The sequence below is a fragment of the Schistocerca serialis genome, chromosome 5 (genome assembly GCF_023864345.2).
Source record: "Schistocerca serialis cubense isolate TAMUIC-IGC-003099 chromosome 5, iqSchSeri2.2, whole genome shotgun sequence".
Lineage (NCBI taxonomy): Eukaryota > Metazoa > Arthropoda > Insecta > Orthoptera > Acrididae > Schistocerca > Schistocerca serialis.
This window is the reverse complement of record NC_064642.1, coordinates 808,582,706-808,654,794: the sequence shown is the minus strand read 5'-3', so window position 1 is coordinate 808,654,794 and position 72,089 is coordinate 808,582,706.

Below are 72,089 nucleotides of genomic sequence, written 5' to 3'. Positions count from 1 at the left end.
GGGGCAGCCACGTCAGGTTCCTGTCCAGTGTGACACCGAGGTATTTGCCGGTCCGCAACCGTGGGATGTGGTCCCCCACGATCGTGATCGGCGGCAGGTGCGGAGGTAGCCTCTTCCTGCTGAAGACGACAGCCTGGCTCTTCGCAGCGTTGTACTTTGGGCGCCACTTCGTGGACCAGGCGCCCAGGACGTCACATCCGAGCTGGAGGCGGCGGCGCCTCTCGGCCGCATTCGTGCTGCTGATGAATAACGCCGTGTTGTCAACATAAAGCGCTAACTCCACGCGTGCCACCCGCGGTGCATCGGCTGTGTACAGGGAGTACAGCAGGGCACCGAGAACCGACCCCTTACGCACTCCCGCTCGAATCTGCCGATCGGTGGAGGTGCCACCATCTGTGCGGACGTGGAATGTGCGGCCCGAGAGATACGAGCGCAGTAGGACCACGTGCGACGTCGCTGCCCCGTGTACAAAAAATCTGTACACGAGGCCGTCGTGCCACACGAAGTCGAAGGCCTCGGAGACGTCGAGAAGCTCCGCCCCTAGGTACTCCCGCGTCTCCAGCGCTAGCATCGCCTGCTTCACGAGGCGCAACAGCTGCTGGGTGGTCGACTGACCGCTACGGAACCCGAACTGTTCCTCGGGGATGAGCTGCTGCTCCGTCACGTGACGTAGCAGCGCTCCACCTACAACCTCTCAAAGACTTTTGAGAAGGACGGGAGCAGGCTGATCGGCCGGTGGTTCGCTGCCTGACGTGGGTCCTTGCCGCTCTTGGGGACGGAAATTTTCAGCGAAATTGTCCGCAAGGATGCTGGCTTTCGTATCCGGCTCGCAGACAACGTTCACACCCACGTGGACTGGCGGGACTCGCTGGTGACGGTGAAGGAAGCGCCTGGCGGTCCGCCAAGCACTGCCATCTGTCATCGTTAGGGTGGCCACAAGGCCCGACCAGTCACGATTCCGGCGATCATCTATGACGGCCCGAATCTTTCGCTGCGCCCTGTTGAGGCGACGCTTCGTCTCGGACAGCTGGCTCAACGACCGCAAAAGCGATCGGAGCTCGGCTGCGTCGGGAGCATAGGGGGCGGCGGGGGCCGCTGGGGAAGCCTCCGCTACGGGGACAGCTCGTAGCGACCGCTCCGTGGATCATCGGCAGCTGGTTGCACTGGCGGCGCAACACGACTTGCCGGCTGCTGCCGCGGCAGAGAGTCGACGGCAGTCCGTTACCCAGCGGCAGGGTGGCCCGGCCGGGCGCCGGCGGCGCCTGCGTGGGGCGGCATCCCGCGCATCATACGTGGGTGCCGCGGTTGCCACTCGCCCGGGCGAAGCCGTGGAAGGCGCAGTCGGCTGCTCCCGCTCGCCAGCGGCCCGCTCCGTTCGCTGAGTGGAGAAGGCAGACGGTCCGCCCTCGGTGGCGGCAGCAATGCTGGTGGACGGGTGCACTTCACGAGAAGGAGCAGCCACGCCCTGTTGCTGGTTTCGGCCCCGTTTGAAGGCCGAACAGCCTCTGTAATTGGAACGTGCGGCCCCCTGCAGTTGCAGCACGTCGGTGAGCCAACAGGATTTTTTCTCGTGCTGTCCCGCGCACATTACGCAGCGGGGTAGCATGGAGCAGAAGCGAGAGACGTGGTCCAGCCTCTGGCATGAGAAGCACTGGGCCCTCTTGTCTTTGGCCCGAAGCGGCTCCCTCGAAACCTTCACACGGCCGACTGGCTGCACCTGGAAAATCTTCCGGTTTTCCAGGTTTTCAACGACGACAACCCGGTGCAGCGGAAGTTGAGTTCGAGGGGACTTCATCAGACCGGTAGACCGGATGCCAGAGCCGATGTTCTCGAGCTCCCCTCGGAGGTAGTCCGCGCCAAACTTGAGGGGAAGGTGGCGGAAAACCACCTTCAGAAGTTTGGGCAGCTCGGAAGGGTGCGTGTAGCACGAGAGGCCATCCTTGCAGGTGGTGTCCATCACCGGTCGGTACTCTTCATTGGTCGTCACTCTGACCTTGTATAGGTCACGGCCGGCGGCCTTGACAATAGTGGACGTGGCCACCCTGTCAAGTTTCTGCTGGTAATCCATATAGACGCCGTCCCATTGGACAACGATAGGCGTCGGGGCGGCGCCAGAGGCACGTCACCGTCCTCCGGCGCGTCTACACTGGCGCCCGCAAACGCGTTGGCGGTCGGCAGCGGCTGCGTTTGCTGCAGCGCGATCTGCCGCCTGGGTGGGGCAACAGAGCCGTCCGCATCAGGCTGCCGGGAGGCAGCAGGCGAACGAGGGGGTGGCTGCGTCTTCTTTGTCGGTCTCGGCTTGGCGGTGCTCCGGGAGGAGCCCGCGACCGTCTTCACAGCCTCTGTGGTGGAGGCGCGGGAGGCCCTAGATGCCTTCTTCCTCGGCTTCGCGGTGTCAGAGGTCAGGGAGGAGTTGTCGGAATCGTCGTGCGTCACAGCCCGGCGCTTTCTGGGTGCGCGGGCATCGTCAGGGTCGATGTCGCGACGCTCTGCCTCGGCAATCGCCTCAGCAAGATTTGCTTCCGGCAGTTCGATGGCGTCCATCTCGGTGGCCTCTGCAGCTGACTGTGCCTCCGTCCAGACCGCGGGGTTTCCCCTAGTGCAGGACGGGGCATCAACTGATGTCATCATGATCCCCGTCTCTACACTAACGCCATCGACAAGGCTCGGCCTGTTTTTACCTACAGGGTCTGAGAGATCTCCATCGCATGTGGTCTGCCGAAGTAGGTGCTCAAGACAGTTTTCAGAAAACATATTCAATAGTCTGAGATTTGGTATTCTCGGCACACTCTTGCGCTGAGGGTCACGGAATATTAAATTCCCTAACGATTTCCGAAATGGAATGTCCCATGTTTCTAGCTCCAGCTACAGTTCCGCGTTCAAAGTCTGTTAATTTCTGTCGCGCGGCCATAATCACGGCGGAAGGCTTTTCACATGAATCACGTGACTAAAACTGACAGCTCCGTCAAAGGATTGCCCTTTTATACCCTGTGTGCTTGGTATTATGGCCATCTGTGTATGTGTACATCGCTACACCATTTTTGTTACAGTGTAAACGAGTCTGAGGTGAGAATATTTTTAAATGACTGTAACATAATTTTTATTATTTAACCTAGGACCTATAGTCGTACAGAAATAACTGAAACATCCAAACCCAGATGGATCAGCAGAGCACAGTATTTTGATAGAAACGCCTGAAAATTAGTCCTCCTTTTGTTTCATACAAACGTAACATAATTTCTACACTGCGCTTTGTCTTGTATTGAAATGGAGAGCTTTTGTCTTAAAGAGAAGGTTGTAATGGTGCGCTATACTAATAATATACGTTGATAGCTTAAAATGTTCGTCAAGTTTCGTGTTTTGCTTGCGGTTAGAAAAGTTGTCATTTACTTCTTACATTTGTTTTCAGTTTGAAGCTAATGTTGGGTCATGAAAACATAGCCTATTTCCACACATGCAGCATTTTGTTCTTAATAAGAAAAGCTTAGAAACAAATAAGCAATCAATACGTTGCGGCGGCTCCGGTCCTAGTTAACTTTTCCGATATTATCGAGGTATCGACAGAATTTCCGATATTTGTACTGATACCAAATATCGCATCGATTATGGTTCCGAACACCTATAACTGTAAGTCTCAGAGCTGGTCAGAATCACAGTCCCGAATGACCTATAGTTTGTCGTTCACATTACATTAACCCTATTCCATTCACACCACGGGGAAGGTTCTGGGACCTGCTAATAAGTCATGAAATATCATTTTGTGTAATTGCAATAAAATGAAATTACTAAACATTGTGGAACAGTACATATTCTAGGCTCACAATGGCAAGCTTATTTACGTCGTGGTCTTCTTGGGCCCACATTGTTATGTTGTTTATGTGTAGTGGAACAGTTGTTAACTCACTTTTGGAAGCTATTTCTGTTGTGACGTATTTATCCCATTAATCAGGACGGAAAGTTTAACTGCAGCCTTTGGAATCAGTAACATAACGGCTGCATTAGTTGCCCCAATGTTATACACGGACATTATCTCTGCATTTATTTCCTCGAGATGTATCTATTTCGGCCAGGACTGTGTTGACTGTGGCAATTCTTTAGACGCCTACTAACTGATTCTGGTCGTTTCCCCACTTTTTAATGAGTGTCTCGAAGCATTTTTTAATTTATTTATTGGTACGTTGTCGGGACTTGCCCTCTTGAATCTCTTTTCCAAATCATTTAACATGCAAGTGGCACAATACTGCAGCGCAGCTAATAGCATTTCGTGCTGTAGATCACAAGTTCAAACACAGCCACTAGCATTGATTTGCTATTAAGTATTTATAGGTTGAGAAAGGGTCTTGAAATGTGTAATGTTTGTGATGTTTGTGTATTGTGGAATATTCGATGTATGTATAAATACCAGCATTCTGAAGTATTCGCTGTTTATATCAACACCAGCATTCTACAATATCTGATGTCTGTATAAATAGGTACACTCTCCGCCCAAGAGTCCACTTCTGTTGTAGCTCCACGTTGACGTCAGTAATAAAAATTGCTTCAGTTCTAACTGGTCTATTTCGCTGACGACCCTGCCTTCGGATTTGGACTTGACTATGGTTTCGATGTGACAATATTACAAAAAATTAGTGTCCAAATTGCAGTCTTAAAGTAATTTGCAGCGAAGCAATATGTTAATAGAACATTGCTCAGGCATTATTCCGGATTACTAATACGCGGGGTTTTACTAGTCATGCAAGGATCTAAGAATTGGAACATAAGAAGCACGTAAATTAATATTTTCTTATAATGCATTATGAACAAAGTTTTATATTGATACAGCTACACTTACATGCAAAAGATAGGTTCTTTATGTATCGACAGCAGCGGCGTTTCCGTAGATTTGTCAATGCTAACAAACAAGCAACAATGAGTGAAATAACCGCAAAAATCAATGTGGGACGTTCGACGAACGTACCCGCAAGGACAATACGGCGAAATTTGGCGTTAATGGGCTGTGGCAGTAGATGACAGACTTGAGTGCCTTTATTAACAACACGACATCGCCTGTAGCTCCTCTCCTGTGCTCTTGACCGTATCAGTTGCACCCTGGATAACTGGAAAACTGTGCCCTGCTCAGATGGATCCCGATTTCAGTTGGTAAGAGCTCATGGTAGAGTTCGAGTGTGGTGCAGACCCTACGAATCCATGGGCCCAAAGTGTCAACAAGACACAGTGTTGGCTGTTGGTGGCTCCATAATAGTGTGGACTGTGCTCAAATGGAATAGACTGGCTACCCGGTTATGTTTGCTACTTGGAAAACAATAGCAACCTTTCATGAACTTCATGCTCCCAAACAGCTACGTAATTTTTATGGTTGACAATACGCCATGTCAGCGGGTGACAGTTGTTTGCGATTGGTTTGACGAATATTCTGGGCAGTTCAAGCAAACGATTTGGCCACCCAGATAGCCTGACATGAACTCCATCCAACACTTATGGTATATAATCGAGAGGTAAGTTCGTGCACAAAACCCTGCATCGGCAACACTTTCGTAGTCGTAGGTGGCTGTAGAGATAGCATGGCTCTTTCTGCTGGGGACCTCCAACTACTTGTTGAGTCGATGCTACGTTGAGTTGCAGCACTACGCCGAAGAAAAAGAGCTCCGACACGATATTAGGTGGTACGCCATGACTAAGTCGCTTGCTTGCGTCCGTCTGTGTAGGCAGGCTAGTCTCACGAAATTCTGTGGCGCTTTTTACCCGATTTTTACTAACAGATACGCTGATTCGTGAGGAAGGATTTAGCATCTAGTTTATATACATTTGATACATACTGTCTGAATTAGGGCGAATTGAAATGAAATTGTGAAATCGATACCATTGTCACCTACCAAACAGCGGCCACAACCAGAGACAGCAGCAGTGTCTCGTGAATGCAGCAAGCAGGACCTAATTCGTAATATCTCATGTGGTGGTGTAGTGAGCGGTAGAACGTGTGGCTGGAAGCCGAAAGGTTGTATGATCAAATCCCGGAAGATTTCCCTTTTTCCACTCTGTCTCTTAACCTAGTATCACTTCTCAATGATCTGGCGATAAGCATTTCGAAATATGGCTACAGTTTCAATCTGCCAGTGACTGCTTCCCTCAGATTCGCACGCTCAATTCACTGCAAATTCCTTGAACAATGGGCAGTCTACACTGAAGTATCGTAGTAAATATGGGCAATGACGGAAAGAAAACCACTTCATCATCAGGCTGTGATGAGACACAGTTTGAAATAATGAACCAATAAATCCCCTCCAATCATTTGAGAACAATTGCATTGCGAAGAAAACATGCGAATCCCAAATATCTGATGTTTTATTCTTTTTCTATTAGTAAAATTTTTTCAAAAAGCAGCTTTGCTTCGTTGACTGGCTAAAGCCAATACGGGTATTTTTCGGTATTTCTTTGGCCTTGGTCATATCAGGTGCTTTTATTTTTTTTTCTAATAACCGGATAAAATAGTTGTAATATCAATTACCCGTCGAAACAATGCTAAAACCGTCCGTTTTTAAATAAAACTTTTTTTAAGGTTCAAATGGTTCAAATGGCTCTGAGCACTATGGGACTTAACATCTGAGGTCAACAGTCCCCTCGACTTAGAACTACTTAAACCTAACTAACCTAAGGACATCACACACATCCATCCCCGAGGCAGGATTCGAACCTGCGACCGTAGCAGCAGCACGGTTCCGGACTGAAGCGCCTAGAACCGCTCTGTCATAGCGCCTGGCTTTTTTTTAAGCAACGAGTGTTTTCTATTCGTGATATTTGCATTGCTTTGAAGTATTGTGTTATAAAAGAAAACGGTAAAAACGGTCAGTTCTATGTTAATAACAATACCGACAGAAACGGGCAACAAACGAAAAGTATAAGAATCGGTATAGCTTTGCTGAGTCAATGATGTACCTGTTACCATGTGGCGTGGCCTATTATATGGTATGCGTGTACATGCAGTGTGCAGGACTTGCGCTATCTGGTCTACGTGGCAGTTTCACACTGTCATAGTCGAACATCAGTTGTATTACAGAAAGGAACCATTCCTCGTCTGAGGTATTTTTTTGAAGTGTGCTATCATCGACGTACGCTAGTCCATTTGCTTTAAAAGGTTAAAAATGGGAGAAGTCACAACATATTTGCGACATCATGTAAGGGGAAAACTTGGAACTTAACAGTTCACTCATAGTTTAAAAGAAAAAACAACACAAAGCAACTCATCTACTGCCTGTATACATAACATGCCTTTATCTGCTTTTAACAAGTGAAAACGGTCAAATTAACCCGAAAAATAGAGTTCTTCAACCTCAGTTTTCACCCTATAATGCTGACTTTTTGCAATTCCCAAGTAGTGGTACGATCCGCTACTACAACACGATTTTTGAGCAGAGTTACAAATATTTCCAATCAATAGGAGAACACTGGGGATTTTTTGTAGTAGTCAGCCACGTTTCACCGGTCGAGAAAAGCGGCGAACCGTACTGTTTGCCTATTAGTTCAATATTTTGATTCTTTGTGTTTTGAAACTGAGAGAGAAAAAAATTTTTCAATCTTTGTTCGGTTTCCATCCTTATTTACAGAACATAATAGGAACAAAAAACCGAAAATCGGTTATTTCTTAAACCAGTTATTTTGAGCGGTTTTCACAGTCCAGTTAAACTGACCTTGGGGATATAACCGAAAACCAGTCGTTTCAGCAATAATCGCCATCGTTACTGTCAGCTTTCTGCCTTTCTTGAATCAATCCCAGATATGGACGCAGTTCTCTATGCGGTGTAGAGAGTCCACAGCAAAGAACTGCAGCATTGAGCCTCGACAACGCATCACAGTGCGTGCTTAGCTTCACAACGGAAGTACTGTTAACACAAAATAAACAACTTCATTTCGCCAGTTCCTCATCTCCTTCCTTCCAGACTTCACAGACATTCTCCTGCATAACTTCCAGAAGGTATGCTGCGGAGACATTGCCAAGCTAAAACTTGGAGGATGTCTACAGAATGAATTTTCACTCTGCAGCGGAGTGTGCGCCGGTATGTAACTTCCTGGCAGGTTAAAACTGTGTGTCTGAACGAGACTCGAACCTGGGATCTTCGCCCTTCACGCAAAAGCGCTCTACCAACTGAGCTACCCAAGTACGAGTCATGACCAATCGTCTCAGTTGGTAGAGCACTTGCACGTCGAAGGTAAAAGGCCTCAGGTTCCAGTCTCACTCCTGCACACGCTTTTAATCTGCGAGGAAGTTTCATATCAGCGCATACTCCACCTCAGGGTGAAAATTCATTCCATAAACGAGCTAAACTTGTATTGTCATGCGTGGTTTATTATTATTATTTATTTGCGGCATCTCTGCCAGTCTCTGGTACAAACTTAATCATTCACACACACATACACCCATGATTCGCATACAGTTTTTGGTTCAAATGGCTCTGAGCACTATGGTCATCAGTCCCCTAGAACTTAGAACTACTTAAACCTAACTAACCTAAGAACATCACACAACATACAATTTTTGCATTCGTTGTAAACATATTTCTAACATCGCGTTATGCTCCCATTATTGTCATGAGATATCACTTCAACCTCCAGTTCAATATCGAACACGTAGCATTCATGCCTCCAGTCAACTTTCCTGTCGTGTGCCACTTACTGCGCAAACTTATACGGAAGTGACGATATTCAGTTTGTTAACGTTGTTATCTGAAATTTATTCATAACTCCACGCAGTAGCCCGCTAACAAAATACTCTACGCCACACAAGCTGTCTGACTGTACATACTTAATGCTACCTGTGCGTAGTCGAGCTGGGTCACTCGTGTGCGAAGGCAAATCAGAAAGTCTTTGCCACTATTTTCTATAAGCCACATAGTTCCCACACCTATTCATACATTTGTCCCATTGCAGCATTAAATTTGAAGTACCCCTGAAACAGAATTTGTGTGGCCGATTATGAAACCACCTTCGGACTGCTGTCTCGGTTTATTGTTACTTGTGAATCGCTGTTCTGCCAGGAAATTCTTCAGTGGTGCTAAAACGTGGAAATAAGTATGGGCGAGGTCTGGACTCTATGGTGGGTGGTTGGGAATGGCTGGAGCTTTTTGGATGTTCTGATTGCCACCCCTCGGCCTTCACCTGACGGCAGCCCTCGGGTGTGACAGTGTGGAACAAAAACTGTCGACATTGACGGTTGCACCTTGTGGCATGAAATCCGGCATGAGGCAGTCCACGGCTATCTCAAATGGCCATTAACATCACTTTCCCAACAGATGGCGCTGAACGGAATTTTTTTGTCACAGGCGAACTTGGATGTTACCACAACATGCTCTGTTGCTTGAATTCTGGTGTGAAATGCAGTATCCAAGTTTTATCGCCAGTAATATGGGGGTACAGGGAACTTTGACCCTCGTTGGACTACCACTGCAGATGATTCAGTGAAGACGTCATTCGCTTGCCTTCCATCATGTCGTCCAACTGCTTAGGCACCCACTGACATGAAACCTTTCGGTACCATAATGACCCTTGTCCGATGTCGTAAGCACTCCCATACAATATGCCAAGCTCTCGGGAAATGGTCGTGATTTGCACGCACCGATCTGCTTTCAACATTGCATCCGCGCGGGATTATGGTCATCAGTCAGCAACAAACGCGGCCTCCACGATCGCTCATTGAGATGCTAGACCTCACGTCCTTTGTCGAACTAACAACACCACCACGACCTCACAGTTCCCAGAGCGAGGCAGTTTCCCCCATATGTGGGCTGCACGTCCCTGTAGAACTGGGAGGCTGTTCGCCCTTGCTCCATAGAAAACAAATCAAGCTTCGCGGCTCAGCGCCGTGCGGCGGAGCTACCGAAAGATAAGGCCGGAACGAGCCAAGATGAGTCCAACGCTGGGAACTTCGCATTTATAACCGTAATTTGGCTACAAAAATTAATGGCAAGGACTTGCTGATTTGCTCTCATATATGTAGTGTCCCCCGTCGCGTTTTTCATTCTGTATCTGAAGGATAATTTCGACAATCACTGTAGGGAATTTGATACGGTCTCACTGATAGACAGACTGTTTTATTTACGATGAAGGCTTCTGTCTAAAATTTATTGCCGCAACGCCAGACAACTCGTCCGGCTGTAGGCACAAGAGGAACCCGTCGTAGGCGGCTCTCTGGCACAGTGGAAACTTGGTAGATTGAAAGAAGAGCGAAAATAAAGGGACATGTACTTCAACTTACAGTCAATAGTTTTGGAGAAAATGACATTACAGCTTTCGACACGACTTCATCAGTTCAGTAGCGCATCGTACACTACTGGTCATTAAAATTGCTACGCCACGAAGATGAGGTGCTACAGACTCGAAATTTAACCGTCAGGAAGAAGACGCTGTGATATGCAAATGATTAGCTTTTCAGAGCATTCACACAAGGTTGGCGCCGGTGGCGACACCTACAACAAGCTGAGATGAGAAAAGTTTCCAACCGATATCTCATCCACAAACTGCAGTTGACCGGCGTTGCCTGGTCAAACGTTGTTGTGATGCCTCGTGTAAGGAGGGGAAACGCGTACCATCTCGTTTCCGACTTTGATAAAGGTCGGTTTGTAGCCTATCGCAATTACGGTTTATCGTATCGCGACATTGCTGTTCGCGTTGGTTGAGATACAATGACTGTTAGCAGAATACAGAATCGGTGGGTTCAGGAGGGTAATACGGAACACCGTACTGGATCCCAACGGCCTCGTATCGCTATCAGTCGAGATGACAGGCATCTTATCTGCATGGCTGTAACGGATCGTGGAGCTACGTCTCGATCCCTGATTCAACAGATGGGGACGTTTGCAAGACAACAACCATCTGCACGAACAGTTCGAAGACGTATGTAGCAATATGGACTATCAGCTAGGATACCATGGCTGCGGTTACCCTTGATGCTGCATCACACACAAAAGCGCCTGCGACGGTGTACTTAACGACGAACCTGGGTGCACGAATGGCAAAACGTCATTTTTTCGAATTAATCCGGGTTCTGTTTACAGCATCATGATGGTCTCATCCATGTTTGGCGGCATCGCGGTGAACGCACATTGGAAGAGTGTATTCACCATCGCCGTACTGACGTATCACCCGGCGTGATGGTATGGGGTGCCATTGATAACACGTCTCGGTCACCTCTTGTTCGCATTGACGGCACTTTGAGCAGTAGACATTACATTTCAGATGTGTTACGACCCGTCGCTCTACCTGCGAAACCCTACATTTCAGAAGGATAATGCACGACCGCATGTTGCAGGTCCTGTACGGGCCTTTCTCGATACAGAAAATGTTCGACTGCTGCCGTGGCCAGTACATACTGCAGCACATCAATTGAAAACGTCTGGTCAGTGGTGGCCGAGCAACTGGCTCGTCACAATACGGCAGTCACTACTCTTGATGAACTGTGGTATCGTGTTGAAGCTGCATGGGCAGCTGTTACCTGTACACGCCATCCAAGCTCTGTTTGACTCAATGCCCAGGCGTATCAAGGCCGTTATTCCGGCCATAGGTGGTTGTTCTGGGTACTGATTTCTCAGGATCTATGCACCCAAACTGCGTGAAAATGTAATCACATGTCAGTTCTAGTATAATATAGTTGTCCAATGAATACCCGTTTATCATCTGCACTTCTTCTTGGTGTAGCAATTTTAATGGCCAGTAGTGTACTCAACCTAAATTATACTAAGGACAAAGACACACACCCATGCCCGAGGGAGGACTCGAACCTCCGCCGGGATCAGCCGCACAGTCCATGACTGCAGCGCCTTATACCGTTATCTAATCCCGCGCGGCTGTAGTTAACTGCCAAAGCATTTGCAACAAAGTGCCAGAGTTCGATGTGCATCTGGAGAGCAATGAAGCCTACAGAATCTGAGGTACAGAAAAATGTTTGACGCCTGACATTGATATCTATAACGTTTTGGGAAAAGTTTAACTTTGTATAAAAAAGATAGGGTAGTGGGAAATACGGTTGGTGTATTTGTCGTAGTAAACAAGGATCACAGACCCGCCGAGACAAAATTTGAAGCTGAATGAGAGATTCTTTGGGCAAGACTCTTTAGGCAAAATGGCAATTGGATCATTCGATCGACCAGCAGATTGACGTTCTATAGTAAGCGAGAAGTTTAGAGAAAACCTCATTTGATTGCACGTAAGTTCCCCAATCATACTGTAATCATTGATGGAGATTTTGGTCATGCAGCAACCCAAAGGTAAACTTACAATTTTGGTAGAAACGATCATGACAAATCATCCTTTGAAATGTTATCCAATCCCTTCTTCGAAAACTATTTAGAACATAAATATTGGAAACGGACTCTTGCACACCTACTTTTGTGTACAGTCACAGCTACCGAAGCAAAAGCTAAAATATTTAACTCTAGTTCATAAATGCCTCTACAAAGGAAAAACCCAGAAAATTACCCCACTTTAATTTTCGTACCATGTAGAACATACCCTGAGCCAAAATATAGTAAGATATCTCGAACAAAATGACAAAATGACCTACTTCGTGCCAGCCAGCATGGCTTCCGTATACATCGAACATGGGAGACACACAATCACGTGATATAGTCAGAGTTTTGACCAAAGCAGTCTGATAGATGCACTATTTCCTGATTTCCGTGAAGTATTTGACCCAGTACGACATCTGCACTTCCTATCAAAACCAGTTCTAGAATATTGCTCATGTGTGGTACCTGTACCAAATAGGACAAAGACAGAATATTTAAAAATTGCGAAGAAATGCAATAATTGTCACAGGTTAGTTTTACATGTGAGAGAGTCACAGTGTAACGACAACTGTACATATAATAATTTTTTCTTTATGAATTTAGATAAATTAATGTAAGCAGTGTTTTGAACTTCTTTTTCGGTTCGTATCGTTATGTTAAAGAGACTGTGAGCAACTTTTGAAATGAATATTATTATTTATGTTAGATTTCCAGCAATGTGATAATCAAAAGGGAAGTGTACTTAATGTTAAAACTATTGTAAGATGTGAAAATTGTAATTTAAACACTTGGTCCATACGTAGGTAATGTATTAAGATATGTGAAGTAGAAAACCTGGCGTGAATACCCTACCTGTAGGGGAGCGGGAAAAGGTGGAGGCAGGCGAGGCGGGAAAACGCACACTGGGCGCGGTTCGGCACAACGGGCTCAGTATAACAGTCGGAGGCGAGCAACAGTCGGAATTGGGAATCGGTCAGAGGAACACGTACTGTACCGAGGAGGCTACCCAGGAAAAGTGGATTCCATTGAGCCTCGGATGAAACGATTCCGACGACTACTTGGCATGGCTATATTCTGAGGCACAAAATTGGAAAGATTACGACGCTAAGAAGAAGGAAAGTGCCAATGCAGCGAGAGCCTTAGCCGTGCTTGTATGTGTGCTGTGCTGCCCGCTATCTCGCTGCCCGCCACCCGCCGCACCGACTTGCACAGGTCAAACATTTATTTCATCTTTAGAAGTGTATCTGTGTGGACCAGTGTTGAAAATGTTTCTAACTGTTCAATAATAACGTGACTTTTACCAGAATTGCCTTAGCCGTGACTTATCCTGATCACTGACCTAGACAGGATCTTTACCTCGTATTGTGCAACCCGAGTATCCTGAACTGAAAGTTTAAAAATTAGTGTTAATAAAAATTATCAGCAGACAAACCTATGCTATAAAGAAGTTTACAGTTCTGTGTGTTATTGCAAATGTTGAGAAAGAACAAAAGTATGACTAAATTGGAAGAGAGTTTTTTTTGAATTGAGTTAGCGATGTTATTTAATTAATTTGAGACATAAATAATGACAGTTAAATTATTCAGAAGTAAGACAAATGAGTAGTTATCCATAGATTGATAATTTTGAGTGTTAATTTGCCTTCAGTACTTAACAGTTTCAGTATAACGACCATAACAGTTTCAGGGTCCCCCCTTCTCTTGTCCATTCTTTCAAACCTTGAAGTGTACTGATCAGTTTTGACCAGTAAAGCTAAGATCTATATTAAACCTAAGTGTATTAGTGTTTTTCCATTCTTAATAGTGACATTGTGTGTGTACATTCAAGATTGCTAATTTTAGGGTAATCTATGCCCGATTTCAGTCTGATCAATATACAAAATGCAGTTCGTAGTAATCATTGCAGTGTGGTGTTGTGTATTTATAGCTCGTCCAAATTAGTACAAAAGGAGAAAACTTTAGTTCAGTGGATTTTTCTGGTTCCAAACTTTGCCATATAACGCATCATTACTACGCGTTACTACGCTTGTACATGCACCCACTTGTACAAGGAAAAACTCACTCATTGCCTAAGTAGGCTGGCGACCGAATTATTAATTATAGGTAGCATCTACTGTGTGTACTTCTTGTCCATGCGAAAGAGTGATTATGCTTTGCTTTTGCTTGATGCATCACTGTAGTTATTGACTGAGTACAAGTCCGATCTTGCTTCTATTAGGTACACGCGGTCAACTAATGTACTAAAATCCTTGTTTATAAGGTGAAGCCCGTGAACTTATTACAGTACAGGCTTTATAGAACTAACGTACGTCCGAGCAGGGAGGTAGCGTTACAACAGGTTAGTTTTACATGTGAGAGAGTGTTACAGAGATGCTGAGGGAAGTGAACTGGCGGACTGTTGAAGATACACGTAAGGTATCCAACGAAAGCCTACTTAGAAGGTTTCAAAAACGGCTTTATCTGATTACTCTAGGAATCTACTAATACCCCCTACATATCAGTCTGATAAGAATTGTGAGGACAGTTAATTATTGTACTCTTAGAGACTTTTAATCAATCATTCTTCACACGTGAACGGAATGGGAAGAATCCCTAACAAAATGGCACAATGGGACAGACTCCCTATAATGGACTTAAAAGTGGTTCGTGGATATAGCTGAAGACGTAGATTGGATAACACATGAGAAATCGTATTTGCTTCCGCAAGAGAACTGAAAATGGCAATCAAATAACTGAGGCAGGTTTACGTCTACATTGTACAGTGTAAGATAAGTGACCAAGCACAGGTAACAGACATCTGTCAGAGAAAACGCCGCAGAATTGTCTGTCACAGGGATGCATCAAGTGGTGAGAAGGCTCACATTACCATCGCACCTGTGACAAGCCGAGTGCCACTTCAACGTTGATGGTTCTCCCGTTAGTAAATATTCTTACAGAAATTTCTTTTTTAACACCAAGTTTTGTTTTGGAGCAGCAAGGTCCGTCTGCTCAACCTGCTTTCCTCTCCCAAACACCTTAAAGAAAGAAGGAGAGAGTACCTGTTTCTGGGAATATCTGAAGAAGCGTTCCTCTTTCCTTGGGAAATGGTTGCTGTGAGCATGATATGAAAATAACTTGCCGGCTGATGCCTCATAATCACATTTTGACTGCTGATTCAGCAGATAGACGTTAGATAAAAAACTCATTAAGAGCCTTTCAGTTGATGCTGAACCTTATTGCTACTATTAAGAATTTATAAATTTTGCTTATCTACTATATATCGTAATACATGAAAACCAGTATTGGAGAACATGAACAGTCCGAGGAGTGTAGTACACACTGTCAAACTGTCAGCAGGGGTGTAAGGGCGGCGGAATCCGATGTTCAGCACAGAACTCCGAACGCGACATCACGAAGAGCGATGGTGCTGGTTCATCTGAAGGACTGCAAGATATATCTTTCATGAAGAATTTCGACCATCAATCCCTATAAAATACACTCCCTCAACGGTGTTAGCCGGCCGGAGTGGCCGAGCGGTTGTAGGCGCTTCAGTCTGGAACCGCGCGACCGCTGCGGTCGCAGGTTCGAAACCTGCCTCGGGTAAGGATATGTGTGATGTCCTTAGGTTAGTTAGATTTAAGTAGTTCTAAGTTCTACGGGACTGATGACCTCATAAGTTAAGTCCCATAGTGCTGAGAGCCATTTGAACATCAACGGTGTTAAAGTGTGCCTAGCGTATTGCAGAAGAGACAATAACATTGACACAGTCGATTTTGAAACTATTGTTAATATTGTTTGTGAAAAACGACATTTTCCAATTACAAAGTATCACACAATGGAAGAATAAGAGGTGTTAATATCAAATCTCTAAAAAGATTTATGTGACTCCTTGCTATATTCGCAACAGCTTCTCAGATATAAAATAACTGGTGGGCTAAAAGCTCTTAGAGAAGTCAGTGAGCGCGTAAGACAATAACTTCAGGGACAGTGCTTTACCGATCCCGAACACTACGTTGTTTTAGAAGTATACGGTAGTTACGAATGACAGAAGTCTTTCTGTTCCAGTATAAATAACTGCTTGATAGCTACATTAAGATACGTTATTCGTGATGTGCACAGTTGGCCCGTATAGTGCTGTTCAGCGGGGTTTCAATTTTATTAAGGCAGATTCAGCAGTGAAATCATGGTTGTCTAATGGGAATATTTTTAATATGATCTCAAATCGGAAAATAAACTACTTTTTACAACAGGCAGTGCTGAGAAAGATGTGGAAAACGATATAGAATGTCCATGAGATTGGTATGTCTCCACAGTATAAATAGTAGTAATTATCTGATAAAGTGTTTATATTGTAAAATGGTTAATTTTCCAATTTATTGTTCATTCCTCAGTAATATATTATAAAATAGTGAAGTAATTACGATACAGATTGCGGCCGTGTCTGAATGCGTATGTTCGTGTGTGTGTGTGTGTGTGTGTGTGTGTGTGTGTGTGTGTATATGTGTGTGTGAGAGAGAGAGAGAGAGAGAGAGAGAGAGAGAGAGAGAGACAGACAGACAGACAGACAGAGAGACAGAGAGAGGAAGAGAAGAAATTATTACTTTGGATAAGAAGCAATACAAGGGTGTACAGTATTTTGGAGTTTAGAGGTTTAGATATACAAATACGTCTGTACATTAATAATGCATAATTTTGACCCTAGAATCACTTTTTCCACATTATTACAGAGGTATTCTAATGTATACAGTAAACACTGAGTTTCACAGAAATAATTAAAACACCATTTTTATCTGTCCTAAATTTCTAGAGATCTGTAATTATAACTGCATGTAGCAATAGCGCTTAGCGTTCACCATTTAGCTTTCACCATTTAGCTTTTACTATTTGGTGTTTACCGATAGTTATTCAGCGTTTACTGTCTACCATATAGCACTTACCATTTAGTGTCTACCATTTAGCTTTTAGTGTTACCTGTTCAGTGTTTAAAGTCAAGCATTTAGTGTTTACGATTAACGTTCAGCATTTACTCTTTAGCGTTTACCACTGATGGTAGTATTTACTGTTTAGTGTTTGTGGTGCCACATTTACCATTTACCATTATGTGTTTTATGTTTACCTTTTAGTATTCACTGGAAAACAAAACTCATCTATTTCCACCATCTTGGAATTTTTTTACTTCTCTATGACTGGTCCGAAGAAATAGAGGTAACTTATAAAGCATACAATCGCTCTCTACGTAAGTTATGTAACTCGAATGCCATTTTATATTGGAAATAATGCATATATTTGGATTTCAAATACATATCGAAATTTTTGACTTTCCAGTGTAGGCTGCATGTTTTACTGCATCTCTGACACGTCATTTAAGTATTACAAAGAATGGAAATGAGGGTATGGCACCGTTGGCCCGAGAAGCCCCATGTGGGGAAGTTCGGCCGCCAAGTGCAAGTCTTACTTCAGCAGAAGCCACACTGGGCGACTTGCACCACGCCGGTGATGAGGATGGAATGATGATGAGGACAACACAACAGCCAGTCCACGAGCGCTGAAAAATCTCCAGCCCGGCCGGGAATCGAACCAGGGCCCGCTTGCACCGGGAAGGGGGGGGGGGGGCGGCAAGCACGTTACCACCCAGCGAAGCAGGCGGAAATTTAAATATTACTCTCTGACTGGTTGGAAAGATGAGAGAATTGTTCTGTTCCCGTCATCTTGGAATTTCAATATTGTGACTGAGGTAAGGAGTACTATAGTGTGAACGGTAGGAGATACAGTGGACTGGGAGGGGAGAGGGCAGGGGAGAGTGTTTTTAACTTTCTGTTTACAGGATGTCTTGTTTTAATATTTTTCTCCGATTTCTTGGTAAGTGGCGGAAGAGGGGGTTGGGCTATGAAGCACAGCTCAGCTAAGTCACTTCACGCCGGGTCACACTTTGTCGCTGTGTTAGCGGTTCTACGTGCCTCAGCCGTGATTGTTGTCGCAAACCTCATCTGTCCGGAGTGTTTTGTCAAAATGTCAACAGTACTGCCCATTGGCTTATTTCCTTAGCACACTGGTTGTGCTGCTCCCCACTGCCTAGATGTGGCTCGCAAAAAATAAAAAGAAATTAAATTTCGGTCGCCCACGTTTTTTGAGGCAAAGAAACACGTACGTTCGTTTCTTCCGTTCAAAATGTCTTGTCGCGCAGACGTCGTTCGTCTTTGTACACCATTTGGCCCAGCAAGCACTAACCTTTCTACCGAGAGTTCGTAGGTCCTGTTGTAAGTTCTTAATAAACGGTACTCGGCCGCTGTGGTCGCAGAAACTGCCACAGAGAGACTGCGGGCAGGTGGCGTTGTGCGTTGTCAACGGACAAACAAAAGTGCATCATGAATGTGTGAAAAATTAAACAACAGTGGTAGAGAAAGGTCATCTGAATAAAGGTCACTGTCGTTTACTAGCCTTCCAGCGACTAAATAATCAATGCACTGCCGTTTATTGATTCGTACTACACTGTGCAATACAAGACAGCAGTCATTAGTATGAGGTACAAGAATCTTCCAGGTGTTATTCCTTCATATACTTTTTCTACATTCATATAATGAGTTTCATGCGCAAATTTTCTTACAAGGCTTTATGGCGGTGTAATATTTTACCCTTGTGTATAATCTTTCGTAAACTAATGTATGATGAAGAAAAGTAGCGCTATGACTAGGCCTGGGTCGTTGTCACCATGTAAAAACAATTGCGTTAGAAATTGCAAACGGCGTCGTTTATGAGCTAAAGAAGACAACAGCTAGCCTTGTTGATTACAGACAGTGTACTAACGGCAGTTTGCGAACTTGAACCGTGTGGCTGGCTGTGGTTAGGATGTAAACAATAAGTTTATTTCAACTCCCAAGCTGCTGCACGCACACAGTTCGAGGTGGTTCTATAATGAAGCTAATAAACCTCGCCTTATTGGCGTCTTGACTGAAAACAAAATGTGGGGCTGCAGCAACGTGTAGTCGTCAGTTATTCTACAATTATTATATCCTCTGGCCAAAGGGCAGTCAAGTTCTAATCTTGCAGAAGTATTACAGCATCAAGGAACCTTGCAGGATTTGAGGAAGAATATTGTTAGGGATAAATGTCTCCACACACGAAAAATAAATTGACCAGCATATAGTACCTTTGCGTTCAGGGACAGAGTGAAAACTGGCAGGATTTTGGGGAGATGTTTTTAATGGTCTGGAACCGCGCGACCACTACGGTCGGAGGTTCGAATCCTGCCTCGGGCATGGGTGTGTGTAATGGCCTTTAGGCTACTTAGGTTTAAGTAGTTCTAAGTTCTAGGGGGCTGATCTCAGATGTTAAGTCCCATAGTGCTCAAATCCATTTGAACCATTTATGTTTTTATTGCGTCAACAGGGTGGCTGGCTCACCCATGATTTTTGTAAGTGGTCAGCCAGTTACATTTCGAGTGCATGCGTATAATACAATTTTAGTTCTTATCTACATTCGTTTGTTTGAATAAACCTCAGGGCGCTGATAACCTCGCTGTTCTGCGCCCATTAGATCCCAAAACACAGACACGCACACACACACACACACACACACACACACACACACACACACACACACCTTGCAGGAATATATAGAAGGGGTTCGTAACGCCGTTATGGCTTTGGAGCTTGAGTGATGAGGAAGCGATCGAAACTACTGTATTCTGCAAAGGGGCTGTGCCCGAAGACCGATCGCGCTTGATATTTTGTAATAAGCCGGTGACTTTTGCCGAATTACACAGATTAGTGCTTCAGATTGATTCGATTCGTTTCTCCGATACGAAGCGAGATGGTGCGAGGTGCGTTTCAGAACAACCGAGCGTTGGACAGGTTGAGGAGAGTAGTCGGGATGCCACGTTGGTTAAGGCCAAGTGGTGTTTCCGATGCGGTGATCCTGCACAGTTGGTGAGCCGGTGTCTTGCGCCACGCAACGCACGTCCGGCCAGCTGACACCAAAAGCGTGCGGGTGCGTTGAGGTTTACATCTCATATTTAGTGCTGCAGCCGCATTCGACGTCCTGTAAATTCACTTTTGCCTCTTGTTTGTGCTGCAGTAAACCATTAATTCGTGTGTGCTTTAATTGATTCTGGCAGAAGCCTTTAATTTCTTGATTATTACTGGTATATTTTCAGTCGCAGTAGTTGTGAATTTCCTAGCCTAAAACCGGCCTTGCAGGGATGTCGTACTGCCAATGGGCAGGTGTTGCCTCTGATTGGCCGCTATGAGGCGCCAATCTCTGTGTAAGAGTTTTCTTGGCCCGTCCAGTTCGCCATTGCCAAGCACTAATGCGTTAATGGCCTTGTGCTGCGACTGGATTCAGCGTAGTAGTTTTATCTTGAATTACGTGGTTAGGACGTTTTCTTTTAAATTTTAGCCCAAAAAGAGGTACGAATTGTCAGTGTATTCCGGTCACAGGGGAAAACGCCGTTACTGTGCATGTTGTAAGTGTAAGGTAGGTCATGTTTGTGATGCTGAGGTTGGGGCGATGCTGCTCCTTCCGGGCGATTTCCTGGATGTCTTAACTGACAAATTAGGTGACACCCACAGTATACAATAGAGGATCCGCCTTAATGACGATCTTCAGTCCGTCAGCTCACTTCTAGGTTAACACCACCCATGTTGACTAGATGCTTCGTGATGGGGTTATGAGGCCGTCTGTCTCTCCTTATGCCTTCCCTATCTTTTTAGTTCCGGAGGGTCAGGGATTCCGGTGTCAACCCGTGGTTGATTATAGGCTATTAAATAAGTAGTTGGAATCTGTGACTCTGTCCCACTTGCACCACTGTTTCACCTGGTTTTCTGATTCTCATTCTTTTTTCTATTCTCTATGTGACAGCGTTTCGTCCGGATTGGAGTATATTCTAATTTAGCCATGTACCATTTGGCTTTTGGTTTGGGGCTGCTGTTCTCTCCAGACTTCAGACGTAATATCGGGGGATGTAAAATTTAAATCAGTTTGTTATTACTTAGATGACATGGCAATTTATAGTACTACCTTCCAACGACATTTGCAATACCTGGAGGAGGTTTTGAGCCGCTTTCTTGCCATTTGTCTCATTGTAGAGCCTTCGAGAACTAATTTAGCTAAGCACGAGATTTCTTCCCCTAATCATTTGGTTTCTGCTGGCCGGATTCGAGAAGATCAAAAAAGGAACATGTACTTGCTGATATTTCCCCCACCTAAGACCAAGAAGGGTGTCGTTCGGTTCATTATGACAGCGAACTTCCATCGAAAGTTCATCCCTAATTTTGCCCAGATAGCGGCCCCCCTTGAACCAGCTGCGTAAGAAGAATCAGACATTTGAGTGCAGGGTGTCACAGCTGATTCCTTGATTAATTCTCCAGTGCTAGCCATTTCTGACTTCGCACATCTGTTTTGTCGTGCAGACCGATGGTTCAAAATTGGGTATCGCTGCGGTACTCTTCCAGGAAATCAGGGAGAACGTAGACAAATTGCGTACGCTTCAAGGTCCCTTTCGCCAGTAGGACTTCGATATTATGTTTAAGAGTGTGAGGCCCTGATGGTAGTGTTCCCCCTCGAAAAGTTTCTCGACGTCGATCACCGGGAACTTTGTCTTGAAACTGACAACCAAGCCTTAAGTTGGGTACTCACCAGCCCCAGGAACACGGGACGAATTGTCCAGTGGGCCGTGGGCATTTCTGCGGTTCACTTTACCATCCGGCATATTAGGGGAACCGACAACGCTATGGCGGAAGCACTGAGTCAAATGTTCGAGCAGGGTTGCAATCGCCACAATAAGGTACAGGGAGTAAGGGAACCAGGTTGGGTTGCTGAGGTATTAAGCATGTTCCATAAGTTATTTAGTAATTTGGAGCACCATCAAGACCAAGACCTCGCTCTGTGTAAGATTAAACAAAATATATTATCATGCAAAAGGGAGATTGTGTTATTAGAGCAAGTGGGATAAGCAGACCAAGATTTGTGTTACGCAAGACTTGGTTGCCGGAATTTTCCATTGCTTTCATAAGTCTGTGATTGGAGGGCATTTGGCAATCTGTTGGATCCTTGCCAGGGTTAGGGAATTTCTTAGTTGACCTACCTTGTATCAAGATGTATAGCATTTGGTAGGACAGTGTCATGAATGTAAAATTGCTAAACCCAGTTCCAATACTTGTAGGCGATTTTTGCAGTCTTCAAGTGATCACTTACTCACGAGTACGCTCTTAGTTGATTATGTCAGCCCATTCTATGTAATAGTTACAGCAACCGGTACATTCTGGTCATGTGTTGATGCCTGCTCGGATTAGTCTGGTTGGTACCAAGATATAGCGTGACCACTGTTGGGTGAACTCTTCTTCACTTGTCACCGATATTTTTCATGGTTGTCACTCCCTTTACCATTGCCGTGCAATGCTCCTGTCTTCTTCTCTACAACAAGTTAAAGATTGTGCTTTGACAACGCATTATCTCATTCGACGACTATACCCTACTGCCTGACACCTTGATTTGTTGAGAGAGTGAACTGCAATCTGCAGGCAGCCATAATTATTTTCCATTCTATTTCACTCCAGAAGTGGGGTCCTTCAGTACCATGGTTTAATTTGGCGGTTACTTCCACCTACCATGAAACCCTTAGAACCACCACCACATTTTTGATGTTTGCTCATGGTCTCAACTCCCCTTGGCCAACCTGTGGTCTGTTAATGGCCAGCTCCTTGAGAAACGAACACGTGACCTAATTTAAGAGAACTGGAAACAAGTGTGACGTAATATTAGTATCACATGCTAGAGGCAGGTGCGCCGTTACAGTCAGGGACAAAGCGAGTTTAAGGTGCCTGTTGGTGATAAGGTTTCACCCAAAATCTTTCTGCCAGGGGTCAAGATATGACCCTAATTTCTCATAAATTGGCACCGTGCTTTGTAGCACCTTGTGAGGTTATCCAGATTCTTTACCCAGTCACCCTATCGGTACGTAACATTGCTACTGGGAAGTTTTCTAGAGTACATATCTCCAATGTCAAGCGATGGAACTAAATTCTCTGTTCCTCGTTTGACACAAATTAGCGGACGGGCTTTGTGGAGATTTTGATAGGGGAAGAATGAGCTGTGGCGCTTGATTCGATATATGACTAATGGGCTGGTTCCCGAGCCTCGCATGTAACATTGTCTGGCTGGTGGTATGAAGCAAGTCCCAGAGATGGCGCGAGTGGTATGTCGGCATCGAGTGAGTCCACAGAATATAGAAGGGGAGCTGCACTATGGAGAGCAGCAGCAGTTACGAACTTTGGGATGATGCCGCGAGTGGCGTGTGTGGAGTCAAGGGGAGGGACTGTGTTGTGCCCTGGTCGGTGAGGCTGCCTGCCTGTGTGGTGTTTGGACGCCGGTCTCACTATTGGGAGGAGCGAAGACCTTCAGCTGCTGATGTTCATCCAGAACCTCTCGGTGACCTATGTGACCAATTCCAGTTTATGAATGTGATAAGACACTTCGCCTGATAATTGCATGTTTACATGTAAAGGACAACGTCCTGCGCTGCTTTAAAGTTCTGGTGAAGCTTATGGACAAGAGTTCCAGCATTTGTTGAGGCGTAATTATGCTCCACTTAAGACAGCTAATGTTCTGAAGCAGTGTAATATGTGATAGTCAAAATGTTACAGAGTTGTGACTGTTAGACAGATCGCTTTGCTCTTATTAGCCCAATATTCTACCTTGAGTTTGGTGACTATTATTGATGTCCCAACAATAATATTCATTGCCTGACTTTTGGTTGAGTTCCCAGTTGGTTGTAGCTTCAATTCAAAGAAATTGCTAATGTGAACAGGCAGTTTTTGTATAGAGTAATGTAGGAACGTTACTCTCACTTCCCTTAGGTGGAATTGGTTTGTTCCACCTTTGTAATTTTTCACCCTTGTGTGCAACAATCTGTTCATTTGGAACTTTAGTGTGTCGCAGTTGAGTCCATCTGGGATCCTGTGTGATCTGGATAGTTAACAGGCGGCAGTTCAGGGCAGATCTCCGCTGCCATGGCCGGTCACGGATCTGGTGCAGCTCCCTTAGCGATAGCGAGGTGCTGGTGTTAGAAAAGGCTGAGCCATCTCATGGCCTGCTGGCAGTTAGAGGTAGGAACTGTGAAACAGTAAAAAGTTTCCTGTATGTATCTTACTCTCTTATAAACATACGGCTTTATTCAGATGGCTGCTAACGTCTAAATTCGCACCTTATTTCGCACTGATATCTTGGTGTTTAATGAATCATTTGTGGAGAGCCTTGGGGCGTTTGGTCTTAAATATCTTAGACTTCATGAGCACAGTGGCTCATGTTCCTTAATTACAGCTGCTAGTAGGAGGGTTATTAACATAGTGTAGTAAGAGCCAGGCGCGTATTTTTCAAAAATTGCAAATATTATTCAAATTGTTTTGAAAATATAAGTTGTTATTTACAGGTGGTTTAGTAAGCGTTAGTCACATATTTTTTAAGTCTAAAATGTATTTTTATTCTTACGAATATCAGCATTTTGGAGTATTGTGACGTGTATTAACTACGAACTGTTTACTGTGTAATCAGTACTGTAATTGGTGTATTTCATGAAGGAAGAAATTTGCTGCATTGGTCCACACACTCACTGGTTAAACTTGTACAAATGAATTATCGTCCAAACTGTGAATGATATTACAGTTGCTGCGCTAAACATCCCACTCCACAGCCATTTATGCTGATATGTCTCTATGACCCCCCACCCCCCCACTCCCCATCCACAGGGCACACCACTCTTTGGTCAGTTCATGCTTGGTTACCATGGGGCCTCAGCTTTTGCAGCATCTTTTGCCTTCTGTGCTGCATGTCTATCCTCCTGCTATCCTTTTTCCGCTGCTTTGGAGGACCTGTCTGGGATTTTTTTGGGAATGTCTTCTGAATTTTCAGTAACCTGACATCAGAGCAAGCCCCACAACATTTTTCTCTTTCTTTACACTTCGTACTCAATCTCCCATTATTCATCCGTTTCAACGCTTGAGGTTCCTCTTTATTTGTTTCTCCTCCCTCCCTGGGTGCTTCTGAAAGCTAGCCGATGCATCTGCCACATAACAAGTGACTGGGTAATGCGTAATTTCCCGCCCTGGGTAGACACGTAGGGTCCGCATGCACTCCCTCGTACAGGACAGACCCAGGGAGAGGTGACTGACAGCCTGAGCTATTACTTCCCAAATTTCCAAGTGGCCCCTCTGTCAGGAGCTTGGGAGGTGTGACATGAGGTGTGAACGATCACCTAAAGTGGGTATGCCACCCATCTGAGGGGGGCCCCAGTTGGAAGGAGCACACTATTGCATTTGAGACACTGGCAATCACGGGGGATTTTCCCACAATGAGCCAATCACCATCTCAGTCTATATCTACTAAATGAAGATGGAATGAAGCTAAACATTCCCAGACTCTCTCAGCTGCACCTCGGGTCCTTGTGGTGTCATAAACCGAAGAAGCTCAGTCCTTTTCTACAGTTAATCCGTTTATCATTCAGAGAGGTGCTGATGCAGATACCAACCCTGTGAAATCCTGCTCCCGTTTATGTAATGGCAATTTGCTTAGGAAGACTAATTGTGATACTGAAACCCAACAACTGGTGGCAGCTTCGCTCCTCCATGACTAACCTGTTTATGTTGAGGCCCATCGAAAGCTGAATTTTTCGCGTCTTGTTATTTGCACTCGGTTGCTCGATGATCTGACCGACGTCAATGAAGTGCATCGGGTAATGTAAAAGGTTTATGCAACCTTAGTGGCTAAATGCACTCTTTTTCTCACGTTTGATATGATAGTGCTTCCATCGGTGATTAGAGCAGGCTATGAAGTCATCAAAGTCCAACTGTACATTCCAAATCCGATGCGGTACTACCAGTGTCAACGTTACAACCACACTCGAAGGACCTGTCGAAACAGAATCAAATGTGTTACTTGTGTTAGGGATGCCCATAAGGGCCATTTCCCACCTCCTTTTTCTCACTATATCAATTGCAATTGCAACCATACAGCATTATCTCAAGAATGTCACATGTGTCTCGATGAGGAGACCTTCTGGGAGTACTGGCAGAAGAAAAAGTCCTTATGCTGTCTCTCCCAAGCTGTTGGTTACTAGAAAACCCTGCGTTTTACCATCTGGCACTTACACCACTGTTCTTGCTACACCTCGTTCTACGAAAGACACAGCCACGCAGGCTTGACACCTCAAATTCTGCACCAGAGTTGTAAAATCGCCTAGTGTCACGGCAGCATCCCAATCTCCTTCTCCTTCAACTGTGTAACAAGTAACTTTATGTCCACCTTTTGGGGCGAAATCACCTGCTACACAACCGGGAGGCTGGAAAGGACAGAAGGAACTCTCCCATGAACACTTTTTACATCCCTCTGGCCAACAAACATGCGAGTATTCCTCCGCCAACCGCAAAGGCTCCCAGAAATTTTGCAAAGGCAAATGGTCTCTTTTGCCGAATCGACTACCCTCTACAACGGTGTCGATGGTGCGCACCGCCAACCGCTTTTCCGCCCTGAAACCCGCAGGCTAACCCAGTTAGGATGCTGATGTCCTTGTAGATCTCATGGAACAGGATCCTCCAGCCTCTGAACCCTGTAGCAGTGAGTCTTGGAAGGCTGACACTCGGTGACTGCCGAGGTGACAACCCATCATTTGTTTCCCTCCTCCGCTTTCGCTATCGCGACTCTTCCTCAATGGAATGTTCACAGCATTAGATCCTACAAGAAGGAATTACGGCTGCTCTTGAAATTACGGGGTCCACTTCTTTTCTGCCTCCAGAAAACTAAATTGCGTCCTTGCAACTCCTTTGACCTCTCGCATTCTTTTCCAGTCATGGTGCTCATCCAGGATTATATTTATAGTCAAACCATATCAGTGAACACCCAGTTGCGCGCTGTTGCAGCCAACGTTTTCCTTCCTCATTTAAACTTTTCTCTTTGTAATGTCTACATCCCCCCATCGTCAGGTGTTGAGCCATGCCGGTCTTGCAGCTATCGATATCCGTTCAGAGATGCTGACTTTTCGGCGCTTGTGGGTCGGCCGCGAGTGGCGCGGCGGTGAGGGGATCGGCGGCCGACCGGGAGAGGTTGTTTGGAGGTGGGGAGAAGGCGGTGCGACTGCCCGAGGAAGGGAGGTAACCCGGTCGGTGAAGTGGTGTTTTGAAAAGTCATTGTACAGGCGACAGTTGTAACGGTTGTGTCTTGCGATGGTCTACACAGCCAAGCAGTTGGTGGCCGTTAAGCGATTACATTGTATTGGAAGACTGTACTGGCGACCTACTTCTCTGACGATTATTTCGCTGGCGTGATAAGGTGACGTCATTCTGTTTATGTCTTTCACTGGCCACGCACTTTTCACCTTCCGTATTGCAAGTGCTCAGTTATGAAATTCTGTTGGTAATCCATGTTGTGGTCGGGCACTACGCAATTTGTTGGACAATTCTAATCGAACTGTTGTTGCTTGGTGTCTAGTGACGTCGGTATTCTGCCCTACCACCCGCGCCGTGGGGCTTATTGTGTACAATGTTTTAAAACTGAGTGTTTAGTTTGTTCCAGACAGTGTTGTAGGTCTTCAACTGTACGATGTACCAAAGTCCGCTAACTCCGTGAGATACTTGTGCGGAGGTTTGAATTTCGGCACCAACCAATGACTCGATTTACGTAAGGATAGAATATCATTTGGTGTTTTTTTGGGGCATCACGTGTGCAAGTGAGCTCAATCTGTTACTTAAAATATCTCATCCGGAGTCCTCTTTAATTATTACTTGTAAGCTATATTTAGCAGTCGCAATTTGTTTTAATTCTTGCGATACTGCTACCATGCCTCTTTATTTAAAGTTGTTTTAAGTGACTGATTTTGGTGTTATTAACATAGCACTGTTTCAGACATTTGGTTGTAGCGTGTAGTTGCTGCATCAGCACACGCGATTGCTTGGACTATAATTGTTGACAATGTGTTCTACACCTGTGCCTAGGTGGTTGGTCTGAGCCACCCCTCCCAGGTGCACACAATGAGATCCGTCTGAGTTAACCGTTTGGGGTGGGGGGGAGGGGGGGGGGGGTCACGCAGAAAGTGCTTCGCGCCCTCCGTCGGGCCGGCACATCGGGCCATAGCGGCACAACCAGGTGTGGCCCGCGTTAGCCGCCCCGACGGACGTTCATATCCGCACTTGGTCGATGCCGAGAGCTGGGAACTATTTGTAAGAGAAGTGTCTGATGTATATTATTTCCTGTCTAGTTGGGAGCCCGTATGTAAGGTTACTGTTTCTTTTAAACGAATATATTTCGGGAAGGATTCAAAAATGTCTGTAAGTGAATTTACGATAGCCCTTTGGGAGTGCAGTATTTTCTATTTTCTATAAAAAGGGTATTACATTTCTCATTTGAAAAGTTGTTGGACATTCATTGGTAACTAAAGCCAAGTGATAGACTTCATGTATAAATGATCTCTCACTGGGAGTTTATTATTATAAATGTTATTTCTTCCTATTTTTTGTACAAAGTATAGTTACCCTTTCTTTAGTAAACGAATATATCTGGGAAAGCTTTTAAATTTGTCTCTAAGTGAACTTACGGTAGCCCTTTAGGCGTTCAGTGTATCCTATTTTTTGTAAAAGGGTATTATCTTTCTGATTTGAAAATTTGTTACACTTTCTTTGGTATTTAAAGCCAACTGAGGAGCTTCATGTACAAATTTTCTCCCACTTGAAGTTTATGACAACTGTTATTTGTGTAGATTGACTTCCATAAATTCTGTGAACAATAAAAGGTGAATACTCCCCTGCCCTAAGGTCCACTCCTTCCACTTAGTCGTTTGGGTGTTTTATGATACGCCGAGGTAATACCGGTATAAGGTGTCACCGGGGAAGACTTCCTCCAGCTTATTGGTCAGCTGCCTCACGCCTTGTGCTGCTCAGTGACTTTAGTGCAGCCGGCCAATGTGGCCGTGCGGTTCTAGGCGCTTCAGTCTGGAACCGCGTGACCGCTACGGTCGCAGGTTCGAATCCTGCCTCGGGCATGGATGTGTGTGATTTCCTTAGGTTAGTTAGGTTTAAGTAGTTCTAAGTTCTAGGGGACTGATGACCACAGATGATAAGACCCATGGTGCTCAGAGCCATTTGAACCATTTTTTGAACTTTAGTGCACATCAGCCACTCTGGCGCTCTTCCAGAACCTGTCCGAGATGAGTCCTCTTGGCTTATCTTCTCAATTAACTCAACCTCATCTGCCTTAAAACTAAAGCACCGACGCTCGTTTCAGACTCCACGTACACGTTTTCCCATTTGAACCTCTCGTTCTGCGCGACCAGCTTGCCTGTCGTCTCGAGTGGTCTGTTCTCTTTGACATGTACTCGAGCGATCATTTCCCGTGTGTCATCCATTTACTCCTCCTACCCCACCAATGTGTAAACCCAACTGGCAGCTTTCTAAGGCTAAATAGAGGCTTTACTCCTCCCTGCCGATCTTCGCCGAGCAATATTTCCCTAGTTGTCACGAACAGGTACAATACCTTACAAACGTTATCCTTACCGCCACAGAATGCTCTATTCCTTGCACTTTATCTTTACCTCACCGTGTCCCGATCCCTTGGTGGACTGAGGAGTGTCACGAAGGCATTTGCGCGCAAATACGTGCTCTCTGATTTTCTAACCCTCATCCTACAATGGAGAAACGCATCCATTACAAGCAGTTACGTGCGCAGTGTCATTCTATTCTTAGGGACAGCAAAAAAGCTAGCTGTATTTCATTTACTAGATCTTTTGGCAGTTCCACTCCCTCTTCAGTCGTGTGGGCCAACCTCCGGCGGCTCTCTGGGACCGAGGCCCATTCCCCAATTTCCCGCCTGACCGTAACGGATCTCACTGTGGACCGCATTGCTCTCCGTAACACCCTACACCGCTATTTTTCGGAGATTTCGAGCTCTGCCCACTACCGCCTGCCTTTCTCCATCGGAAACGAGTGGAGGAGGCTCGGGTGATACCCATTTCCTCTCAGAATCGTGAACATGACCATGCTGCCTTTACTACGAAGAAGCGAAACCATGCTCTCACTTCATCAAAGTCTTCTGCCTCAGGGCTGGACGATGTTCACATTCAGACGTTGCAGCACCTTTCTGTTGTGGGCAAGCACTTTCTCCTTCATACATAAAATCGCATCTGAGCAGATGGCACGTTTCCCAGACACTGACGTGAAGCCACTGTCATTTTCATACCTAATCTCTGTAAGGACAAACACCTTCCTCCTACTTACTGCCCCATTTCTCTCAGCAGGAGTGTTTGCTAGGTGATGGAACGTATGATTCATGCCCAGCTGGTATGGTTTCTCGTATCTCGCAATTTATTAACCACTGCCCAATGTGGATTCCGAGCGAGTCGTTCTGCATTCGACAATCTCGTCACTCTGTCAATCTATTTCATTAACAGTGTTCTGCTGAAATACCAGACGGTGGATGTATGTTTTGATTTGGAGAAAGCCTACGAGACCTGCTGAACGACTGGAATCCTCCGTACTCTATACACAAGGGGTTTCCGACGTAGCCTGTCCTGTATCCGACAGGAATTTTTAAAAGACGGAGTTTTCAAAGTCTGGGTGGATTCTGCCTTGTTGGACACCTTCATCCAGGAAAATTGGGTGCTTTAAGATTCTGTCCTGAGCGTCGTCCCCTTTGCTGTAGCCATTAAACCTGTTATGAACTCTCTCCCACCGGACATCTCTTTCTCCCTTTCCGTCGACCGTTTTGCTATCTGTTGCATTTCTCCACGTACCTGTCGCCTTCAGCATCGTCTTTAGCGATGTCTTTACTCGTGGAGTATCCACTACGGTTTTCGCTTTTCTACTGACAAAACAGTTTGTATGAATTTCTGGCGGCTCAATGGGTTTCCTCCAGCGTCTTTTCATCTTGGGCCCATTGCCCTTACGTTCGCTGAAATTACGAACTTCCTGTGACTCACTCGTGATAGGAAACGTTCCTGGCCCTCCCACGTATCTGATCCGGCCGCCCACTGCACCCGGTCAAGCAGTGTCCTACATGTCCCAAGCGGTACTTCCTAGGGAGCGTATGGGACCACCAACTTGCATTTGTATCGATCCGTTGTCCGTTCGGAACTAGACTATAGGTGTTTCGTCTACTCATGTGCACGTATCTCCATCTTACACCGTCTAATTACAATCCACAGTCGTGGAATCCGTTTGGCCTTTTACGCTAGCCCGGTTGAGAGTCTCTTTGCAGAAGCTGCTAAACTACCGCTGTTCTACCGCCGTGACTTCTCCTCTGCAGATACGCGTGCCGTTTGTGTGCCGTGCGCGGCCACCCATCCCACGCCTACTCCTTCTATGACTCCTTTGACTGCCAGTATGCAGCACGCCCCTCCTCTCTGCTACCTCCTGGAGTTCGCTCTCTGCTGTTGCTCAACATCACGCTACTTGCCACTTTCCCGATTGGTGTGAACCCTTCACCACATTGCCTTCGTACGGCAGCCCTTGTTACCTTGGAATTAATTCACTTCATAAGGAAACTATTCCAGATTCGATTTATCGCTGTAAGTTTCTCAACACTTACATAGAACTTACAGATAGTACAGTTGTATACACTGATGGCTCTCGTGTCAACCATAGTGCCGGGTGTGCCTTTGCCATTGGCACCGACGATTTTCGGCCTAACTCACTATTTACAGCAGCACTCTTCAGCCTGTATCAGGCCACACAGTACATCAGGCGACACAGAGTTTTCAGTTGACATCTGCTCTGACTCCTTGTAGCCTTCAGAGCTTCTAAGTGCTGTCCACAGTCCACCCTTTAGTGCAACGGGTCGAAGAAAGCTTCCACTTGCTCCCTCTTGAGAAAACCACCGCGATGTTTATGTGGGTTCCTGGTACGTCGGTCTGACGGAAAACGAGGCCGCTGACGCTGCTGCCAAGCCTGCAGTCCCCCTACCTCGCGCCGCTAGCTCTTTCATTCCTTCCCATGATCTCCGTGTTGCCATCTGTCAGCAGTTGCTGTCACGTTGGCATCACCATCTTCATGGTAGCAAGCTCCGAGGAATAAAAAATATCCCAATGGGCTCGGCCGACCTCCTCTCGGCCCTCTCGCCGCGAGATCGTTTTAGCCAAACTCCGTACTGGACACTGTCGTTTTGGCCATCGCTATTTGTTAGGTGGTGACCCCCCACTGCTTTGTGCTTGTTGTCATCAGCCTTTGACAGTTCGCCATTTCCTGACCGAATGCCCCCTTTTTTAACCACTTACGTTCTGCTGTCAGTATGCCGTCTGAATTACCGGCCGTTCAACGAAGAGACGCGTGAGCTGCCGCCTGTTTATTACTTTCTATCCGTCGTAGCAGTATGGCGAAGAACATTTAATCTTTATTTCGGAACTATATTGTCTATACTGCGTAGTTTATTGACCTTTCTCCAAGAGCAAGTCCTTCTTCTTAACGCTCTATCCTCCAATCGAATGGGCTTAAAGTGTAGTTGTTTTTAACTCCTTTTTCGTATTTATGTTCTAAGGTTCTGACATGGTCACGGATGACCTTTGTTGTTTTTGCGCCCTAATATAAATCAAAAGAAACCTATGACCGTCCTTTCATTTAGCAATTGTGAAGCATTGCCGGGTTCACTAGGGCATTGTATATGTAATCATTTCTGTACGTCATTCTCGTATTCACAGTGCCAGATCAGCACATGGTGACCAAAATTGGAACAAATTTTTTTCAACCAACATTGAATAACTATTAAATTCGTGTTTTTTTTTATTTTATCGTTACACAACTTCTAATATTACTGACTATTGCTCATTAAGTACTGACACATTAATTGGTTATGGTTCTGAGCACTATGGGACTCAACTGCTGTGGTCATAAGTCCCTAGAACTTAGAACGACTTAAACCTAACTAACCTAAGGACATCACACACATCCATGCCCGAGGCAGGATTCGAACCTGCGACCGTAGCGGTCGTGCGGTTCCAGACTGTAGCGCCTTTAACCGCTCGGCCACTCCGGCCGGCTACACATTAATTGATAAACATGCGTATGCACTTCTCTTCTCCGCTGTTAGTCGAGCCTGTTGAGTAAACTCTAAGTGAAATGTTACATTCACATTTGGCGAAGTGCAATTACGCCGCTTATTGCTAAACTACTGTATTTCTGTTCTTTTGTGGTGAGATACGTATATCAGCAGATAAATTACTGTCTATCAGGGCTGACATATTAACACGTTGGGTTGATTTCATGAAACCAGGTTTCTGGATGGTACTGAAGTGATAAGTGTGTACTGAGATATTTTTATCGTTTCTATTTGTGTTTAATTGGGAGAGGCAAATGTTCGTGTGCTTCCCTGCAAAAGGAATTTGTAGTTCTGTTGAGTGGTCAACTGTGAGTTGCTAGGCCACTAGTTCCCGTAGAGAAATCCTTCGTCAGGTTCGTGGCATTTAAGATGCTTTTGAATGTTATTAGGAGTGTGATCTTTCGACCTTGTGGAATCAGTACTAACTTAGTTATACATTAAAAAAGCATTTCTGATCAATAATTTTGGGAACTGAACACCGTATTTAACGTTGGGGTCCGCTGTGTGGATACCTATATTGAAGTTCTGCACGCAAAAACCTTTCTCCTGCTAATTATATGAACTATTAATGTGGATCAAATGTATATAACTGTACGGAATATTAGTCTAAAACTTTCGATGATTATTGACTGTAGATATGTTTTTCCCGGTTGGTGGCTATAGTATCTGTAATGAAACTTATTACTGGGTTGCTGTGGGCTGTTTTAATAGGCAGTTTAATTAGAATGGAATACTATGAGTAACTTTGATTGCCAATTTCATCGTTGTACTTTGCAGTCATGACAACTCGTAGCTAGAATAATGAAGCAGTCCACATCCTTCAATCCTCTCGCCTCCCAGCACCCTCCCATCACGATTATGTTAACTGCAATTTTGACATAGTGGAGTTTATAATCATTTCCATATTTGTTAAGAATATTAAATACTTTGCAATCCATGGATCTGATGACTTGATTCATTTGCTTGGAGAAAGTGTATACTGGACTTTGTAAATGTTGTCGCATGAGCAACTTAAAACCACAAAGCTGAATTGTTTCACATTTATTATACTGATTGTCTACTACTTGTGTTAAATACTAACGCCTTGCTGAATTATTACGCTGCGCTTTAGTGCGCACTTGCACTGAAAATAATGCTATGTTGTTGTGGGACGTTGGGTTGGATTCAGCTCAATGTACTTTATGTTACTTCAGTCCCCAAGTTAGCCCTCATTAGAACTTGCATTGCAAAATTTCTGCATTCTACAGAGGATGACATTCCCATGTTACAACAGACTGCGTAGGACTACAAGGAAGTGTTACAACCAAACAGATTAATAGCACTTGAGGACGACAATCTTAAGCAATTATAACTGTCATAGACCAGTAGATAAGAAGTGAAAGACCAGGAAGATGGAATCTATGGAAGAAGGGAATAATCTGAGTTACATCATAGGCTAGAAACTGCTCTAGAAATAATGTTTGAGGGAACAGAAACGGATGATGTAGTTGTTACTGTTGTAGCCCAACTGGCTACTTGCTGTAAGCAGAGCTTGGATAGCCCAGTAATCTGTAATTCAGTGTTTGTGGCTGAGCTCACAGCGTGTTGGGAGCACCTGCCGACCACAAGGCACATGTTAAACCAGGGTTGAGAGATAAATCTGGGGTAAGTTCATTTTCAGTAAATATACATGTTCATGTCACGTCTCTGTATGAAGCATTTGTATAACGATTGGAATTCACGATATCCATTATTCTATGGCGCTATACGATAAGATCGTTTATTTGGATAAAAGCGTGTGGGTCCTGAAGATGGCAAAGTGATTTGCCAAGACTGGTTGCCTTCAGAATAAAATAAAGTATTTTGAAGTATACGGCTGTTGGTGAAGTTTATTGACACTGAAATGTCATTGGCCTTGTTGAAAGTGGATTATTAATAAATTAGAAGCTAGCAGTCCAAAGTTTATTGAGGAGAAGCGGCTCCCCACCTACCGTGGTTTTGTGAATGCTGTCCCAACAAGGACTAAAACTTCAAACACGAAATTTTATGCCTTCAAACTAACGTATATCTCTTTCTGTTACGAGATAACCATCTCCGATGGCCTCAATGTCAGTGGAAAGTTAAACACTAGTGTTAGAATATATAGAACTTGCGCAGGGTAAAGTGCAGACCTCAGTGTGTGGTAGTGTGGAAGTAGCATATTTTCTGACGTTCAGGTATCTAGTGTAATATGTCTAGTGTTCCTGCTATTGTGCCAGTTAAGTTTCTTTGAGTAACCCAGCAGCATCGATGTGTTCTCTATCGAGCATATTTTCACGCTTTATAGAATTTTTTGCGTGAGTGAGGCATTAGTCACGTGTCAATAGCCTTCCCATATTGGATCTCGCACTATCAACAACGTTAAACAATGTCAGGCCGGGTTAGAATTACGATCGATTATCTTGTGGTATTCCTGGCGCTATTTGACTCGTATGTTGCACAATGTGACTATTGTTATTATAATGCAACATGGAATGAGGAATTTAGTATTATTGAGGAGTACTATTGATAAGAGTGCACAATTATGTTAATTATGAGGACGAGTGAGATAGTGTGCAGCGCTCGAACAGATGACGATATCATTAGAGATGTAGTTACCATACGTAACACACATATACATGTATTTTCTTACATTTCGTTTATACACAAATGAGGTAATTTTCTACATACATTGTGCACTTTCTTCTTTGAGTGTCAGGCCTGATTTGATGAATGACAAGTTACATTATATGATTTGCATGAGTATTTTGATATAGTGGTAGCCTATAAGAGTTATATGAATAATGTATGCTATAATGAGATGATGCAGGGTAACAACGTTTGTTTGTTGTGAGGCTGAAACTGTCACACTTGTTTATGAAAGGATGTTTTCTATTAGTGAGCAACTCCATTACACACTGTGAATGATATGCAAGAGGATTTAAGCAAGGTATGTTTAGCCTTTAACTGGTGTTTTATTTAATGATGTTTTACTTGAATGAGTGACATTCTTCTTTGATAGAATCCAATCCATCTGGAAGACATGTGTATGCACGATCTGACATGTTGTGGATCTCATATTTTTCAAAAGTTTCAATTATAGCTGTGTGATTCCACAGTTGTTTGCATGAAGAGATGGTGCAGTTCTAGTAGGCTCGAAAGTGAGTTTTGATTTGCAGTGGTTGTGACTTGGTCTGTGAGATTAGTATATGATGTGAAAAATGCCGCGTTTGGTCGATACGCTCTGAGGATGGCTGAAATGGCTCTGAGCACTATGCGACTTAACTTCTGAGGTCATCAGTCGCCTAGAACTTAGAACTAAATAAACCTAACTAACCTAAGGACATCACACACATCCATGCCCGAGGCAGGATTCGAACCTGCGACCGTAGCGGTCACGCGGTTTCAGACTGAAGCGCCTTTAACCGCACGGCCACACCGGCCGGCGCTCTGAGGATGAAAGTGAATGTAATGTGTAGTGAGGTTATTATCTTGGCGCCCAGCGGCTCATTCTGACTGTGTGCTTGGAGGGTGTAGCAAGCTCAAGGTCACTCCTGCCAAGTCAGTACACATTTCGGTATTCATTTTCTGTGCTGTTTCCTGCTCTTGTTCTGCCCTATGTTTAAGTGAGTGTAGCTCTATTGCAGAGTTGTTTAAAAAGGGTGGACGTCTACGAGAAAATTTGTACGTCCACATGATACAAAACTAGAATGGTTCATTCGGATGCGTGAGACATATTGGGTTGTGTCAAGGGAATTACTAACTGTGATTAAGGTCTCGATATGGACGCCGTTTCACTGATGCTTGACTATGTTTTACGATGGTTTCTGCAGGCCGTCGTTGCGTATCAGACTGTGATGGTCCCATTTCTCTATGCAACAAAGCGAGTAGTAGTCATCTTTATGTCCGAGATTAACACTAGTATAATTTTTGTAGCGGTAGCTTTTTCGAGCTGCAGTAACTCATAATTGACGTGCGACAGAAGACAGCGACGAAACACCGTTTACATTCACCTAGGTCAGGTAGTGTTTGTGGCACTCTTGTGTTGCCACGTCCTGTTGTTGGTTCCTGTAGCTCCGTGTCGCATTGCCACCGCTTTGTCAAACTTCCGCCTTCTTTTGAGAAACATAGCCTCTCTTGCAACATTCTGTGCCCACTAAGAACATTCCAGTTGTTGCTCCAGAACTTTTTCCCTTTCCCTTAAATCAGTGACTTTTTATGCCTCAATAATTACAAATTCGTGCAATTTACATCTTGATCCAAGTAAATCATTTGTCTTGCTATTAATAACTATCCCTTGCGTGAAAGTTAAACGTAGTGAAGATAATGTTGCAGTTTTGTCTCCTTCAGCTTCCACCGTTGGGAGGATATATAGACTTGAATACGTCCATCCTCGTACCCCTTGGCTGTGTTGTGCAATAGTAAACACGGAACAATTTTCAAGCAGAGATGTCCCATCATTCACAATACTACAGAGTTTTAATAGCTATCTATGGTTAAGGTAAAAGTTAATTTAATAGGCATGAATTTTACAAGCTCGTAATCATAGCAACACAGTTATCGGCCTTAGTGCAGAACAGTCCATATTCATCAACACTGCTGTAATAATTATAGCACACTGTTTTCATCTTCAGAACGCTTCCCAGAAAGTTAACAAAACCACGGTATAAGTTATGATGAAAGACAATGAGGCCACCAACATCCTCATATCCAAAGGAGCGACACCGTAAAGTCGGTGAGTGGGACTCTGGCTGCGGGCCTGGCGGCAGAAGTGGCGCAGCTCTACAGTATCTGAGCAGCGGAGAGTCGAACCCAGGCGTAGTCGGCACACGACAGGAGCTGTCTGCGCCGCCTCCCTGGACAGCGCGTGCGAGGACGCTATCACCATTAACAATTGCGACGACTGCCACTACAGAACCAAAATATATACCACCTCTGGCCGTCTATGTGGTAGTGATAAGGTTATCGCAACAACGTTCCAAGAAATAGTGCACAGTGGTGTCACGATGAATGAAACCAAGAATGTCTCACGAGCCGAAAGAACCTCCTGAGACTGGTGGCACAGTGCGGAGTGGACTCTCCTCAGTTTCCGGTTGCGGTCTGCAAGTGGTCGGCTCTGGCACCTCATTTGCTCCGAACCTCCCAGACACTGGTTGAGTTGACTTAAGTCGTCCTTCACCAGAATAACAAGTCCCACGTACCTGAAAACAGCTGTTGGTACAATACTATTTGTGAACAATATGGGGAAAAATGACCAGCCGGTGCCGTTGCTCGGACGATCCAGCGTAACAACAGCTATAATCAGAGCAAGAGACATGACGTAAACTGCAACGCAGAAGATCTTTACTGCCCCACTGGAGGAACGATGAGACTCCAAGACGCCGCTGTCCCGATAAGACAGCAGAGTGAGGATCCTCTGGTACTTGCGGGTGTTCAGAAAAAGATCTGCGACGACAGTCATCACGGTGGTAGCGAAGCGTGTCGTGATATAAGCAACCAACCACACAAAGGTGATGGAATCCTTTTTTCTCGCGTTCACAGTTTGCAGCCGGTTTTCCACGGGCGCTATCATTGCTAGGCTCATGACGAGAACAACAGCCGCGTATAGCGTTCCAGCACGTGTCTTCCGTAGCTCACACCTCTCGGTGTCCACTGTGAACGGCGTCAGCCCGAAAACCCTGCAGATGGTGTGGTATGATGCTGTAGATGTTAAGAGGTCTCTTCTATTCGCCATGTCAACATCGGCTAGCACTCCAGTATACCTCTGTTGCCTGTGAAGAAAGAAAAAGTTATGCAGCTGTAGTAGGCAAGATGCTCGCATTACATAGAGAATTAATCTATAATTCTCTACATAGAACTAATTAACAGAGTAAACTCAACCATGAACACTTCTACGACAAATGATTTTTCCTTAACTCTTGTTTTCACGAACGATTAGGAGAATGATAGAGTAACCATAGGCATGATTAAAAACACCGTCATAGTCATTATTTTCCGACAATTTATGACAAAACAAAAACTTGACCAACCAACACAGTTGCCGCATCTCTGCACATCGCAAATTGTGGGAATTGAGAACTCGAATCACTCATAACTTGTTGAGTATGACAAGTATGTAAGTATTGGTTGTTTTATAGCAAAGTACTTATGTTCATTCAACAAAATTAATGAGAATGGTCTCGCCGTAACACGTTTATTAATTACTACAACTATTATTATTGCTACATAAAAACCACCTATCAAGCACATTGCGAAGTCTACTGTTATGAATGTCTTTAAGGAGTCTTGCTTGCATCTCAGACAGAACCTTACGTATTTAATAATTGTGGGTTAAGTAACTAAATAAATGAAAATAAATAAGAGTTGTAATGGAAAAATAAGAGGAAATATTAGATAGTTATGGGGAACAGTACAGACCTCGCATTATACACGTTGGAGATTGCCACTTGAAGGAGTACTGTCGACAGTCATCAAGATAAGCCTAGCAAACCTAAATCATCTGGAAGAATGAAAATTCATATTCCGTTCCTCCCATATACAAGTTTAGCAACTCAAATTTTTACTGAGCTTTTTTATTATCATGTTTCCTTGTTACCGTAATGCTGTCTTTTATTTTACTTCTACTTACGTGTAGCTTTTTAATATCCGTTTAGTCGTCTAAAGTGCTATTTAAGTTAGATCTAAATAGTTTATTTTATTATGATGTACACTCTCAGTTGTAAATCTATTTTTGCATGAAATCAAATAATGGAATAACAACAGTACCATATAGAAGAGGCATTGAGTTGCAGACATGCACAATGAAAAAATAGCCTAAATACCTAGCTTTAAGACGAAGTTCTTCTTCAAAAATAGGAAACACACACATACGCACAGAGCCACAGTTCACACAGTAATGGCCCTTGTCTCTGGACACTGGAGCCTGACTCACGTTAAGTCGTGCTCGAGCGCCTGGAGACAATGACCATGTCTGTGGGGGTTGTACCTGCGTGAACGTGTGCGTATTTCCTATTACAGAAGAAGAATATTGTTCTAAAGCTCAGTATGTTAGCGGTCTTTCGGATGAAACCTCTCTGTGTCTCATCGTCTCTTAATGTGGTGAGTAGCGATGTATCCTTTCCATACTGTTCATATTTTTGGATTATTTATTCAATTCAATGGAGTATGTTTATTTTTCTCATCGCTCTTTTAATATTAGTGTGTCATCTACAAAGAATTTTTTATCCATTTGGGATTGTTATAAGGAAATTAGTTCTCAGTATGGTGCAGTAAAATATTAGCTAGTAGACCAGCAAGATAGTGTCACTTTACTAAACCATATTCTAGTACATGTATTTGGTTATTTAACTTGGAATAGTTATGGGAGAGTTGTAATCCTAGTAAAGCAATAAAATTCGTCTACTACTATTGCGTTCCTCTTATGATGCGTCGGTGTATTATGTTCGACAACTTGAATGGTCTCTTCAATTGTTCTGTTGGTGTACATGGTGATAACATCAAAAAAAAGTTTTAGGCGGGATGAGATGTCGACGTCTGTAGCTTTTTGTATCACTTCACTCAAACTTTTCACTGTATGCTGACTTTTGTATGTACAGCCTGAGTAGGTGTATACAATACCTTACATTTGCGGGTCGGTTCATCATGGGGCAATATTTTTTTCTCTTTTCTCAAGTCAATATTTAGTACTGTTTAGTGATTTTTAAGTAGGACAGGAGTCAATTGGTTGAGTGTTTTTGTTTTCTTTGCAAATTTTTCGTTGGAGACTCGATGATTCTTTTTATACAGACTATGTTGAATACAACTCCTCCATTCTCTTGTCAGTTACTATTGCACTGTTAGTGTTTATTTTTTCACAAATCTACTCATATTTTTCATATTGGGAAATTATCAGATAATATCAAACGTTCATCTCAAAATTCCAAGTTGAGTATAAGTATCAGAGCTCACAACAAAACACAATTATGTCATTCTAGGGGAAAACGCTGTAAATTCACCAATTCAGGAGTGCATAAATTAAAATGCGGTTGCCATGGGATAACATACCTAGGACTAACAGAAATATTTCAAAACAGTATTCATAGAAGGCGTAAAATTTGCTGGCATGAAACTGTCTTCATCTGGTTCACATCTTCATCTACAGAAACTCAGGCGGTGACATAACACAACGGCTGGCAGTCCCAGCCACTGGTGAAAAACATAGACAACTAAATATTTTAGATGAAATATGAAGTTTCACATGTTGGACAAAACATCCTGTCATTGCTTGGAACAAAGAGACGGAGTGAAAAAAATTCATTCAATTTTTTCTAATGCTTTTATAAATGTCTATTGTTGAAATACATTCCCATGTAAGATATTGTCTAACAAAGGTAACATACAAATGATTTTGTAGAATCGGAGATCATTCAAGTTAATATTTACCCTTGTATATAACGTACTTCACCTTTGACAATTAAATATTAACCAAATCTATAGAGTGAGTCAAAATTATGTGAAGAATCTTAAAAATGGTTCAAATTGCTCTATGCGCAATGGGACTTAACATCTGAGGTCATCAGTCCACCAGACTTAGAACTACTTAAACCTAAGTAACCTAAGGACATCACACACATCCATGCCCGAGGCAGGATTCGAACCTGCGACCGTAGCAGCAGCGCAGTTCCGGTCTGAAGTGCATAGAACCACTCGGCCACAGCGGGCGGTGAAGAATCTTAACTTTGTCTCGTTTTTTACTCCAGATTGTTAGAGCCTATGGCTGATAGACTCACATTTGAGCAGAGATGAATGTTTGCAAGCTTGCTGGAAATTGTGCTGCCGGCGAAAAAAGTGTGGCGAAGGTTTGCAGAACGATTTCGAAGTAGACGGTCACCAACTCGTTTACCAGGTTTGTAGCAACTGGATTAGTAGCAGACAATTATCACTAAACTGTACTGTTGAACGTTGAATGAGTGCCTTAATCATGTTAAGATTGGGACCATGTTCTCCAAAAAAGTATTCACATAGTTATGACTCACCCTGTATGTTCTGAATACCACAGACATGTGCTAAGGTGATAACATGTAAATTATTAACATAGGTTTTTGGCATATGCTAAAAAGTATACATAACTTGTTTCTCATATGAAAATTAACTGATATGGGACACAGTACCCCAGAGGTAAATGTATTCTTCAGCGCCAGTGCCACAGTTAGTGGGTGTGTGTCCCAGTTCGAGTCTGGAAATAAATAAATAAGAATACAATATATTGGACAATTTATTATAGTCTCGTTCTCTTACCAGTCCCTGACAAGTTTGTTCTCCTACCCCTATTATATTTGCACATTCCGTATCCCAACCAATAACAAACTTTTTCCACTTCAGTTGTATTAATCTGCACCTTACAAGATAAAAAGTAATTCCAGAGGGCAAAGCATCATATTAACTTTAATACAGCACACTCGTCCCGTCAGGAGCGAAGACTTCAATCACTTCTCCTGCACAGAAATGAAACACCACATATCTCCTAGTTCTTCCTCTTCACTTTTTCCATTTACTAGTTCCCTACGGGATCGACATTGTTACGTGGGTTGAAGCAATGTTGGTAATTGTTGGTGACTGGATACCCTTCCTGACGCCACCACTCCCTGTGGACAGAGTCTGCTTACCAGATCTGTCTGCATCTAGTGTACAGCTCATGTTCAAGTGTGAGAAGTTTCTCCTAAAAGTTTATGTAGCAGGTATCTGGCACGGGACTGAGGCTGCTGGCCAGTATTTATCTCGGTGGATGTGAGGAACAGCATAAAAGCCACCTCTGGGCTGGCTGGCTGAAGAGCGAGGAGCATTCGATCTGAGACTGGGTCACCTTCCTGACAAACTCAAGCGGTGCATTAACGCGCTCGGATATCGTGGTGGGTACGTTTCTCCTAGTTACTACACGCTAGATATCTATCATTACCAGAATAAGTATCGCACCTCCTTTTACAGGCAAAATTTATCCCAACACTTTTCTACATCATCATTCCATACCCATAGCTGTCCACACTGTTTGTAGCACACACAATAATTTTGCAGTTAGCTCTGTTCCTACATTCATTCAAAGTAGCTCCCTTGTATTTTGTGGTACCTTATCACATAAACTGACCTTAATAACTATGCATGGAATTTAATTCGTTTTACCTTTATGACAGATAAACCCTGAAACTATACATCATTGACAATAGTTTCCTCTAATAGTAACAATGGTTCCCAGTTTCCACCATGCATTCCCAAAGACCAACTTTAGCATGATGTGCAGGACCCTTCACCTCTGTGGGGCTACACTCCCTGATCCCCAAACTTTCCATCGTTCCACTCCTACCTAAAAACATAACATTGCTGATTCTTGTGATTGCACATTATAATCCTCAAACCACACAACGTATAACGTGTAAAGTCGACTCGCCACTGACATATGAACCTTCTGTTTGTTGTGCTAGTCAAGAAACGCCCCACTTCTTACAGCATCAAATATTACTGGGAACGCCACTCAGTGGATTTGAAGTTGCCATTCTCATTTAACAGTTGATTATTTGCACTTGATCTTCTACCATTGTACGTCTTACTCCTTCAGTCCAACTTCCAGTGTTCCACTTGCCCACATTTTATACGTTGTGACTGGTGACGCTCCTTTCACATATGACCCAAACGTTCTCAGCGATAGAAATTCACATCAGTAGAGGATGCATTTCTCCTATCGAGGACCTTTGTCGCTATACCTATTTCTTCCAGTATACTGGGTACGTGAACAGGATCAGTCAGGTCCTTCGGAAATACTTCACTCACCTTCCTTGAGACACTAACAAGGAAACCTCCCCATCGCAACCCCCTCAGATTTAGTTATAAGCTGGCACAGTGGATAGGCCTTGATAAACTAAACACAGATCAATTGAGAAAACAGGAAGAAGTTGTGTCGAACTGTGAAAAAATAAGCAAAATATACAAACTGAGTAGTCCATGGGCCACATAAGCAACATAATGGAAAATGTTAGCTTAGGAGCGCCGTGGTCTCGTGGGAGCGTGAGCAGCTGCAGAATCGGAAGTCCTTGGTTCAAGTCTTCCCTCGTCTGAAAATTTTACTTTCTTTATTTTTGCATAGTTATCTGTCCGTTCGTTCATTGACATCTCTGTTCACTGTAATAAGTTTAGTGTCTGTGTTTTGCGACCGCATCGCAAAACCGTGCGATTAGTAGACGAAAGGACGTGCCTCTCCAATGGGAACAGAAAACATTTGATCGCAAGGCCATAGGTCAACCGATTCCTCCACAGGAAAACACATCTGATATATTCTATACGGCACTGGTGACGGCATGTGCGTCACATGACAGGAATATGTTGTCGATCCACCTAACTTGTACACTTGGCGAATGGGTAAAAAGATTCTTCTACCTTGCCCGATTTAGGTTTTCTTGTGGATGTGGTAATCACTCCCAAAAAAGTGATGAAAACATAAGAGTTTGTCACATAAACTGAAAATTAAAAAATTAAACTTTTCACTGGATGGAAGATTCGAACCAAGGACCTTCCGTTCCGCAGCTGCTCACGTTACCACGAGAGCACGGCGCTAGTGCGTTCCCTTCGTCCATAATGTTGCCTATCTTCCCTTGAACTACTCAGTTTGTATATTTTGCTTATTTTTTCACAGTTCCAAACAACTTCTTCCTTTTTCCGTAATTGATCTGTGTTCAGTTTTTCAAGGCCTATCCACTGTGGCAACTTATAACTAAATCTGAGGGGGGTGCGATGGGGAGGTTCCCTTGTAAGTGGTGGTCTGCATAAGAACGCCACTATTCGTTTATGTTCTGCTTGCTTTAGAATGATTCCATTTGCCTCAACATTATCTCTACACTGATAGGTGTGTGTGTGTGTGTGTGTGTGTGTGTGTGTATGTGTGTGAAATCTTATGGGACTTAACTGCTAATGTCATCAGTCCCTCAGCTTACACACTACTTAACCTAAATTATCCTAAGGACTAACACACACACACCCATGCCCGAGGGAGGATTCCAACCTCCGCCGGGACCAGCCGCACAGTCCCAGACCGCTCGGCTAATCCCGCACGGCCACTGGGAGGTATCAACATGGATCCTCCATATTTTATCTACAAGTTTCGACAGACTCCTTCTGCTTTTGTGATACAACGTTGAATGTCTCTGGTAGAATCTAGTGTTATCCAGTTTCTTATACCATTGTACCCACTTTTCTTGAGTTCCTCAAACCTAGCTTCTTAAGCCATCGTGGTAACTGCGCATCAGTCCAGAATCCCGTATTTTCAACCGCTGATAGATTACCTACAAATGCCAGTACATCCTCTCCTGCCAGGAGCAGTCCAAAAGACGAGATTATTTCCTCCTTTGCTGTACTCAACTCTTTATGTTCTTCTTTATTCTCTTCTCTTAAATAAGCTAGGTACTGCTACAAGAACTGATCTGCTTCCTCAATGGTAACTTTCTGTGTTCCTCATTCAACCATTGCGTGGTTTTTATACAATAAAGGTAACAAAAATCGATCGGAGAAAACAGTAAATACCAACATGAAGACTAAATATATAGGTAATAGTAACATTCAAGCACTACTTCCAATGCTTGTGGCGGACCATAAGCCATTCAGACTGATGTCGCAGCCATTGTGACCATGCCTATGGCATGTACAACACATCACCGGGGCTGATAGTGTACAGGAAGCACTGTAGCCTAACAGTTTACGTGGTGCACACCACACAGGACACATGCCTTGATGTTCCTCCCCAGTATTCTCCCAAAACTAAGGCACCCTAATGTGTGATTCTGGCATACTATACGCTACCCTTAAATTCCAATGCCAACTAAAGTTTAACCATCACACTTGCCAGCAACCGAGAAGGCGAAAGAACAGTCTCTGGACTGGCGCTACAGTGGTGATGACGACGTGTGATGCGACTGTAGACATATTCCAAATAATTCTGTCATCATTTGTGGCGGTGGCTCCAGCGCTTCTCACAAGAGTTGCAGTGGAACATGAGGATGGGGCTTGGATAAAGTACCCCACTACCAGTTATAGTGATCAGAAGCGTTGTTTACCCAGATGGAGGATTTGAAGCCAATTGGATGTGAACTGGTAACTGTTTCCATACGTTAAAGCCTGCTAAGAGTCTTAGTAATGACTGTTTCTCAATGAAAGGATCAGAGCAACATACAAGCCACAATAATACAGTGAGGCGGCGAAGAAAGTATGGTCATTTCTTATTAGATATTAGGAACTCGTTGTATCATACCTATACTGGTTGAGCTGCTTTGGGGGAACAGAGAAAACAGTGAGGTCATCGATCTCGTCGGATTAGGGGAGGAACCATCCAGGCACTTGCCTGAAGCAATTTAAGGAAATTACAGAAAACGTAAATCAGGAATGAACCGTCGTCCTCCCGAATGCAAGTCCAGTGTGCTAACCACTGCACTAACTCGGTCGGTTGGCTATATTCCAAGTACTACTAATATGCTGCTGGGCATTAAAAACAGAGGAACAGGAAGTATAGCAAATCAGTTAATTCTGTTTGTAGTGAGACAGAACGAATACAGTACGGCAGAAGAATATTTGATCAAATTTGTTCATTATTTGAGGACACACAAGGTACAGAGTGGCGGCAGGATGGGGCTTGTATTCTGGTACCCTGCTACCGATTATGGTGATGGTGAGTATTTTTTGTTTGGACAGCAGAATTAGAGGCAAAGGATGCCAGTTGGTAAGTCAGGGAAGCGTGGCAGAAACTTTCATTTATTTATTCCATTAGTTATAGCGGATGTGTTGTTGCTCTCAGCAACGAGTGTCAGACGTCGGCCCCAGAGTGTTAGTAAAGTGCTGAACTCAGCAAGCAGCCTTCACAAACAGGCCAGTTTACAGTGTCGTTAGACCCAGGTGAGGAGTCGTGGCGTCAGTACTTCGGCAGGTGGAGAAGTGCAAAGTGAGGCTCCTGGCCCAGGGGGTCACTCTCCTAAGGAAGCAAGGAGACGCAGCCGCGGTACAGTGAGTGCGCTGAGACACCCCAGCGTGGCCAGCAACACAGTGGCCTGCAGAACAAGCGTGCCTGCAAAAGAGAGCAGCCTAGTGTGCAGGCAGTAGGGACGCAGTGACTCATCAGCTGGTCAGTCTGCGGTGAGAACCCTGATCTCTCGGCCGGGCGTCGTAAAGTCGGCAGCAGTCAGCCAGTGGGTGGTCCCCTGGCTGAAGATGCCAGGTCGACGCTCTGCAGCATCGGACCAAGACCCGGCCTGTAGCAGCCAGTGGAGGCCACGTCCAGTACCGGCAGCCAGATGAACCATATCAGGCTGGTGAGGGGCGTGGACGATTTCTCGAAATCTGCCGGCAGTGGCTAATGCTGCCTGGCTAAAATGGGCAGCATTGATGGGGGTTTTACCCACGAATGGTCTTCTGAGGCAGCATATTTTGTCATTTACGACAGGGAATAGCCAGGTGTCGCGCCGTGACATTTGGTAACGCCGGTCGGCATTGCTATAGACTGTCTCCTTTACTGCAGCAGTGTTCGGCTCGAGTCCTAGATGTGAGGCAAATTTGTATATGGCAAGGCCTGGATGGTGACTTTTGTTGTGATACCAGGCCATCCAGAACTTGTTGACAAAGAACGCATAGGCGGCCTTCTTTCTCTGCTAACCTGACAAAAACTCTGCCACAAGACGTGCAATGAAATCGTGACACAACAAAAGAGTGACATTTAGAGCACAGAGCTTCAACCGCTGATGGCAACAATGGCTTTAAACTCTCAGCGTACCGGGTCGAAATGGAGTTGGATGACAGATGTACACTCCTGGAAATGCAAAAAAGAACACATTGACACCGGTGTGTCAGACCCACCATACTTGCTCCGGACACTGCGAGAGGGCTGTACAAGCAATGATCACACGCACGGCACAGCGGACACACCAGGAACCGCGGTATTGGCCGTCGAATGGCGCTAGCTGCGCAGCATTTGTGCACCGCCGCCGTCAGTGTCAGCCAGTTTGCCGAGGCATACGGAGCTCCATCGCAATCTTTAACACTGGTAGCATGCCGCGACAGCGTGGACGCGAACCGTATGTGCAGTTGACGGACTTTGAGCGAGGGCGTATAGTGGGCATGCGGGAGGCCGGGTGGACGTACCGCCGAATTGCTCAACACGTGGGGCGTGAGGTCTCCACAGTACATCGATGTTGTCGCCAGTGGTCGGCGGAAGGTGCACGTGCCCGTCGACCTGGGACCGGACCGCAGCGATGCACGGATGCACGCCAAGACCGTAGGATCCTACGCAGTGCCGTAGGGGACCGCACCGCCACTTCCCAGCAAATTAGGGACACTGTTGCTCCTAGGGTATCGGCGAGGACCATTCGCAACCGTCTCCATGAAGCTGGGCTACGGTCCCGCACACCGTTAGGCCGTCTTCCGCTCACGCCCCAACATCGTGCAGCCCGCCTCCAGTGGTGTCGCGACAGGCGTGAATGGAGGGACGAATGGAGACGTGTCGTCTTCAGCGATGAAAGTCGCTTCTGCCTTGGTGCCAATGATGGTCGTATGCGTGTTTGGCGCCGTGCAGGTGAGCGCCACAATCAGGACTGCATACGACCGAGGCACACAGGGCCAACACCCGGCATCATGGTGTGGGGAGCGATCTCCTACACTGGCCGTACACCACTGGTGATCGTCGAGGGGACACTGAATAGTGCACGGTACATCCAAACCGTCATCGAACCCATCGTTCTACCATTCCTAGACCGGCAAGGGAACTTGCTGTTCCAACAGGACAATGCACGTCCGCATGTATCCCGTGCCACCCAACGAGCTCTAGAAAGTGTAAGTCAACTACCCTGGCCAGCAAGATCTTCGGATCTGTCCCCCATTGAGCATGTTTGGGACTGGATGAAGCGTCGTCTCACGCGGTCTGCACGTCCAGCACGAACGCTGGTCCAACTGAGGCGCCAGATGGAAATGGCATGGCAAGCCGTTCCACAGGACTACATCCAGCATCTCTACGATCGTCTCCATGGGAGAATAGCAGCCTGCATTGCTGCGAAAGGTGGATATACACTGTACTAGTGCCGACATTGTGCATGCTCTGTTGCCTGTGTCTACGTGCCTGTGGTTCTGTCAGTGTGATCATGTGATGTATCTGACCCCAGGAATGTGTCAATAAAGTTTCCCCTTCCTGGGACAATGAATTCACGGTGTTCTTATTTCAATTTCCAGGAGTGTACGTCATTCCATCGTGCTTCTACTTTGTCCTGGAGTTCATTACCACTGTGATTGGTTAATGACGACGGCGTGCCAGTCTCTCGGTAACTCATCACTGAGTGACGCATCCCAGCCCATGCTGAGCTGGACAAGTGTTACATTCGAACAGTATCATCGTAGGTCATGATGGAACTGGCAGACTGCAGTTTTGTAGTATCTTGTTTAGATACAACGTCATGGGGCCACTACACGTAGAATAGAGACTCGTATGAAAAGATGCCGTAATGTCACTCTTGTGTTTATTGCTGCCGTACTCCTGCTGGCGTATCCCTCTCTGCTGCACAAACAATGGTCACCGTGCTGCAGTCCCATGATGCTCCAGATGTCGTCGCAGTATGCTATACATTCCTGCCTTGCTGGAAGCAGGCCCATTTCTTGACTCAGGGTAAGTGATGTTGCAGTGCGATGCTGTAGGGTCGCGCAAATCCTCTCGCTCTCTAGTCCCATGCTACCGTTGAGATCTTGCGTGGTGTTGAGTAAAGACGTACTAATTTCGTATTTATGTGGCAATCGTGGAATACCAACCAATGCGTGCAGTAACACTGCGTAGCTGCAGACTCGATAGGTCATGATACTGCTGCAGATGTGTTGGTAGGCAGTCCTCCTTGTTATACGCCGTACAGCATCCAACATTCGATATTTGGATAAGAAACCGTTTGCATTACCTTGCCTTGTACACAGAATGCAGCTGTCGTTTGTGCTATTTACATTGTATTTTTGCTCTGTAATGGTAATCAACTTCATTTAAAAGCAGCAATTCGAAGTGCCAGAGGCGAACATTTGTTCTAAAGTATTCAATTAAAAGGTACATGGGTGGTAATTATCGCTGAATATTACTTCTTACTAAAGGCACTGACCTGTTTCCAGAGAGCACGCAGGCCCTTTGCTCCACAGTTAAAGGTTCTGTGTCCTTACTCCACGCTCCTCGGCAGCTGTGATCGCAGAAATAAGGCATAAAAGCTGGCGGCAGATAGATATCTATGTTTCGATTGGCCAACGACGCTGGTCGTTTGGGCTATCACTCAGCTGTACATTCGTAATGAATGAGAATGATTTATACAAAAAGTGGAAATAGTCAGAAACTGACATGGCGGAGAACGGAGGTCATTTTTTTCAGGCGACTGTCACTTTAACAGCCTTCGCACGGACTATGGAATCAATACGAAGAGGTAAACGCCTTTCCATACGTTTTCTCTGCTACTCAATTCATTTGATTGCGTACTTTACTCCATACATCATCTTTTCTCAAAGACGTTACCTTCACTCAGGTATTTAACCCCGCAGCATACTACCGGAAATATAACCGCCCAGCGAAGTACCCAGTAGAGAGTTTGCACTTTTAATGCATAGAGCGACAACCTTCTACTAGAACACATAACGTATGTGTGACTGGCATGACACTTTTAAATTTTCATTTGTTTCTTTAAACTAAAATTCCCATATTACACTAATATACTAATAAAAAGTTTAAAATGTATCCATTTATTTAATAGTAAAGAAGACAAAGAAGAGTGTTTGAAATAAGGGAATCAAGATTACTTCCTGGTAATGACAATTAATTAGTTTACTTATTATGGGTTGCCCTTCGACATGCAGACACATGCGCGTCAAGAATCAGGAAAGCAGAGCACATGCCAGGATGCTGCAGTGCCCTCCCACTCTGCTGCGCCAACGATTTTTAAATTTACGATTCTACGTCACACTAAAGGTGACTGCTGTAGCGAGCTGAGTAGTATCAGCCTGAAGCAGACGTATTTTTAAGTCTAAATTTGTTGCGTTTCCATTTTAGATAGATGTTTGACAGTTTCATTACAATTTTTTATTTTCCTACGTATTTGTCACAAGTTTTTATATTACAGTATGAAATTACTGCAGCCACGCAGTTGCTTAAGAATATTTACTTGCATTTCGTCTGTCTTTCCCTTTTAATGGGCCACGCCAGTTTGCGTTATACGCGATAACTACCTTCTATCTGGCAAATGTGAATGCGTCCAGAGAGAATGGTTGTGTTCTGAAGTCCGTTTTGCGTCATTTCTCCTACAGTATGGGTTATGTTAGTATCCTACACTTTTCGTTGTAATCTAACTGGACTAATGTAAATACGGAAGCATACTGGTGGTAGGTATTTCATTATGTGATTACAAGTTTTGCAGCCTATAGAGAAGATTTCTGGAAAACTGACATCAATGAACATTTTTGGTGATCAGCCACCTTAAGCCGATGGTATCCTCTTATAGCTGATAGCCCTCGCCTATTGACGAGACGGTTCTGAAGTCATATTTCACTAAATTCTTTATTGATACTCTCCCAAAATCCACTAACTCTGCACAACATATCTGATTTCTCAAATTCGAACGTACGCCCCTCGTCGAGGCTGTGTTTAGCCGCTGCTGATTTGTCTTTATGCCCCAGGCGACCGCGCATAATGTGTTCCATGCACCATTGCGAGATGCTGTGCTGCATTATAGCGACCTATTGGTGGCGACACTCCCAAGGAATGTCATACACTGAAGCGCCAAAGAAACTCGTATAGACATGTATACTCAGTTACATAGATATGTTAACAGGCAGAATACTGCGCTGTGGTCGGCAACGCTATATATGACAATAAGTGTCTGGCGCAGTGGTTACATCTGTTACTGCTGCTACAATGGCAGGTTATCAAGATTTAAGGAGGGAGGGGGGGGGGGGGGGGTAAGATGTCAGACGCGCCGACTTGGAGCAGGAGACGCACCACAGGACATTTTAATTTACACTGTCTATACTTTTACAAGTAAATTCATAAAACGTTGCCAGCATGACCAGAAAGGACTCAGGATTCATACTCATCGCAGTGGAAGTTCAACAATGTAACAAAATATTTTTTTTAATATGTGAAATTTCACAATTTTTTCACTTACTATTGACTGCATTTGTTCCTATAGGTACACTTTTCTTCATAAGTAAGAGAGATTCTTCGATGGATTTTGCACAGCATGCAAACCATAGTTAAGTGTGTATGAAACTCTAGAATTTATTTAATTTATGAAAAACTGAATGAGCTGTTACATTTTAAACTTCATGTATAGAAAAAAACCTCTAATTTTATAGTTAATTATCTCAATTTTTCCACAGTTTTTAATAGATATGGAAAATTTTAGAGTTTCATACACCTGTAGGGATGGTTTGTATGCTGTGCAAAATTCATCGAAGAACCTCTCTTACTTATGACGAAAAGTGTACCTATACTAACAAATGCAGCAAATAGTAAGTGAAAAAATTATGATATTTCGCATGTTAAAAAAATTTATTTTGTTACTTTTTTGAACTTCCACTGCTATGAGTATGAATCCTGAATCCTTTCTGGTCATGCTGGCAAATTTTTATGAGTTTATTTGTAAAAGTATAGACAGTAGAATTAAAATGTCCTGTGGTGCCTCTCCTGCTCCAAGGCGGCCCATCTGACGTCCTACCTAGCTTAAGTGAGTTTGAACGGGTTGTCATAGTAGGCGCACGAGCGATGGGACACAGCATCTCCGAGGTAACTACGAAGTGAGGATTTTCCCGGACGATCATTTCACGAGGGTACCGTGAATATCAGGAATGCAGTAAAATATGAAATCTACGTTATCGCTGTGGCTGGAAAAAGATCTTGCAAGAATGGGACGAACGACGACTGAAGAGAATCGTTCAACGTGACGGAAGTGCAACCCTTCCGCATGTTGCTGCAGATTTCAGTGCTAGGCCATCACGAAGAGTCAAAGTGCGAACCACTCAACGAAACATCGTCGATATGGGCTTTCGGAGCCTAAGGCCCACTCGTATACCTTGATGACGTCTCACCTGGGCCCACAACATCAACAATGGGTGTTGATGACTGGAAACATATTGCCTAATCGGACTATTGTCGTTACAAATTTCACCGAGCAAATGGACGTGTACAGGTATGGACACAGCATAATGAATCCATGGACCCTGTATGTCAGCAAGGATCTGTTCAGGGTCTGTAATGGTGTGGGAGACCTGATAGGTGAAGATACCTCTCTGATTGGTGGAACGTACGTAAACATTCTGTCTGATCACATGCATCAATTCGTGTTCATTTTGCATCCCGACGGACTTCGGCAAATCCAACAGGACAACGCAACATTCCACATCTCCAGGAACAGTCTCATGAGTTTAAACACTTCTACTGGCCAGCAGACTCCGCAGACAAGAACATTATTGAGCGTATCTGGGATCCTTGCAACGTGCTGTTCAGAGGAGATCTCCATCCCCTCTTACTCTTACGGATTTATGGACAGCCCTGCAAGATTCATGGTAAGATTTTTGAAAACAGTCAGCGATCTTAAAAGTAGTTAAAATTAAAATTTACAACAGTTTTGATCGCGGTCTTATTAAAATACTTTTTAATTGGAGCGAATGACCGGTTTCGACTCTATGAAACAGTCATCTTCAGATTCTGTAAAGATGTATTGCCAAAGCAGTACAGACGTTATAATAAGCATATAAAATGTATATAAAAACAAGATAAATAGTGATAAATTATACCCAGAGCGGTGGATGGACACTGCCAGATATGTTCTGTCGACCCTCGACCCTCGTGTAACTGCTGGCTGTGCATGGAGGGACCGGGTATTAATAGGGCTGGTCACACCCACAGTTCTGAGTACGACATCATAAGTAGCCAATCAGAAAACACGTTCTTGATTACATAACTTAAAACATGACTACAAAGGAACAGTTGCAGTTGGAGTACATCGTAATGTCAATTATTGATCATTAATCGTCAGTGAATATAAATTATGCTATTAAAATGGTCCATTGGTATGAAATAAGGCTTAGAGTATGCTGCCTGTCTTCTAAACTCGGAACTACATAATCTGCACCAAAGATTGTCGTTGCCCAGCGTTTACGTGGATTTTTCCTCTCTTCTGATGTACTATGGTGGAACCACACCGACACTTCTGTAATAACAGCGGAACGATGTTACTAAAGTGCATCGATAGTTGCCGTGGAAACGGCGTCCTAGCCCGGTGAGGCAGGCATCAGATTGTCAGAGATTATTGGGTACTTCGAAAGATATCTCAAGGGTTGACAATTCGACCACGAAAACAGTGTTTGCGTAGATATGTCGGCGGTTGCCATGGAAATAGCGTCTTATTCTCACTGCGACAATCTATGGTGCTATAACAAGGTTATAATTGCCGGAATTTGACGCCTTTTGTCAGTATTAGCGTAGATACGTCATAATGACAAAATTATGCGTCAAAAAGAATAAAATTATAGGTTAATAATCAGCTTAAAATTACGTTTTTTTCTAAAATATGTTCACAAGAAATTGTCTATGTCAGGTTGGACATAGTATAGGTTCTAATATTGGCAACATTATGCTAAAGAAAGTGTATGGTGATCGGTGGGAACTAGGTGCCTGATACCGCTATGGCGAAGTACAAAGCGGACATAAAAAATAAGCGACGACTAGCATCCTTTGATGGTAAAATATGGATAACAAAATATAAAATAAGAAAAGTGTGAAGTGACAGTTTACATGTTGTTTTGTTGTGGTTTTTAAAATATGAACCATTATAAAAATGAGATCCACATAGTTAAAAACGTAGTTGTAAAATACTAATGATAAAACAAGCGTCAGAAGTGAAACATGGACGGTAAATAGTTTGGACAAGAAGAGAACAGAAGCTTTCGAAATGTGGTGCTACAGAAGAATGCCGAAGATTAAATGGGTAGATCACATAACTAATGAGGAGGTATTGAATAGAATTGGGGAGAAGAGGATTTTGTGGCACAACTTGACAAGAAGAAGGGACCGGTTGGTAGGACATGTTCTGAGGCATCAAGGGATCACAAATTTAGCATTGGAGGGCAGCGTGGAGGGTAAAAATCAGAGAGGGAGGCCAAGAGATGAATACATTAAGCAGATTCAGAAGGAGGTAGGTTGCAGTAAGTACTGGGAAATGAAGAAACTTGCACAGGATAGAGTTGCATGGAGAGCTGCTTCAAATCCGTCTCAGGACTGAAGACCACAACATCAAAAATAGGAAAACTAAAGAGCAGTTCTTTATAATAGGTCTTCAAAAAGATCATAAAAATGTTTTTCCCTAAAGTCTAGCTGTTCATTGAGTAGAGGTAGGAGTTCACTTTTACGATGTGCATAGATTTCAATTTTCTCTAATTCATTAAGTTACGGTCCTTTTGCGGCAGAGTGAACGATTTTTAAATTCGTATGAATTAATCCTTCGGAATGGTTGCAGTCATTGAAATGTTGGCCAAACAAGGATTTACTACGACTGGTACCTGCCACATGTTCTTTAAAACGAATAGCAAAGTTACGGACAGTTTGTCCGATACATTGTTTTTCGCAGGCATCACATTGTATTTTATACATTCTTGAATTTTGATATTTAGTGTTTTTTTTTTTTTTTTTTTATTAATACTGTGTCTGAGTCTTGTCGTATTCGTTCTGTCCTACGTTGGTGGTGTCCGTCCTCTCCCGTTGTGTTGTTGTTCGCGGGCCTCTCCGCGGGTAGCGCCGCGCCTTCCGTCAGCGCTACCCCGCGACCGTCCTGGTCGCAGTTACAACAATGTGTATCCTGTATCTTATTAAACATGAAGTCAATGTAATTGGGATTGTAATCATTTACACTAGCAATTTGCTGCAATATTAGTCTCTCTATCTGTATGTAGTTCCTGTGTGGTGAGTGGTGACTTATACACAGTCAGCAGTTACACGAGCGTCGAGGGCAGACGGAACTCATCGAGCAGTGTCCACCCACCGCTCTGGGTAAGATTTATTATTATTTATCTTATTTTTATATACACTCCTGGAAATTGAAATAAGAACACCGTGAATTCATTGTCCCAGGAAGGGGAAACTTTATTGACACATTCCTGGGGTCAGATACATCACATGATCACACTGACAGAACCACAGGCACATAGACACAGGCAACAGAGCATGCACAATGTCGGCACTAGTACAGTGTATATCCACCTTTCGCAGCAATGCAGGCTGCTATTCTCCCATGGAGACGATCGTAGAGATGCTGGATGTACTCCTGTGGAACGGCTTGCCATGCCATTTCCACCTGGCGCCTCAGTTGGACCAGCGTTCGTGCTGGACGTGCAGACCGCGTGAGACGACGCTTCATCCAGTCCCAAACATGCTCAATGGGGGACAGATCCGGAGATCTTGCTGGCCAGGGTAGTTGACTTACACCTTCTAGAGCACGTTGGGTGGCACGGGATACATGCAGACGTGCATTGTCCTGTTGGAACAGCAAGTTCCCTTGCCGGTCTAGGAATGGTAGAACGATGGGTTCGATGACGGTTTGGATGTACCGTACACTATTCAGTGTCCCCTTGACGATCACCAGTGTAGGAGATCGCTCCCCACACCATGATGCCGGGTGTTGGCCCTGTGTGCCTCGGTCGTATGTAGTCCTGATTGTGGCGCTCACCTGCACGGCGCCAAACACGCATACGACCATCATTGGCACCAAGGCAGAAGCGACTCTCATCGCTGAAGACGACAGGTCTCCATTCGTCCCTCCATTCATGGCTGCACGATGTTGGGGCGTGAGCGGAAGACGGCCTAACGGTGTGCGGGACCGTAGCCCAGCATCATGGAGACGGTTGCGAATGGTCCTCGCCGATACCCCAGGAGCAACAGTGTCCCTAATTTGCTGGGAAGTGGCGGTGCGGTCCCCTACGGCACTGCGTAGGATCCTACGGTCTTGGCGTGCATCCGTGCGTCGCTGCGGTCCGGTCCCAGGTCGACGGGCACGTGCACCTTCCGCCGACCACTGGACGTAAAAATATCTTCTCGATAGGTACAAAAACAAAATCTACAAAATAGTTGAGGTGATGGTACTTACAACTCCAGAGAGTAGCGCACCACAATCGATAATTCTCTCTCGGAACACCCTTAGTGCACCAGCTGTATGGGTTGGTACTACACCGAGAACTGCCACTGACCGCAGCTGCCATGTGTGGACAGAGATTGGGCGGTGCCTCGTTAAACACCGGGGCACCGAGTTATGGCAGCCGGGACTCCATTGCCTCACAGGTCGAAAGTTACACCCTTAACTTTCACCGCCCACTGACATCACCCATGCCTCTTCCTTCCTCCAGAAGGCCATCACTGACGCTGAAAAGGCCAAAGTTCCTATCAAACTCATTCAACCTCACCGCCCTATTCGGCCTCCACAGGCCGCCCTTCTTCTTTGCGAATCCCGCAGGCTTTACCGCTCCTTCCTCCACACCTATGACAAGGATACACTCCTCCGCCAGTGGCAATTATAGCGACACATCTGGAACCTTCTTACAGCAAAGAAACGCTGGGACTGGCGCCACACACGTACACGCCTCAACTCCGCCCTCCATGTCAGCTCCTCCAAGTACTGCTCAGTCTTCCACTGCCTTACTGGTAGCCATTGCACCCCACATTACCCTGTTCTCCACGACAATCACACCACCTCAGTGTGGCTAACCATTTTGCTTCCCACCTATCTGAGGTCTTCTACATTCATGATGATCCCCATTTTGATTACTCCCTCTTCCCCACCGTCCTTGAATGCACTGATATCTCTGTCCCACAGCTCACTCCTAGTTTCCAGTTCTTGGATCAGTTACCCTCTCAGACATAAACACTCCCATCACCGCACATGGCGTTACACTCAGCCTCTGCTCCAAACGCAACACCACCCCTGGTCACGATGCTGTCACCTCTTGCCACCTCAAGGAATCCCCCCATTTTCCTGGCTGCCCTTGCTACCCTGTACAAAGTTCTCCTCTCCACTGGCTTTTACCATGACTGTGGATGAGTTCCCATCTCCTGTTGTTCCCTAAACCCAACAAACCCCCCTCTGACACCTCTTCCTATCGTTCCATATGCCTCACTGCTGTGTTCACTAAGGTCTTCGAGTCCATCCTGCCCTGCCAGATTTATCGCCACCCAAACTAGCACCACCTACTTCCCCTTACCCAGTGTGGCTTCTGGGCCCCCTTCTCAGTGAACAACCAACTCCTTAACCTTACCAATCTTCTTTCCCTCAAACTCTCATTGCTCCACTATCTTCATTTCCCTCGACCTCCAGAATACCTACGACCATGCCTGGGATCCCAAGTTCATCTTCAGACTCCATACCTCTGCTCTCCCTATAAACTTCGTCTGTCTCGTTGCTTCCTTCCTCTCCCTACGTCCCACCTACGTCAATTTTCACAATTCCCACTCCTGCACTTTCTAGCCCGCTGGCGTGCCCCAAGGCTCCATCCTTTCCCCTCTCCCCTATTTCCTGTAAACTGCCAGTATGCCCAAACCTTCCCTACCTGTCCATCTCCTCCAATTTGCTGATGACACCACCTTCCGGCCCTTTATCTTAACCTTCAAAGGTAAAGGTCTCAGTGTACACTGGAAACTCACCTCGACCAGTTCACTGCTTGGTGCAACCAGTAGTTCCTTCGTATCAACCCCTCCAAGGCACAGGCTATCATCATTGGCGTGCCCCAAGGCTCCATCCTTTCCCCTCTCCCCTATTTCCTGTATACTGCCAGTATGCCCAAACCTTCCCTACCTGTCCCTCTCCTCCAATTTCCTGTTGACACCACCTTTTGGCCCTTTATCTTAACCTTCAAAGGTAAAGGTCTCAGTGTACACTGGAAACTCACCTCGACCAGTTCACTGCTTGGTGCAACCAGTAGTTCCTTCGTATCAACCCCTCCAAGGCACAGGCAATCATCATTGGCTGCACCACCCGCTCCTTCCATCTCCATGATTTCTGCCTTACTATTTATGATCGTTCTATTCACGTCACTCCTAGCCTAAAATACCTTGGCCTCAGTCTTGACCGCCACCTAACCTGGACTCCCTATCTCCTTATGATCCAACACAAAACCCACAATAGATAGCTGTCTGGCCAGACGTGGGGGCTGAACCCTTCCATCATCCTTCACACCTAGAAGTCCTCGATCCGCCCCATCCTTTGTTATGCCAGTGGCGCTTGGAGTTCCGCCCCCCCTCCCCCCCCCCCAGATTCCATAAAGCCTTCCAAATCCTGGAACACCATGCACTTCGCAACGCCTTCCGTATCTGCCTTCCGTCACCCACACACATCGTCTATGACCTAATTCCCTTACCCCACCTTCTTCTTTTCCTTGAACACATCCACACCCTGTACATTGTCCACTGACTCGATACCCCTATCCTCTTGTGCCCCCATGTACAAGTTAAAAGTGCGAGACAATTAAGAAAAGAAAAGAAAAGAAAAGAAAAAAGAAAAGAAAAGAAAAAGAAAAACACTGGAAACGATGGTGCACTCATGTAGAATAAAAACCGCTGATAGGAACCTACCGAGGGACTGGAGGCAAGGAAGAGGGGGAAAAAAGCTATAGCAGGCATAGCAGGTAGTTCTCTTCAGTGCACCGCGTCGTGTGCAGTTTCGAGTTACCGGCGAGTCTACTAGCTTCAGTGTTCGTCCGTCATCTCCAAAGGCATCATAGGCCACTTCTAGACTCTACATGGGCATTACTCAGAGGCACAGAGACAGAACTTTAATATTTTACAGGACTTGCAATAATTTCAAACGTTTAATTGTGCTGGACATTTCACAAGAAGAAGCATCATTTACGTCGAGTATTTCTTCATATTTAATAAATACCATTTTATTACTATATGGTGAGAATCTTTCTGATCAAAGATAACCTACGCCGCCTCCTTGCAGTCCCAACGGTGGATATTAAATGCTGGGTTCTACAGAACTTCATTTGACTTTAAGTGACACACTAAGTATTTTATTGGAGAAACAAATCCCCGCCATAGTTTTCCTAAGGTTCTTCCTCTGAATAGTGCTGTTGCTCCACAGCAGAATTGTGATCACTGGCTATTGTACAATCATCTTTTTCGTCTATTTCTTGACCTGTATCAATGACACATTTCTCTATCCACCGACTAACAATTTCATCAGACTCGATGAAATTAAAAGTGTCACGTTCCTGCGACCAAATTTTGTAATACACTGTACTGAAGAAAACAGGCACTTAGTTCACGAGGCGAGATCTAGGAGACCCTAACGCCTGTCAGTAACACGTGTAACAACAAACAAAGAAGGCAATAACGCAACCGACTGTAAAACATTGTAAAGTTGGCAATGTATGGAGGGTTGGGGACAGTATAGAAGCATTCCATCACAGCTGAAGTTACAGAGAGAGTTCGAAAATTTTCACGCCTTCTGAGAGACCACACATTGTGAACTGAGGGTTAAGGATCTTTTGGCCGGCGACTGAATTCAGCGTATTGGTTCTATCACTATTATGTAGAAAGGAATTTTCTTTTAAATTTTACCCCAACTAAAACTTCAAGTTGTACCAGTGTTTTCCTGTCAAAGGAACCAACGCCGTTGCTGTGCAGGATTGTAAATTTAAGGTTGGTCATTTTGGTGATTGTGAGGCTGAGGCGATGCTGCTCCTTTTGGGCGAGTCCCCGGATGCCTTAACCGACAAATCAGGTGTTACCAACATGATACAATATAGGATATGCCTTGCTGACGATTTTTAGTGCGTCAACCCCCATATAGATTGACACCACCCGCAATGAAAATATTGCGTCAGCTGGTGGAGCGGATGCTCTGTGATGGGGTTATTAGGTCTCCCACATCACCTTATCCCTCTCTTATCTTTCTAGTTACAATGGCTGAAGAATGCGGTTATCGACTGGTGGTTGAGTAGACTATTAAATAAGAAGTTTGTTCGTGTATCTATGCCACTATCCAACTTGCACCACTGTTTCACCTGGCTTTCATAGGCTCGTTTTTCTTCTATTCTCGATCTTAATCAGGCTTACCACCAACCCCATTAGCCAAAACTGTAGACAGGTGACAGCGTTTTGTATGGATTGGAATTTATTCGAATTTATCCGTGTACTAATTGGCTTATCAACTTGGGCTGCTGTTCTCTCTAGACATTTGGATAATGTTTCCTGAGATGTAAAATTTAAATCTTAGATGACGTTGTAGTTTATAGTATTAGCTTCCAACAAGATTTGTAACACCTGGAGGAGGTTTTGAGCCGAGTTATTGCCACTGGTCTTGCTGTTAAGCATTCCAAAATTAATGTAGCTAAGCAGAAGATTTCTCTTCTTGGTATTTGGTTTCTACTAGCGGGACCCGAGTGGATGGAGAGAGGACCAAGGCCCTACACAAAAAAAAACAGACAAGGACAGGTGTTGCCCAGTTCACTGTCCATTACTTTGTTTAGAAATACTTCCACAGAAGAGGGAGGCGACCATTCAGATTTGGCACAACTTTGAAATGTAGAGAAGTCCTGATCGCAAAATTCTTTATTAAGCGACATGCGTTTAAATATTTTATCGTCAGACTGAAGCTGTGGAATGAACTGCACAAGAAATTAATGACAGAAAATATACATAAGTGCGTATCTAAGTACGTATTCCACTACACATATATTCCAAATAGTGTCGTACTTACATAAAAACACATTTTAGTACAAGTTCACAAAAGTGAGCACATGAACTGAATACAATACAAATCTCCTCATGTCATGTAGGCACATTTTTTTGTCCCATCGTCTATCGAATAGAACCAGTGCTAAACGGTGCGTGGCGATTGAACTTACAAGAGGTAAACGATGGCCAGCAGGTGGTGCTAGCATTGACTGAAGAATGCGAATCAGACGGTAAATTTACTGACTACTGTACACTGCGATGAAATACAGTCAAAAAAATGGTTACTCTTATAGAAGAGATACTCATGCTAACACCATGAAAAGTGCATCGTTAGGTAACATCGTAAGAAACGTTGCTGAGGCAGTCTTTAGTCAGTAATCAAAACAGAAGACAATTTTAGGCACTAAATGGTGTGCTACAATATAAACGTAAAATAAATATGAGTAATAAGTAAAATGTGAATGTGAAGGAATAAGTTCACAACCATCACAAAATAAATGTACATAATTATCATAAAATGTAGTCAAATGTCATAACAGAATCATTTAGGTGAGCCAAAATTGGTGGTTACAACTTTAAATGAAAGAAATATTACACAATAAATGGGTATTTTTTGTTAACTTAGTGTAAGTTCGTGCAGCTGTGTAGCTATTATCAGTTTTCAACTCTTATTGTGGAATATTACATGAGTATGACCAACTGTAATCACTACATTAGTCGAAAAACAATGAATGACATGCAATGTAACCATTTAGGTAAGCCTAGGATGGTGTCAACAATTTGAAATGAAATTTTACAATTTTCCTTTATTTTATAAGTATGTTAAAAAACAAAGGTACAATATCAAACATGTATAACAACTCTGTTTTAGCAGACCCGCGAGGACATCCAAAATGCTGGTATAACAAAGTATGGGGTGGATCAAGGATTTGTAGATGTGAAGGACGGTGGATGGATGTAGGCTCTATGTCAGGCAAGACGAGAGTTTCAGAATGTGGAGTCTGTTGTGGGCTTTGTGTTGGATCATAAAAAGATTGGGAGTCCAGGTGAGGTGATGGTCGAGGGTGAGGCCTAGGTGTATCATGGTAGGAGTGCTGTGGATAGGACAACCATAAACGAATGGTAAAATTGTGGAGCTGGAAAGTGTGGGTGGTATGACCTTGGTCTTGGAAGGGTCGATGTGAAGATCCACTGGTTGCACTAGGCAGTGAACTGGTTGAGGTGGGTTTGAAAGTTTACTTTGGCACTGTTGAAGGGGAGGATACAGGGTCTGGAAAAAAGTATACTTTGGCACTGTTGAAGGGGAGGATACAGGGCCAGGAAGACGGTGTCATCAGCAAATTGGTAGAAGATGTGAGCAGGTGGGGTATGTTTGGGTATATCTGCAGCATAAAGGAGACAGAGGAGAGGGAAAAGGTTGGAGCCTTGGAGCACATTGATGGAGGGATAGAATGCATGGCTGTTGGTATTGTTGACACAGACATAAGAGGGACTACAGGAGTAAGCAACGAGACAGAGAAAATTGTTGCAAAGAGCGTAGCTCTGGAGTTTAAGGAGAAGACTGGGATGCCAGACATGGTCATAGACATTCTGGTGGTCGAAGGAGACTTCGAAAGAGGAACAATGGGAGTTACGTTGGAGGGAAGGAAGACTGACAAGATTAAAGAGCTGGTCATCGGCTAAGGAGGAGGATCAGAAGCCACACTGGGTATGGGGAAGGAGGTGGAGCTGGTTAAGGTGGTGCTGAATGCATTGGGAGAGGATGGTCTCAAAGACCTTACTGAACATGGAGGTGAGAGAAGCGAAGTGATAGGAAAAGGTGTAAGAGTGTGGTTTGTCCGGTTTAGGGAACAGTGGGATGTGGGAAGTCTTACACACGTCAGGGTACAAGCCAATGGAGAGAATGAGATTGTCAAGGTAGCAACGATAGCCAGGATGGAGGGGCGGGATTTCTTGAGGTGGCGGTAGGTGACACTGTTGTGGAGAGGGATGGCATGCCGGCCAAAGTGGCAGAGCGGTTCTAGGCACTACAGTCTGGAGCTACGCGACCGCTACTGTCGCAGGTTCGAATCCTGTCTTGGGCATGGATGTGTGTGATGTCCTTAGGTTAGTTAGGTTTAAGTAGTTCTAAGTTCTAGGGGACTGATGCCCATCGATGTTAAGTGCTCAGAGCCATTTGAACCATTTTTTGAAAGGAGAAAAACTTGGAGAGGTGGGAAGCAAAATGGTTAGCCTTACTGAGGTTGTCATGGAAAGGGTGGTCTTCGTGGAGAAGGGTGTAATGTGAGGCAAGATGGCTACCAGTAAGGTGGTGGAAGGCAGAGGAGGAGTTGATAGGAATCGCAGAGTTAAGTCATGTACTTGTCTGGAGCCAGTCATGCCGTTTCTTCGTTGTTAAGAGGTTGCAGATCTGTACTTGCCAGTGTCATAGGAGGGTATCTTGGTCACAGATGCAGAGGAAGGAGCAGTAGAGTCTCTGGGATTCATGGAGAAGAAAGACAGCCTGTGGAGGAAGAGTAGGGTGGTAGGGTGGATAAGTTTGTTAGGAACATCAACCTCCACAGCATTAGTGATGATCTACTGAAGGAACAGAGAGGCATGGGGGATGTCAGCGGGATGGTGGTAGGTAAGGTGGTCGTTTTTGACCTGTGAGGCAATGGATTCCTGGTATGCATCCCGGTCAACTCGTTGGTAGTCATGGCAGGGCAGCTAGCAGGGGGCTGGATTTGGGCAATGTGCTGAGGAGATGTTGAGAACCACTGGTAGGTGATTGGTACCAAAGGGGTCAAGGACATCCGTGGTGATACGACCAAGGAGGTTGGGGCAAGTGATGATGACACCAGTGATGGAGCTACTTTTGGGATGGGTGATCTGTGAGATGGGAACAAGATCACCATGGAGGGTTGCGAGGAACTGATGCCACCACCAAAGGTAGCACGGTCGCAGCTGACAATGTTGAGGTATGTGGTAATAATTGTTGGAGAAGGTGTGACCAACACGGGAGATAAATTCATAGGATAGAGGAACTGTGGATCAGACGTACTTAGCGGTACATGTGATGAGGGGGGGAAGGGTGGGGAAGAAAGATGCTGCTGAGGATGAGGTGTTTGGTTGTCATTGAGCTGCAGTTGTGGCAGGACAGGGACATAGAGATATGCTTCAGGTGGCCAGTAGTGACCCCACCTCCCTCTATCAAATGGGGATTGTCAGTACAGTGAAGGAGGTAAAGAGAGGTGTGGACAACATGATGACGTTGGAGGAAGGTTTCAGTAAAGGATGAAGGAGTTTACCTGGTGCTGGGACAGGATACACATGAAGAGGTATTTGTTGGCAGGGAGGGAGCAAATGTTGATGTATAGGAGATGATACTGTTGGCGCGCCAGGGGGGTAAGGGGGAGAGTGGGCAGAGGGAAGAGAGGGGCTTAAATGAGGGTGTCCAGGTGGGTGAAGATGAATTGGGCCTGGTTGTTGGAGTATGTGGTGTAGGAATTGAAATGAATGATGCAACAGGAGACAAAGGAGATCTGCTGGAGGGTGTGGGGGCGTTGGAAGAGGTGGATATTCTGGAGTATGATGGTCAGGAAACAGATGATGTTGTCAGCCATCTGGAATCGGCAGAGGGAATTGATGGATTGGATGGGCTGATCGATGGCGTGAATGGGATCAGTTAGTTTGGGATTGGTGGGAAGGGGTTTGGCCTTGTATTTGGAGTAGTACATAGGGTGCGATTCATTGAAAGTGTTGCAGGAAGGAGGGGAATCGAGTTTAGGACATTTTTTGAGGAAGTGGGAGGATTTACAGTCGGGCTAGGTGGGGGTGGGGAGGGGTTGTAGCTTTGTGTGAGGTGGACATTGTAGAGGAGACAGCACTGGCGGTGATAGCATTGAGGAGGAGAATGGAAGGGGTCAATGGGGTGGCGACAGTTGAAAATCAAAGCTCCCTGAGTGAGAAGGTGATGTATGGAGGAGGCGGACGCCGTGAAATGTGCCAGAAAGGTGGGCCTGGAGCTGTTATAGATACATCAGGCTGAGCAGATTTCCAGGGCAGGGTGGCCATTCAGTTCTGCCAATAACTTCACCTTCATTACCACAGAGCTGAGCTTTGCAATCACAGCAGTGAGGGTTTGTGAACGATGAGGGAGTTAGGACTGACAGGAAGAGGAGGAGGTAAGTAAATATGTGAGAGACATGTGGGCTAAAGACGATATGGGGAAGTTTCTGGAAGAGGTCAGTGTGGAAAGAGAGAGAGAAGGGGATTGGATAAGGACAGAGCCTCTGTGTGACATAAGCTGAGAGATGCGGGCACTGGGGATATACTTGCAGATTTCTTGTGTGTAGGCATTGAGGAATCTACACTACTGGCCATTAAAATTACTGCACCACGAAGATGATGTGCTACAGACGCGAAATTTAACATAGAGGCAGAAGATGCTGTGATATGCAAATGATTAGCTATTCAGAGCATTCACACAAGGCTGACGCTGGTGGCGACACCTACAACGTGCTGACATGACGAAAGTTTCCAACCGATTTCTCATACAGAAACAGCAGTTGACCGTCGTTGCCTGGTGAAACGTTGTTGTGATGCCTTGTGTAAGGAGGAAATATGCGTACCATCACGTTTCCGGCTTTGATAAAGGTCGGATTGTAGCCTATCACTATTGCCGTTTATCGTATCGCGACATTGCTGCTCGCGTTGGTCGAGATCCAATGACTGTTAGCAGAATGTGGAATCGGTGGTTTCAGGAGCGTAATACGGAACGCCGTGATGGATCCCAATGGCCTCGGATCACTAGCAGTCGAGATGAAAGGCATCTTATCTGCATGGCTGTAACGGATCTTGCAGCCACGTCTCGATCCCTGAGTCAACACATGGGGACGTTTGCAAGACATAAACCATCTGCACGAACAGTTCGACGATGTTTGCAGCAGCATGAACTATCAGCTCGGAGACCATGTCTGTGGTTGCCCCTGACGCTGCATCACAGACAGGAGCCCCTGGGTGCACGAATGGCAAAACGTCATTTTTTCGGATGAATCCAGGTTCTGCTTACAGCATCATGATGATCGCATCTGTGTTTGGCGACATCGCGGTGAACGCATATGGGAAGCGTGTATTCGTCATCGCCATACTGGCGTGATGGTATGGGGTGCCATTGGTTACACTTCTCGGTCACCTCTTGTTTGCATTGACGGCACTTTGAACAGTGGACGCTACATTTCAGATGTGTTATGACCCGTGACTCTACCCTGTGTTCGATCACTGCGAAACCCTACATTTCAGCAGGCTAATGCACGACCGCATGTTGCAGGTTCTGTACGGGCCTTTCTGGATACAGAAAATGTTCGACTGCTGCCCTGGCCAGCACATTCTCCATATCTCTCACCAATTGAAAACATCTGGTCAATGGTGGCCGAGCAACTGGCTCGTCACAATACGCCAGTAACTACTGTGGTATCATGTTGAAGCTGCATGGGCAGCTGTACCTTTACACGCCATCCAAACTCTGTTTGACTCAATGCCCAGGCGTATCAAGGCCGTTATTACGGCCAGAGGTGGTTGTTCTGGACACTGATTTCTCAGGATCTATGCACCCAAATTGCGTGAAAATGTAATCACATGTCAGTTCTAGTATAATATATTCGTCCAATGAAGAGTCGGAGCTCCCAAGAACCTCAAAGAAGATTAGAACTAAAAAGAATTACTTTTGAATACATTATGAGAGAGGCGGTGATCAATGTCTAGTGATTCTCCAACAGAAAGAGGTTCCTACTCAATGGTCCGAAGATGACCACAGTAGTAGTCGAAACCGGTCACCTTGATAAATAAATCGTGATCAAGACTGTCTTTAATAGTAAAAACTAAAAAGATTTTCAGAATTGGAACCAGAAATGTACAGACAATGATTAAGACTGGTAAAGTTAAACAGGTAATAGATGAGATGAAAGAGAGAAGCATTGGAATACTGGCGATGCAAGAAACAAGATACACTGACGAAGACACAGTGGATTCAGAAGGCTTCACAATACTGAGGGGGAAACCAGGAGTTAAAGTGGGAAAGGGAAGACATGCACCTAGATGCTTTGGTACAGTGTTCATAGTAGACAAGAGATACGAGGATGCCATAACTGAAATGAAGAGCAGGTCAGAAAGGACATCAATACTGACTTTTCAAGCAGGGAACAAAAAGTATACGATAGTAAATGGACATGCGCCTACAAATGAAAAGAACAGGAAAGATAAGCAAGTTGCAGATAGTTTCTGGGAAGAGCAAGATGATACACTGAAAAACATACCATATAGACATGTAAAGATACTCGTAGGAGATTATAATGGACAGATTGGAAGAGAGAAGCAACATAAAGGAGTAGTGGGGGAGTACCCTGCACACCAGCGGAAAAACAAAAATGGAGAAAGACTAACTGAACTGTGTCGAGAACACAAAATGAGATTGATGACAACACACTTCAGGGCCAAACCGTGTAAGAAAAAGACATGGGCAAACCCATGCACCGGCCTTGGAGAATTCCAAATTGACCACATAGCAATCAGCTGGACAAATTCTAAAGAGATCATGAACACAAAGGTCAGGAAGAGCACAAGAATAGAATCGTATCAATATCTGACAGAAGTTAAGTGCCTTTGGATTCCAAACAGGGACAGACTGTCACAGGCGAATAGAAGAACAGAAAACGTAAAGGTAGACAGAGACATATTAAGACACAATCGATCCAGATGTGAAGAAAGAATTGAATCATTCAATGAATAGGACGACATGAAGCGAAATATGGCGAAACAGGTTGAACTATGGGGAAAGGAAGAAAAGAAGTAGAAACATTGGTGGTGGAACAAGGAATGTGAGGAAGCGGTAGAGACTTGCAGGAAAGCCTGGAGAGACTGTAGCAGCAAGAACGACCCAGAAAAATGGGAAATTTTCTTAGGAGCAAGAAAGGAAGCGGTCCGAACAATAAGATTGACCAGAAGACAGAAGCAGGAACTGGACGAGATTGAGACCAACTTCAGGAAAAACAACAGTAGACACTTTTTTCGGGAAATTCAAAAAGAGTATGATTGGATACAAGGGTAGAGAACTGTTTGTAAGAGATAAGAAAGGGGAGCTGGCTGTTAGTGCGAAGGAGAAATGTCGGATTTTTGCAGAGCACTTTCACGACCTGCTGAACTGTGAACCACCTGAAGAAGAGCTGGAACTGGGGACTGACACAGAAGAGAGAGAGCCACGCCCTCCACCCAGGGATGAAGTCGCACATGCCATAAGCGATCTGAAGAATAATAAGGCAACTGGAGAAGATGATATAGCAGCCGAGATGATAAAGTTGGGAGGCAACAAAGCAAAAGACAACATGACCAATATAATTCACCAGATCTGGAGAACAAAGAAGTTGCCAGAAGGATGGAAGAATGCAATTGTAGTTCCAATACATAAGAAGGGGGACAAGAGAGATGCAAACAACTACAGAGGAATATCGCTACCAGAGGTCGGATACAAGGTGCTGTCAAAACTATTGCTCAAGAGAGTAGAAGAACAGGTAGAAAGTACAGTTGGTGACTACCAAGCGGAATTCAGGAAGGAAAGTGGTTGTATAGAACAGATATTTATCCTGAAGCAACTGACAGAACATAGGGCCTTAAAAAACAAAAAGACAGTTATAACCTTCGTGGACTTCACAAAGGCATATGACTCCATCAACAGACAGACTCTTATTAGGATCCTGCAGAACAGAGGACTAGATGGAACTACACAAGAACTCATAAAAGAAATTCTGACAGACACAAAAGCAAGGGTGAAATTCAGAGGAGCACTGTTAGAAGAATTTGATATCAAGACTGATGTTAAACAGGGAGATGGATTGTCACCATTGTTGTTCAATATAGCACTGGACGAAGTGATCAGTGGAGAGCAACAGACAAGGAAATAGGAATACCAAAGACCCATGTGGGGGACAAAAAGGACAACAGGGCTCACGTGGACTGCCTAGCCTTTGCAGATGACATAGCAATAGTAAGTGAGACGGAAGAAGACGCAAAGACACAACTCGACAACTTAAGTAAGGTAGCCAGAAAGGTGGGACTGAAGATCGCCTATAACAAGACAAAGACATTAAACACCACTGCAGACTGGGAAACACCGGAAGGCACTGTACAAATGGTGGACAATTTTAAATACCTGGGAGAATTTATAATTGGAAGGAACAGGAGCAAGGAGGGAATAACAGAGAGGATAAAGAAGATGAGGTCAACCTTCTGCATGACGAGAGAGATATACAATAAAAAGAATATATCCACAGAGGCAAAGATAAGCCACAACAAGGCAACAGTGAGGAATGCAGTATTATATGCTGCTGAGACTATGACACTAGGAAGAAATGGGGCAGAACAACTAGAGAAAGAAGAGAGAAAAATACTAGGTCCCAAAAGCGGTGGAGAGAGGTGGATGGGAAGACCAATTGAAGAATTGTACCGGACCATGAGAACAATATCCGGGGAAATCAGACTCAAAAGGGCAAGGTTTTCTGGCAATGTAGTTAGGATGAGTATGGACAGAATGCCGAAGAGAGTGTGGAAAACAACAGGTTGGACATGGGGAAAGAGGGGAACAAAGTGGGTTGTTGAACTTCGTAAGGACAGGTTGGAATTGCGGATCGAAGTCGAAGGAAAGGAAACTTGGGGGAACAAATATAGACCGACAAATATGCCGGAGATCAATGACAGAGAAGAATACAGGAAAAGATTAGAGTGTCACCAATGGAGCCGCCAACAAAAACGGAAACTGAAGATCTTGGAAGAAGAGCGGGAGAGAAGAAGAGAAAGCATGAAGAAGTTCTGGGAGAAGAAGAGGAAAGTGGAGTCCACGAAGGGGCTAACCGTGGCCCTACAGAGGCCGTAACGCAAGAAATAGAAGAAGATACAAGGTAAGAACTTGCGTTTGTTGTGAGTCTGAAACTGTGACATGTGATTATGAGTGGATATTTTCTATGTTGTGAGGTTCAGTACATGCTGTGAATGATATGTAGAAGGATTTGTGACAGTTATGTTTAGACTTTACTTGATATTTTACTTGACGTTTCCTTGAATGCGTGACATTCTTCTTTGACAGAAACCAGTCTTTATGGAAGATATGTGCAGGCACGATCTGACAAGTTGTGGAAATTTATATTCTTCAGAAGTTTCTATTACTCCTGTATGAATCCACAGTTGTTATGATGAAGAAATGGTTCTGTCATAGTATGTTGAAAAGTGAGTTTTGATTTGCAATGCTTGTCTCTTTGTCTGTGTCAGATGAGTATATGATGCGAAAGATGTCTCGTTTGTTCGATATTTGAGCCAGAGTCAGTACACTGTGAGGATGAAAGTGAATCTGATGTGCTGTGAGGTTACCATCTTAACGCTCGGTGGCTTATACTGACTGAGCATATGACGAGTGTAGCAGGGTCAAGGTCACTCCTGCCGAGGCAGTACATGTTTATCTTCCATTTTCTGTGTTACTTCCTACTCTTGTTCTGTCCTATGTCTATGGGAATGTAGATTTATTACAATGACTGGATAAGGTGTGAGAGCTGTTTAAAAAGGTTGGCCATGTGCGAGAAAATGTGTACCTCTACATGACACAAAAGTGAAATGATTGATTAGGGTTGCGTGAAACATGGTGGGTTGGGTCAAGGGAACTAATAACTGTGATTAAGGCCTCGATATGGAGTCTGTTTCGCTGATGATTGATTATGTAAATTACAGTTTCTACAACTGAAGTGGTGTTTAAGACTGTGTTGGTCCCAGTTCTCTATGGAACAAAGCAAGTAGTAGTCCGAGATTAACACTAGTATGATTTTTGTAGCAGTAGGTTTTTCGAGCTGCAGCAACCGATATTTGACGTCCGTCTGAGGACAGCGCCGAAACATAGTATACACTCGCCTATGTCAGCTACTAATCGTGGCCCTTTGCTGTTGACCCATCTTGTACCTCCATTTAGCATCTGAAACTGTTTGTTAATCTTCTGCATTCTTCTGAGGAACACTCTGTCCCCTCTAATAACAT